This window comes from Amborella trichopoda, chromosome 13 (genome assembly GCF_054954075.1).
Source record: "Amborella trichopoda isolate Santa Cruz 75 chromosome 13, AtrichopodaSantaCruz75HAP2 v2.0, whole genome shotgun sequence".
Lineage (NCBI taxonomy): Eukaryota > Viridiplantae > Streptophyta > Magnoliopsida > Amborellales > Amborellaceae > Amborella > Amborella trichopoda.
Genome location: NC_142348.1, coordinates 28,676,141 through 28,748,229, shown reverse-complemented (window position 1 = coordinate 28,748,229; position 72,089 = coordinate 28,676,141). Strand labels below are relative to the sequence as shown.

The 72,089-nt window shown below is 35.5% G+C and overlaps 1 protein-coding gene and 2 long non-coding RNA genes across 4 annotated transcripts; 1 reads left to right on the top strand and 2 right to left on the bottom strand.

The window, feature by feature from the left end:
* Nucleotides 1-24,831: 24,831 nt before the first annotated feature.
* On the top strand, nt 24,832-38,866 carry LOC148779148 (uncharacterized). Its single transcript, XR_016047219.1, has 2 exons — nt 24,832-25,080; nt 25,289-38,866. It is a non-coding gene; the product is annotated as an uncharacterized LOC148779148 (long non-coding RNA).
* Nucleotides 38,867-48,645: 9,779 nt separating this feature from the next.
* LOC148779147 (uncharacterized) lies at nt 48,646-51,535 on the bottom strand. 2 transcript variants are annotated; one of them, XR_016047218.1, is made up of 3 exons: nt 51,177-51,532; nt 50,930-51,076; nt 48,646-49,150 (listed from the first exon to the last, which is right to left on the bottom strand). It is a non-coding gene; the product is annotated as an uncharacterized LOC148779147 (long non-coding RNA). The 2 variants fall into 2 exon arrangements; XR_016047217.1 differs by lacking the exon at nt 48,646-49,150 and having other exon boundaries at nt 50,989-51,076; nt 51,177-51,535.
* Nucleotides 51,536-54,322: 2,787 nt separating this feature from the next.
* On the bottom strand, nt 54,323-68,181 carry LOC18444965 (uncharacterized). Its single transcript, XM_006855118.4, has 2 exons — nt 67,877-68,181; nt 54,323-54,903 (listed from the first exon to the last, which is right to left on the bottom strand). Exons 1-2 carry the CDS (start codon nt 68,108-68,110, stop codon nt 54,715-54,717), a joined length of 423 nt encoding a protein of 140 aa, XP_006855180.1. The 5' UTR covers nt 68,111-68,181; the 3' UTR covers nt 54,323-54,714.
* Between the last annotated feature and the right edge of the window lie 3,908 nt (nt 68,182-72,089).

Sequence of the window (72,089 nt, the reverse complement as noted above, 5' to 3'; positions counted from 1 at the left end):
GGAGAGACCTTAATTTCACATTTTTGGATTTTGAATATCTAAAGTTCTAATAAATAACTTTTTTCTTAATTTCATATTTTTTTGATATCCAAAAATTAGGAAAAACCTTAATTTCGGATTTTTAGATATTCAATATCTAACCTTTAAAAAAAATAATTTGATTCTAAAAGTGCTTAATTTTTTATATTGAGGATCCAAAATTTAACTACTTATCATTTTAAAAAAAATGTGAAAAGGTGTAGGGACATAATAACAAATAAAAAATAGGTATATATATATATATATATATATATATATATATATATATATATATATATATATATATATATATATATATATATATATATATATATATATATATATATATATATATATATATTCAGATATACAGCACATTTCTCTCCCTCTCTTTCGAATGAAAAAAAGCCAAAAGATATATTACTCCCTAAGGAGCAAACTCTCTGTTTACTTCCTCAGGTAAAACCCCGCCTACGATTAGATTTAGGACCCAAATTTTGGAAATGTAGCATCTTTAACACATAGTTTAACCTCAATTAAAAATAAAATTCCTGATTGCAATCTCTAAGCAATTGAAAAAAAATAATGTCTCAAGATTGATAGAAATTGTCCAACTTTTCGAGGGTGACACCTATGTGTCAAAAAACTCAAATTTCAAATTTTCGTTTTTGAGAATAATCCTGTAATCATTATAAGGTAACTACAAATTGAGAGCGATTCTTCTTTACTTCTCCTGGTCATTCAGGGCACTTGTCCAGGTCATTCAGGGTAGTGTAAAGTTATTTGGGCTCTTCATACCATAGCTGCTAACTACAAGTTTAAACTTTTGAATCAATCATGGTCCATTTTCTATATTTATTGTGAGCCTAATATGGTGGCCGATGTTCTTGCTAAAAAGGCTGCAGTTTTAATGGAGGCCACCATTTGGCACTCCAGGCCCTCAGATTTTCTTAACATTTCTTTACTTCATAATGTGGTGGAATTACCGTATTGTATGGTTGTAAAATAGTATGATGTAATTTTCCCTATATTTTATTGATGAAACACGGGTAGAGAGCCTTCTCCCTCACTTATTTACCCAAAAAAAAAAGGTAATTAAAAAATTTCGGGTTGAAAAAATCCTCCCAATTAGGTCATCTAATCCAAGGAGTAGAAGTAAACTATGCTCCTGAGGGAGCATAACACAATATACTTGCTCAAGAAAAAAATATTTTATTTCCTGTTTCCGTATTTTATCAAGTGTATATGAGACTATTTACTTTTTATACAAGAAGATCACAATTACTTATAACCATTCGATATGAAATCTGATAGCTTGGATGTGTCACAAGTTCAAAAAAATTTCTTTTGAACTTTAAGCTTGGGCAATGCAATAACTGTAGCCATGCAATTTCACATTCAAGGGTCAAGATTAATTGAAGATAAATGGTCTCATTGTATACTTTTCCTTGCAGGGTTTGAATTTTCTCATGGACCCATGACTAACACGATGACAATGGACTGCACATTTCCTCACTCACTCCATGCACATTTCTTTATCTCTAAGCATATTTCCATGAAAAACCTATCTCATAGCCAAATTACATATTCTCTCTTTAGGCCTACTCATATTTCCCCATGCATAAATACGGCGAGAAAATTTAAGTGAGAATCTGAGGAAAAGATCTTGTGATACCTCATGGTCCATAGGATTGCATTTTCTTATGTATTTGTGCGATTCAAATGGCTAAATAAATAGATAAAAGTATACAATGAGACAATTTACTTTTAATACAAAGTGGTCACAATTAATTTTGACTGTTGGATGTGAAATTAGATGGCTGTATTTATTTCATTGACTAAGCTCTAGCTTCAAAATAAATTTTCTCAAACTTTGTAATACGCTTAAGCTATCAAATTTCGCATCAAATGCTTACAAATAATTATGACCTCCTTATATCAAAAGTAAATGGTTTTATTGTATACAATCCCAATAAGTATTTTGAAGGCAGTTCAGTGTCACCTTTCAAACTTCCCAAAATGCTCAAACGCATCGAAGTCTTTTTGTATATTTGGCATTTCGAAATTTGGACCTTCAAAACTACCTTAACATGTACATGGACCTGCATCTTTTAACTTTAAAATTTCTCAAATACATAAAAACACCAAATGAAAACCTACATTTTGTGAATCATCAAGCCATCAGTCTAGAGAATTTTTTTTATAGAGGTTTATGAAACTAAACCATGAAGAAGCGACTCTTACCCTATCAGTCCAAGCAAGAATGCATGAAAAGCTTGTCTCCAATCAAGAGGGGGCCTCTTGTTCCTAAAAAAAAATAGGAAATTCATATGATATGGGGAAAACCAAGTTAAGAGAGAGAATTCTACCTTTCAGGGCGTGTTTGATAACAGGAAGTGTCTTCCTGGAAGTTTAGAACTTCTTAATATTAAGTTTCGTGTTTGATAAAAAAATTGAATTTCAAACAAAACTTCAAGGAACTGTTCAAGTTCCAATCTTCCTTTAAAAAAAAAGTTCCAACCCAAAGGAAACTTGGAACTTTTTTTTTTTTAAGAAACCCCTTCCCCCATATATAACATGTATATATTTTACAGTATAATATACAATATAAATTATTGTATAATAAATAATATATTTATTATATATTTTATTTTACTTATATAATAGATATTATAATATTATCTAATAAAAATATATACAATGTATATATATATATATATATATATATAATATTATTTTATGTATATTATATAATAAAAATAAAGATTAATAAAATAATTCACTATATAATATATATTATATAATACAAATATATATCAATAAAATAAATATAAAATACACTATATTATATTTTACATTACATTATGTATGATATGTGTATATATTTTATTGTATAATATACAATATACGTTTTTGTATAATATATAATATATTTTATTATATATCATATTTTATTTATCTAATAGATATTTACAATATTATATAATAAAAATATATATTTAATAGAATAAATATAAAATATAATGTAATATATATATATATATATATATATATATATATAGATAATATGAGAAATGATCCTATAGAACCCTCTCCCACTCATGTGTGTAGGACCCCAAAGGATGACCATTAAACTTGGCTCGAATATTTAAAAAAGTCAAGTCTTACACCCATGTGATACCTTTTCTAGGGATCAATACCAAATTTAATGGTGATACTTTAGGGTCCTACACACATAGGTGGGGGAGGGTCCTATAGGATTATTACTCTAAAAATATATATATAATACAGTATATTATATATTATAGTATGTTATAAATATTATAAAATCTAATAGATATTTATAATATTATATAATAAAAATATGTATTAATAGAATAAATATAAAATACAATGTACAATATAATATATTATTTTATGTAAATATATAATAATAAAATAAATAAAAAGTACATTATGATGTTATATCTATTATATAAAATATATATAAATATCTTATATATTTATGCAACATAAAATATTTTCATATATATATATATATATATATATATATATTAAAAATAAATATAAAATACCGTATATCATATATTATAGTATGTTATAAATATTATATATTTACATTCAAATTATTATCAATGTAAATATAAATATAAGATATTTATCATATATCCAAGGAGTTATCAAACGCAGAAACTATGAACTTCTTAACTTCCCAAAAAGGTTATCAAACACAAAAACAATGAACGTCTTAAGTAACTTCTAATTTTTTTGGGGTATCCTTAGTTTCGTTGTCTTTTCATTAATGTTCACTTTAGTGGGGAAGGGACCTCTCTAACCAGTCCTTGCAGTTATTCGAAAATTGGGGCTGCATGATATCAATAATTTCTCTATATAGAGAGAGATGGAGGGAGGGATAGGTTTTACGGGCATATTGTCATCCAAAAAGTGCATGTACGCTCTTTTCATCCTAACAGTCAATTTCCAAAAAAAAGTCTAACGTTTGTAGCATTTGTATAACTCTAAAACTGCATATATCCTCTTTTCATCTCAATAGTCAAGTTTTAAGAAAGTAAAATTTAATTTGCATCCTAGGTGTGGTTAAAATAAGTCCCCTCCAATAATGAATCTAGACCTTTCATTTGGTAAATTTCACGATCTAGGCCTTTATGAACTAAAAAAAAAAAAAAATTAACATTGTTCATTTAATGATAACAAAGTTATTTAAAAATTCGAAACAGGAAAAAATCGTTCTAAGGCCTAGATCTAAACATTGTACCAAAATAAATGGTTTAGGTAGTAAGGGTTGTTTACCCTTTCTTTTATCTCCTATAGTTCCTTATTTAGGGACTTTCCTTGCTAAAAAAATCAGCAAATACATTGTTAATATCTTTAATATGTTCAATTTCAAAGGTATAAACATATAAAATTGTACCATCTGATTCTCTTGGAATTTTCTTCTCTTTTTTTATTTTTAAGAAAATCTTTTATTGAGTGATTATCGGTTCTAATAAGAAATTTTCAGGAGCAAAAAAAATGTGAAATCTTTTTAAGCCATTTTTTATGGCAAGAAGTTTTTTTTCATAGGTAATATAGTTAATCTCGCTTGGTTTAAATTTTCAAGAATTGTAACCACAGATTAATTCTTTATTATCTACACATACTTTTAAAACCGCTCCCCAATGTTCATCACTGGCATCAGTTTCAAGTATAAGTTTTTCTCCATCTTTTGGAAAATAAACTGTAGGAATGTTTAATAAATCAGCTTTTATTTGTTTAATAATTGATGAGTTTAATAAATCACTTGCAACATTGGTCTGTTATGTCCTAAGGGAAGAGAGAGAGAGAAAGAACTCAATCTTCTAAAATAGGAAAGAGTGAGATAGGGAAGAGAGAGAGTATGTATACTTTAGGGGAAGAATGGGGAGACAGAGAGTACACATAAATTTTGGAGGGAGGGAGGAGAGAGAGTAATCTATATTTCACTTATATCTTAAAATCTATACTTACTATTTCCTCACCTAAAACATCTCTCTCATGCTAAGAGATAGAAGGTGCCTGCATATTTTAGGGAGAGAGAAAGCATTTTATATCTCACCTATATCTTAAAGTCTATACTTATTATTTCCTCACTTAAAGTATCTATCTCATGCTAAAAGATAGATAGGTGTGTGCATATTTTAGGGAAAGAGAGCAATCTATATCTTAATTATATCTCTATCATGCTAAGAGATAGATAGATATGTGCATATTTTAGAGAGAGAGAGGGAAATCTATATCTCACTTATGTATCTTTTATGCTAAGAGATAGATAGGTGTGTGCATATTTTAGGGAAAGAGAGATCAATCTATATCTCACTTATATCTTAAAATCTATACTTACTATTTACCTAAAATATCTTTCTCATGCTAAGAGAGAAATTTTATATCCTAATTAAAGAGATAGATAGATAGAATAATAAGAATATAATAAATTACAAGAGATTTTATTTTATATTTTAGGAAAAGAGAGAGAGCAGTTTATATCTCACCTATATCTTAAAATCTATACTTACTATTTCATCACCTAAAATATATCTCTCATGCTAAGATAGTGATTCTATATCCTAATGAGAGAGAGAGAGAGAGATAGATAGAATAATTAAAATATAATAAATTACAATAGATTATGAAGATATTAAAATATATATGAGATTAATGCATATTTTAGGGGAAAAGAGGGAGCAATTTATATTTCACGTATATCTTAAAATCTATACTTACTATTTCTTCACCTAAAATATCTCCCTCATGCTAAGAGTAGGAGTGTGCATATTTTAGGATAAGAAATAGAGCAATATGTATTTCACTTATATCTTAAAGTCTATAATTACTATTTCCTCACCTAAAATATCTCTCTCATGCTAAGAGATAGATATGTGCGTGCATATTTTAGGAAAAGAGAGAGAGAGATCTATATCTCACCTATATATCTCTCATGCTAAGAGATAGATACTTGGTGCATATTTTAGAGAAAGAGAGAGAGAGCAATTTATATATCACATGTATCTTTCATGTTAAGAGATAGATATGTGCGTGCATATTTTAGGAAAAGCGAGAGAGCAATCTATATCTCACCTATATCTTCAAATCTATACTTACTATTTTCTCACCTAAAATATCTTTCATGCAAAGAGAGAGATCCTATATCCTAATTAGATAAACAGAAATAGAATAATAAGCATGTAATAAATTACAAGAGAATATGAAGAAATTAAAAGATATATAAGATTATTGCATATTTAAGGGAAAGAGATAGAGAAATCTATATCTCACCTATATTTTAAAATCTATACTTACTATTTCCTCACCTAAAATATCTCTCTCATACTAAGAGAGATTCTATATCCTAATTAGGTTTAAAAGTCTTATAAATATGTTAAAAAGCCTTCACGTTCCCCTCTCAACCTCTCATAATAGATTTGCTATTTTTTATTTTTCATGCAACAAGATGTGCTTCGTCTCTTTCTCCAGTTTATGCGTGAGTTTTATCAATTTATTGATTTGTGGGTTTTAGTTCTTTATTTGATTTAAAGAAGTTTGTTATTTGATTTAAGGAAGTAGTGACTTTTTAGTTTGTTGGGTAAATTTGTTTGGAGTTTTATCGATGTTTTGGCTCTTTGAAATAAGAAGTTGATTTAAGTAAATGAAATGAAATTTGATGGTTATTATCTATATCTATATTACATTATTAAACAAGAGTTAAGGGGTGGACACATATCGTAAGAATAGAAAGGTACCCTAATTCTCTAGAGATCATAGGGTAGATGGCACTCTATTATGTAAGTCACATTCCCCATCTTTAGGGGAGGAGAGAGAAAGAGAGAGATTTCGTACTCATCTTAGAGAGAGAGGTGAATTGGATTGTTTTAAAGCAAAGCAAATCACACAATGGATTATGGGATTTGAGATAATATAGAAATTTAGATATTTAGGAGAAAGATGAGAGGCACACTTATGTGTAGTATAGTACGAGAGACTCATAAAAGTATCTAACATTATTCCAGAGAAAATCAAGGGAAGCAAATCACCCAATAAATAGAGAAATCAAGGTGATTTGAGGGATTTGAGATGTTATGGAAATTCAGATATTTTAGAAGAAAGATGAAAGGGAGACCTACCTATGAAGTAGGGATTTAACAATTGATAGAGACTGAGAAATATTAAAAGTAATCTCTCCACAATTCCGCTCTCTCTAGCTCTCTCCATGACATCCTTTCTCTCTCTATTTCTTCTTTACTACCTATCTCTCTCCACGACACCCTCCCTCTCCCTCTCGCTCTCTCTCTCCCCCTATCTTTTTCTTCTTCCCTCTTATGATGTTTTTTCTCTATTTCTTCTCCATAACCCTGTTTCTCTATAGAACCTTTCTCTTTTACTTAATTCTTTGTTCAGAACTTATCTATTTGTTTATTGGTAATATGGTTGTTTAACTTCTCTATTTGTTTATTGGCAATAGGATTTTGTATTTTTGGTTTATGGTTTTTTGGTCAATGAGTAATGTTCAAATTTATTGTAGATATTTGAGCAAGTGGGAAATTGAGCAGGAATATAAAAATATGATTTATCTTTGTGTGTATGTTTTATGTTTTCGTTCGTCTATTTTCTTTTTTTCTTGTTATTTTTTGTGTTTGAGGATTTAATAAATAATTATAAGTATGATTGTAAGATTATTACCAATAATTTTTTTATTAATATCATAAATTATGATCTCATTATACCAATTTAAATATTTTTACTATCTATTAAAATTTTTAAATAATATTTTCTTTGATATATGACTCACCGCTAAAAAATCAAAATTCCGTGCTTATCAATTTCATGTATGGCTTATTTGTTAAATAATTTTAAAGTTATCAACAAAATACTTTCATTTTTTAGAATAAATTAGTTTTTCTGGTCACTTTTAAATAATATTTTTTGAAAAACGTTTTTTTACCATAGATTACGATTTTTAAATAAATAGTATTTTATTTGATACAAGATTCACCACTAAAAAGAAAATTCTTTAAAAAATAAATTATGAATTTCTATACTTAATAATTTTATGTATGGCCAATTTTTTAATCAATTCTAAAGTTATCAAAAATAATTTCTATTTTTGCAAGAAATTATTTTTTATGATCACTTTCATATAATAAATTTTTATTTTTCTAATTTAGTAATTTAGATTTTCTTATGTAGTAATTTTGTTTTTTGTAAATTTTCTTACATAGTAAATTGTGTTTCCATGCTTTCTAAAATTTAATGTACTTTTTTTTTTTTTTTTTACAATTTTTCAACTATTTGAAAGTAAGTACATTTTAGAAGAAAAAAAAGAGGAAAGCAACTCTATATTTTGTACTTTATGATTAATTTAAAAATGTTGTATTTTATGGATAATTTATAAATATTACGTACAATATTTTGCTTAATAAATGCTAAATTTTAAATTTTGAGTTTGGCTATGTTCTATCTATTACAAATGTAGAAACTAGCTTTAGTTCCTTTATATTCTTAAATCTTGAATTGTTAATGCTTAAACCTTCATATACACATTTTCCTTTTCTAAAAATTTTAAGTCCTAAAAATTGAGTCTATCTTTTAGCATAAATATAAAAAGTAATTAGTAAATATAGAGAAAAAATATAGTACAAATTTAAATTACATTGTTAACTCTAAGGTGCTAGATGGGTCTATTAATATTTCTGTGTGCCTAAAAATTAGGAAAATGTTTCACGGGTTTTTTTTGGGTAAGTCAGTGGGGAAGAAAGCCTCCTACCCGAATTTTTCATTAATAGGAAAAAGAAAAACACATTATTTTATAACCCTGTAATAGGGCAATTGCTTCAAATCATGTAATTATAGAAGAGAGAAAGTCTTGTGGATGACGGAGCCAAATTGTTGCACTTGCAGAAGCGGATGCTTTCTTAGCTAGAGCATCAACTAGCATATTCGCCTCGCAAAAAACCTGAGCAATAGTCCACGTATGTGCCAAAAGCTTTGAATGATAGTTGTCAACTATCATTCGTAATTTCCATGGGACACTGCAACAATCTTGAATAGCATATACTAGCAAAAGTGAATCACTTTCTATCTGTATCAGGATGCAACTCATCTGGATAACTAAGAGAGTACTTTCCTCAAGAGCCTGAAATTCTGCATAATTATTAGATGCAATTCCAAAGTGTTTAGCGAACGCTGCCACAAATCCACTATTGCTATCTCTTATGACCCCACCCTCTCCTGCGAAACCAGGATTGTGCAAGGACGCACCATCAATATTCAACCACATTATTGCTATCTCGAATGACCCCACCCCCTGCTATGAAACCAGGATTGTGCAATGACGCGCCATCAATATTCAACTCATACCACTCCCTCAGGAAATGACCATAAAACTGAGACTGAGGATTTTGACTTCTGTTGGCGCCAGTTGATCTGTAAGTTTTCACTAACCTCCTTTTTTGACAAATGGAAGACTCATTTTTTAACTTCTGTGAGAGCCTTGACATGTGTAGTAATACGTATTACAACCTGCTCCATCCTTAGAGCGTTGGATTTAAAGAGTTGTATGTTCTCCTCTTCCTATAGATACCAGATTGTTGTGAAACAAATAGTCGTTCAGATGTCAAGTAAACCTTGTGATTTGAATTTGAAGGCTAACCACCAACAAAGAATATCCAGGAGCGTAGTATCAAACACAAATCTCTTGCCATGTCTCCAAGCTAAAGATCGCCAAATAGCTAGTGAATAAGGATAATGAAACAAAAGGTGAAATAGATTGTCCTTTTTTGTTTCTACAAAAAAGGAAAATAGTAGCTATGTGTATACCTCGTTGCTGAAATATGGATGAATTCGGTAACTGATTATTCATAGCTAACCATGAAAACCACTTAGCTAGAGGGTGACATTTTGAAGACCAAAGAGCACGAAATAAGGGCTGAGATGACTTTGTATATCAAATGAAGTTCCATGCTATTTGATTGAGAAGGTTCCATTGACAGAATGAGTCCATACCAACATCCTTAGACAGTAAGGGAAGAGTACTTCGCTTCACATAACCCCATATATAGTATGCAGTAAAGTTGAAGGATGTGAATGCAATGTCCATGTTTGTGGGTTACCTTCAATAAACTCTGAAACCTTCCGCCCTTCAAGTTCCCTCAAATCCATTTGCCCATTTGCATCTAAAGAGACCCAGAGTGACTGCACTGATAGCCAAGTATCCCTCAAGAAATCTACCGTCAGCCCATTCCCAATATACCACTGGCTATTATTCTTCAACTGTGATAAACCGATATGAATACCCTTCCAAGCATGAGAACAATCCCTCTTAGCTACAGAATCCCAAATGGAATACAATATGAAATACCTGTGTTTGAAGAATCATGCAACTAAAGAAGATGAATTTGCTAAAATCCTCCATGTCAGCTTCATCATACCTGCAATATTGAAGTCTGTCATTTCCCTCACCTTCAAGCCTCCCTCCTTATGAGGGAGGCAGATTGTCCTCCATTTAACACGATGAACCCCTTATTTTCTGCAACTGCTGCCCATAGAAAGCTCCTTTGAAGCATCTCTATCATGTTAAATGTTTTCTTTGGCAGTATAAAACATAGTATCCAAAAAATAGCCGAAGTACTGAGGACTGACTTAATTAGCTTACGACATCCTGTAAAAGATAAACATAAGGCTTGCCATGTACCTATCCTACCTATCACCTTTCCAATCAGGCTTCGACAATAACTATGCTGGAGATGTCCCAATGACAACTCTAGGGTGCTTTTCCCACATCGATAAATATTTAAATATTTAAGGGCCTATGTAGATCATTTAGTTTCATTTCTCCTATATATTGTTCACTATTGTTTGAGTTTTAACACTAACACTTTGTAAGGTTTGTGCATTGATAATTAGATTTTATAATTTCTTTTAAATATTTATTATTGCTTTATGCATGACATATTGATAACACTAGCACTTTGTAAGGTTTGACGGTGCAACTTAGATGAAGTAATTGGTCATGGCCTGAGAAGATTATTTGGCGCGAGTTTGAGTAACTCGGCTTGATTAATGCCGACTACCGCAGCAGTAAAACAAAGGTTAAAAATTATAATAAATATAAAAAATCTAAAAAATAAATAAATGTATGTGTAAAGTAAGATTACGCAAAACACTTCAAAATAACATTAAAAAATAGTAAAAATATAGATTTTAAAAAATAAACTTTTGATTGGGGGTATTTTTTAAAACAATTTAAAAATATAGGAAAATATAACAACATGTATTTATGGCCAAATGATTTAACAATCTTTGCCAACGTCCAAGCCATTTGCTCTATATTAGCTTCTACCTATCTTTTGTTATCTCTATCTCTCTCTCTCTCTCTCTCTCTCTCTCTCTCTCTTTGCTGCATACATCTTCTTTACTCTCAATTAGGCACATGCCTTTTGCTATTTCCTTGGTATCGATATTTGTGATAATTTAGTTATTAGTGTCTTCTCCATGTCGAATGATTCATTAGTTTTAGTTTAATCCTCTACTATACTCATAAAAACATATCCCAAATTAGACACCCAACTTGAGACAACTAGGGCTCAACAAGTCGCCGAGCCCAGTCGAAACTGTTAGGTCGATTTTTCAATCATTGTTCTTTGACTATAAGCTATGAATCTCTCTCTCTCTCTCTCTCTCTCTCTCTCTCTCTCTCTCATTCATTTCTCTTAAATCCTTTTTTTGAATTTCTCTCAAATCCTGTATCTCTTGATCCCTAGAATTCTCTCAAATCCTTTCTCTTATGTTACCTTGGATGAAGAAAATGGAATGACAACGAAATCTTATTACTCTATCTTATCTTGACTTGGAAGAGCAAAAATTCCTACGGTAAACGAATCATTCATTGTGCTCCATTGTAATCCACATCCTGATTTGGTGCTAATCAAAATCACCCACATAAAGAAAACCCATATTTTGTGGGATTGAGATGTTTGTGAGATTGAGATATTCTCATATTTTGTGAGATTGATTAAGATTGATCCATATTATATGGGATTGAGATATTCTCATATTTTGTGGGATTGAGATATTCTCATATTTTGTGGGATTGAGATTTATATTGATAAGTTTCCTAAAAGAAATACTCCAAAAAATTGAAAGGTTTGTTTCTTGTAGAGAAGTAGTTTCTATGGAGATTTTAGGAGGTTTCCTTTCTAATAAGAGAAAAAGTCAGTTTCTCGTTGCTCTTGCGTCTCTTATCTAGTGTTGTCGATATTGCCAGAAGTAAAGAAAATGAGGGGATAGTAGTTAAAGGGTTTGCTCGACTTGGGTTTTTTGTCGAGGTTTGTTCCAAAATCTTTAATATAACTTTCATTTGTATAGTGGATTTTTGTTTGCCATGCCCGTGGATGTAGCCCCATTGGGTAAACCATGTAAATATTTGTGTTTTTGTTGTATGTATTGCATGTTTTATTTGTCCTACTTTATATATCAAAATATTAACCCATTGGATTTAGAGCTTCTGCACACAACAAGTGGTATCAGAGCCCTGGTTGGGGTTTTTGGTAAGGCAATTAAGGTTTCGAATGCAAAGTTCGAGGTGGAGAAATTTGATAGCAAACACTATTTTTCAGTAAGAATGATGGAGGAATTTATTTGGCAAGAGATAACAAATTTATAAAGCTATCCAATGGATGCTAGCATGGTGAGCAAGTGCTTTTGATATTAAGGTAGATATTGTTGGATTTGGTGCTATCCAAAATCACCCACATATGGAATCCCATATTTTGTGGGATTGATTGAGATTGATCCATCTTATGTGGGATCGAGATATTCTCATATTTTGTAGGATTGAGATTTATATCGATAAGTTTCCTAAAAGAAATAGAAATCCAAAAAGATTAGGACTCTTGGATCTATCTCGTGGTTTTGAGATATATGTAAGATATATAAGAAGTTTTCGATTTAGTATGGAATCCTAATATTATATATGGGATGAAAGTGCAAAGAATTTGTATGCCTAATTTGGGTCATCATATGAGAGTGGTGGTTCCTTTGCAGAGAGAGGGAGCTGGAGTATCATGTGCATAAGATGCAATTTCCTCTTAGAGAAGAAACTTCATTTGGACAAAAACATTGTGATGGTGCCTCTTTTAGACTCTTGAAAATTGATAGGCTTATTTTTTATAGATAAGTGGTTCCCATGGAGAATTGGGTGCTTTCCTTTTTAGTAAGAGAGAAAGTCAGTTTCTCGTTGCTCTCGCGTCTCTTATCTGGTGTTGTCGATGTTGCCAGAAGTAAAGAGAATGAGGGAAAGTGGTTGAAAATGATTTACTCGACTTGGGGTTTTTTGTCCAAGTTTGTTTCAAAATCTTTGATGTAACTTTCATTTGTATAGTGGATTTCTGTTTGCCATGCCCGTGGATGTAGCCCTCTTGGGTGAACCACATAAATCTTTGTGTTCTTGTTGTATGTATTACATGTTTTATTTCTCCTACTTTATTTGTCAAAATATTAATCCATCGGGTTTAGAGCTTCCACGCACAACAAGTGGTATCAGAGCACAACAAGCTTGTTGTGCGCGAAAGCTCTAAACCCGATGGGTTAATATTTTTACAAATAAAATAGGAGAAATAAAATATGTAATATATACAATAAGAACACAAAGATTTATATGATTCACCTAAGATGGCTATTTCCACATGAATGGCAAACAGAAATCCTAAGAGGGCTACATCTACGAGCATGGAAAATAGAAATCCATTATACTAATGAAAGTTACATCAAAGATTTTAGAACAAACTTCGATAAAAAAACCCCAAGTCAAGCAAACCCTTTTCAACCACTTTCCCTTCCTTCTTTTTACTTATGCCAATATTGACAACATTAGATAAGAGACGCGAGAGCAACGAGAAAATGAACTTTCTCTTATTAAAAGAGAAACTACCAAAAATCTTCATGGGAACCACTTATTTGCAAGAAACAAGTCTCTCAATTTTTGGGAGTCCAAAAGAGGCACCATTACAATGTTACTCTCGAAAAGAAGCACCCTCACAATGTTTCCTTTCAAATTAAGCTTTCTTCTCTAAGAGGAAATTGTATTTTATGCACAAGAAGCTCTAGCTCCCTCTCTCTCTAGTTGAAAGACCATTCACATATGGTGATATATATATATATATATATATATATATATATATATATATATATATATATAAGATTAGGAGTTCATATTAAATAGGAAACTTCCTATTGATTTTCATATATCTCAAAAGACCAAGAGATATATCCATCCAATAGTCCTAATAAATCTCAATCCCACAAAATATGAGAAAATCTCAATCCTTCAAAATATGAGAATATCTCAATCCCACGAAATATTGGAATATCTCAATCTCACAAAATATGAGATTTCTTTATGTGGGTGATTTTGGATAGCACTAAATCCAACAATCTCCACCTTGATATCAATATGAGATTTCTTTATGTGGGTACTTTTGGATAGCACTAAATCCAACAACCTTCACCTTGATATCAAAATCACCTGCTCATCCTGCCAACATCCATTGGATCGCTTCACAAATTATTTGACCTTTGTCAAATAATTTCTTCATCATTCTTGCTGAAAAATAGTGTTTGTCATCAAATTTCTCCGCCTTGAATTTTACATTTGAAATCTTTATTGCCTTACCGAAAACCCTAAACCAGGGCTCTGATACCACATAATATGGATCAATCTCAATCAATCCCGTAAAATATGGAATTTCCTACATTTTGTGCAATGTGTAGATTCACTTCCATTAGCGAGTATTGAATTGTGCTTCTTTACTGATTTTTTATATCGTGTATGTTGTTATATTGCATAGGTGGGTTTTTTTGGCATCCTTCACAAAACTAATCTTTTGAATGTCCTATTTTCATGAATTCGAAATTTACTTTCATATTTGTTGATGTTTAGTTCGATGAATGCTTTTATTGAGATTGACAAAGTTTGCATATTTGATGCTGTTGAAATATGTACATTATATTTTTTATATCTTATTCTTTTTTGTTTTGTTTTATTTAGCCTTATTTTTATTGCATCACCCCAATTATTATTATTATTATTATTATTATTATTATTATTGTTATTGTTGTTATTATTATTACTATTATTATTATTATTTAAATTTTACAACTTACTCTAGAACTTAAATAACTTGCACATTTATAGATGTATATTGATTCTCTCCAAGAGATGTACTTTACACTATTTACAAAATCGATTATTTTATTCTTATGTGCAATGCACGTAATCCAACTAGTTACATTATTAAGCAAGAGTTAAGCAAGAGTTAAGGGGCGGATAGATGCCGTAAAATAAGAAGGACTCCTAATTATATAGAGGTTGTAGGACACATTAAGGGAAGAGAGAAAAAAAGAGCTCAATCTTCTAAAATAAGAAAGAGTGAGAGAGGAAAAAGAGAGAGTACCTATACTTTAGGAGAAGAAAATGAAGAAAAAGAGAGAGTACATTCCTAACTCTAAGGGAAGAGAGAGAAAAAGAACTTAATCTTCTAAAATATGAAAGAATGAGAAAGAGAAGAGAGAGAGCGAGAGTACCTATACTTTAGGGGAAGAGGTCATGGTGGTAGCACCACTTGAGCCTCAACTACCGGTCTAGGTTTCTATTCCCACTGACGCATTCAAAAATTGCTAAATATTCTAAAAACGGGTAGGAGCTTGTATACATCACTGATTTACCCCAACAAAAAAAGGAAAGGGAAGAAAGATAGAGTACACATAAATTTTAAGGGGGAAAGAGAGATAGAGTAACCTATATCTCACCTAGATCTTAAAATCTATACTTACTATTTTTTCACCTGAAATATCTCTCTCATGCTAAGAGATAGATGCATGCATATTTTAGGGAAAAAGAGAGAGAGCAATCTATATCTCACCTATATGCTAAGAGATAGATAGATGCGTGCATATTTTAAGAAAAGAGAGAGAGAGAGAGAAAGCGCAATCTATATCTCACCTATCTCTCTCATGCTAAGAGATAGATTGGCACGTGCATAGTTTAATCAAAAAGAGAGAGAGCAATCTATATCTCACCTATATCTCTCTAATGCTAAGAGATAGATTGGTTCGTGCATATTTTAGGGAAACAGAGAGCAATCTATATCTCACCTATATCTTAAAGTCTATGCTTACTATTTCTCCACCTAAAATATCTCTTTTATGCTAAGAGAGATTCTATATCCTAATTAGAAAGAGATAAATTAAATAGTAAGAATATAATAAATTACAAGAGATTATGAAGAAATTAAAAGATGTGAGATTATTGTATATTTTAGGGAAAGAGAGAGATATCAATCTATATCTCACCTATATCTTAAAATCTATACTTACTATTTCATCACCTAAAATATCTCTCTCATGACAAGAGAGAGATAGATTATATATCCTAATTATGTTTAGAATTCTTATAAATAGGTTAAGAAGCCTTCATGTGCCCCTCTCAGCCTCTCAAAATAGGTTCGTGATTTTTTTTTTTTTCATACAATAAGGTATGCTTCGTTTCTCTCTCTTTCTTTCTCTCTGTTTATGCATGAGTTTCATCAATTTATTGATTTATAGGTTTTAGTCTGTTATTTGATTGAAAGATTTATGTTTTAGTTTGTTATTTAATTTAAAGACGTTATGCCTTTTTAGTTTATTGGGTGAATTTGTTTGGAGTTTTATCAATGTTTTGGCTCTTTGAAGTAAGAAGTTGGGTTAAGTAAAGATTAGTAATTTTGATGGTTATTGCATGCTCTTCATGTTATTTTTCTGCTTTTTGTAGTGAAATTTTGGATAAAAAAAGCTTAGGACTTTGTTCCCAGATGAATTGAAAAGGAAAATTATTTCATGCGTCCAAGCCCACATCTCTTACTCTACGGGCTTAAAGATCTACACCGTCCATATAATCGGACGGTGTATGTGGGGACCCTGTCATCGAGGCAGCAGAACATTCTCACCCAAATTTTTTGTTTTCCCTCTCTTTTTCTCCATGCTCGCCTTCCCTCCAAACTAGAAGCTGCTGGTCTCCCTCTCTTACCCAATTTTTTTTGGTAGGGAAGCTGCTGGTGTCCCCCTTTCACCCAAATTTTTTTTGGTTGTTCACACTTTTTTTGGTGGGTTAGCACTTAATGAATATACATGGCCTAATGCTAAGCACCATAGAGAAAGAGACCATCTTTGAAGCTTCCACAATTTCAAGTTATTATTATATTTCCCACCTTATTTCTTTTATTGGGAACTCTCTCTCTCTCTCCCTCTCTAGTATTGAGTTCATTTCTGATACCACCATATCCCTTAATCCTTTTGTTGCGAAAATTCCTTTATGTGATTATAGTTAACTTTCACTTGTTTATAATTGTGTTTTCCTTTCTTTCGTTTATTGATTCATGTATGATGGTTTATGCTGCTGGATTGATGTAGTTCAAAGATTTTTTGGGCAAATTCTTATATATTTTTGGAGGTTTCTTTTGCGATCTCAATTCTACTCTTTCATCAAATGGGTTATTTAGTTTCACATTTTCAAGATTTATGCAGTTTTGGGATTTTGGTATTTAAGTTCGTGAACTTTTTGTAGCTTTTCTTGTATCTTATGCCAGTGTGCTTAGTTATACTACTAAGAAAAAGAGAAAATTCCCTTCCATTTTTCAATGTGGCAAAAAACTGCAGAAGCATGTTAAACACAGGGATGGGGAGTTATATCCATAGTTTTTTTTTTTCATTATTTTGATCAAACTAAATTACTAAATAAACACTCAGAATACCTTTTCATTCTGTGCATAGTCGATAACGACATATGAAATGTAAAAATTATGTCTTACAAGAATTTTTAGGGTCACTTTGTTGCAATATATCAGCACTTGAAATTTGGGTGCTATTAAGAAACAGATGGTGTTCAAAATTCTGTGAGATGGCAAAAGACCATCATGCAAAGTGACTGCTTGAAAGACAATGGAATTGTGTACGCCATCCAAATGGTAGTACATGGACAATAAATTATTGTCTTTCTTGGGTTGTGTTAGGGGCTGGTTTGTATTGGCCTTGAATATATGGTGTATATACATTGTTTTTATGAAGAAGTGTATATAAACTAACATGTACAGTTATTAGTGGTATACAAACTAATATGTAGCCTTATTTTTGTACTTTTTTTTCCCTTTGTAGAATTAGCCTATGTAAAAATTCGAAGGATATTATATTATATCATTCTCTTAATAGATTTCAAATTCTTTTGTTGAGTCACTTATTCTTTTTCCTAATTGTATTTATTTAGTTCTTACATATGAAATTGCAACCTTACTTAGATATGATTGTGTTCTTTTTTTATATTAGTTATTGATAAAATTAAAATTTCTTCTTTAGGAAGCAGTAAATAGAATGGATGCGAAGTTGAACATGGACTTGAACTCGAGTTTGACAGCTCACATGGAGATGGCAAGCGATTAGTGGGATCGTGAGATGGAGACATCTAAGAAGATTGCAAGCCCTCTGAGGATTATGCGATGGATGGATTTGCAGTAATGGTGAATTTCTAAATGCTATTCTAGCTTGACATGGTTGAACCTAATGAGGCTATTTTGGTGGATCCCCTAAAATTTGAGCCTAGTGGAGAGGAGCCCCAAGAGGGTATAAAACGTTTTTTCGTTGTTTTTCAACCAAGAGATCAAAAGATGGTATAGTTACAACTCGTGAATATGTGTTCTAAAGTAGGTTATTGGGATAAGAAACATGAGGGTAATCGGTCTAGGCTGCAAAGCTATGCTTAGAATAAAAAAAGATGTTTTTGGACTATGGTTCATCTCAAAGCATCAGAAGGAGCATTGTCATGCATTTAATTCACCATCCAAAACCCATCTCCTTTGGTCACATAGCAAAATTCCAAAGCCCACAAGAGAGGTAATCCATATGTATGATTCTTGTGGTTTGGGAACTTCTAAGATTATGAATGTGATAAGCACACAGGCTGGAGGGAGAAGAAATCTCAATTTCATTGACTTGCAAGAATGGAATCTATAGAAATCGAAGAAAATCAAAGCCAAGTGGAGTGGATATGGAGGGCTTAATGGAGTTCTTTACCACTAAGTTTGCTGCAAACCCATCATTTGCATACAAGATGCAGGTTGATCAAGATGGGCACTTGACAATGTACCATCGGTCGATGCGAAATAAAGGAGCTCAAGTGAGTTTTTTGGGGATGTTATTATATTTGATAGTACACACAAGACCAATATTTCGTCAATGCCGTGTTGCCCAATTTTGGGAGTAAACCACCACATGAATACCATTTTCTTGGGATGTGCATCACTTCATAGAGAAAACGAGGAGTCCTTTAAATGAATGGCGTGAGATTATGCATGGATGTCAACCCAAGTTGATTGTTACAGACCAAGACAAGGCAATAAGGAAAGGCCAGACATCGTTTGTGTGTATTGGTTTTATTTTTATGGTTATATTATTACCTTCTTTTGCTCTCTCTCTTTGTTAACTGAACAAATTGAATTCGATTGTGTATTCAAACTCCAATGCTTGTACTCGTCGAGACGAATTGATAAGAGAGAGAGGGAAACAAATAGATGAGAGAGATGGGAAGGCCGAGAGCAGGTGAGTCCCTAGACGCACCTAAACCATACCCTGCAATCATATAGATACATAAAATCAAATGGTTTTCCTATCATTGTAATCAAGTACTAAGCTTTATCACATAAAATAAAATGGTTGCCAAATTACACAAAATAATGAAGCTGAAACCCGCATTTTAATCACCATGCTCCACCACTGATTCATCAGATGATGAGCCATGCGGCCCCTTCAGACCTCCAAATGCATGGGATAAAGAAGCTAAGCTACTCTACATTTTTTTTTGATGAGGCTCAAACCCCAAACACCTAAATGCATTACAATGAGATTAATTAATTAATTTATTTAGGTGACCACTAAGAAGGTAATCAATCGAAATTTTATGATATGATCATGCTAGATTGCTATTATGTTTTTTCTTGTAAGCCAGAGAAAGTGGCCACAACTTGGAACATCAACATGTATTCTTTCCATATGATTTAAGAGATAAATCATGCAGTTTTCCAACCATTTTTTTGGATATGGGAATTCAAAAACTCTCTCCCTCTCTCTTTGAGGAATCCCAAAGCTCATTGTCCAAAAGAATTTAAAAATGCTCTCTCTAATGCTTAGGCTTTGACAAGAATATCAACCCCAAAATCCTTTAATTTAGGCTAGAAATTTGAACATTGAATACCACAAATATCCGAAAAATGAGAATTAATGGTAGAGAATTTCAAAATAGAGAATGAATACATTAAGGACAAAGAATTACGTCTCAGTGAATCCAAATCATGGGTGAAAAGCTAACCTCTTCCCCCTCTTTACAATTAAAATTTCCTAAATAAACTAAATAGAACCAATAAAATCACTAAAACAATGTCATGGCTTGGATTGTTGAGAAAAATCTTCACCGACTTGACATTTTCTCTCATAATTCTTCAAATAATCTTCATGTTGATTCAAAACCTTGGTTATCCCGAACATCAATCATTAAAGTTTAAGAATCCTGGCTTGAAGGGATATCAATGAAGAACATCAATCTCAACCTAACTTTAGGTTCTTCTCTGAATACATAGGCCATCACAGGAGAGGGTTTTCATCATAATGGACTTAGTAAAAAATAAAAACAAGAGGGTTGCTGGGAAATAGATCCGTGTGTTTTGTCTACAGGAAAGGGTTTTCACTTTACAGGATTGCTCTTTGATTCCATCCCTCTTCTCCCCGTGGAGAACGATGTCAAAGCAAGGTCATGCCAATCTGCCTGCCTGCCCCGAAGAGAGAGAGAAATTAAGGTATCTTAAAATTTTAGAGAGAGAAATTATTTTTAAGGGAAGACGCTACAAAACACGTAATAGTTCATCTATACCTCGTCACCGTCTAAAGTTCATTATATGGTCATAATTATGGTAGTATTTAAATTTTTATAATTTTTATACTAATTAGATTTATCTAAAATTTGGTACGTATATACATATGACCAAGTTATATCAAAATAAAATATTAAAAAAATAATAATCATAAAATAAAATGATGAAATTACTCCTAATAAGGGTATTTTACATAATTTTTACTATTCAAATTATTTGTTTTATATTTTATTCACGTGCATGTCAATAAGGCGCACACACCTACAAAATTTTAAATAATTATGATTTGTAAAAACAATATTAAAATTCAAACACTATCAGACATATGTGACTATGTGATAAACTTTGGACAGTGATAAAACCGTAGATGAGGTACTGTAGAACTTTACCTATAGGCACTTTGTAGTGTTTTCCATTTCTAATTTTAGATTATCGGAAATTTTTAAAGAAAGAAATTAACTAGAAATTTTTTTTTAAAAAAACTATTTTAAAATTTAAGTTTTAGAGAGAGAAAATGTCTTATAATTTTAGAGAGAGAAATTATATAAATTTTTGAGATAGACATATCTAAAAAAGTCTTAGCCAGAGAAAATATCTCAAAAATTTTAGAAAGAGAAACTATCTCAAATTTTAAGTTTTAGAGAGAGAAAGTATTTGGAAATATTTAGAGAGATAAACTATCTCAAATTTTAGGTTATATAAGAGAAAATACTTGAAAATTCTTAGTGAGAGAAACTATCTTAAATTTTAAGTTTTATAGAGTGAAAATACTTAAAATTTTTATAGAGAAACTATCTCAAAATTTTTAAAGAGAGAAAATATTTCAAAATTTAAGGTTTAGAGAGAGAAAATTCTTAAAATTTTAGCGATTAGTACTTAAACAGTTTTAGAGAGAAAACCTATCTCATAATTTTTTAAAGAGAAACTATTTTAAGTTTTAAGTTTAAGAGAGAGAAAATACTTGAAAACTTTTCTAGAGAGAAACTCTCTCAAAATTTTTAGAGAGAGAAACTATCTCAAATTCAAAGTTTTAGTGAGATAAACTATTACAAAATGTTTAGAGAGATAAACTATCTCAAATTTTAAGTTTTATAAAGATAAAGTACCTAAAAATTATATAGAGAGAAACTACCTTAAATTTTAAGTTTTATAATGGGAAAGTACTTGAAAATTTTGAGAGATAGAAACTAACTTAAAATTTTAAGAGAGACAAGCTATCTCAAATTCTAAATCTTAGAGAGAGAAATTATCTCAAATTTTAAGTTTCAAAGAGTGAAAATACCTAAAAATAAATTTATGAGAGAAACTATCTCAAAATTTTTAAAAAGAGAAACTATTTCAATTTTTAAGTTTCAGAACGAGAAACAATCTCAAAATTTTGAAAGAGAGAAACTATTTATCTCAAAATTTTTAAAGAGATAAACTATCTCCAATTTTAAGTTTTAGTGAGAGAAAGGACCATAAAAGTTTTAGAGAGAAACTGTCTCTAATTTTTAGAGAGAAAAACTATATCAAAATTTAACTTTTGTAGAGAGAGAGTATCTTAAAATTTTAGAGGGAGGGAGAAACAATATCTAATTTTAGAGAGAGTAACTGCTTAAAATTTTTTAGAGAGAAACTCCTTCACAATTTTTAGAGAGAGATATTATCTCAAATTTTAAGCTTTAGGGAGATAAAATATCATAAAATTTTAGATAGAGAAACTATATCACATTATAGTGAGAGAAACTATTCAAAAAATTTTAGAGAGAAAATATCTCAAATATTTAGAGAGAGACTTATCTCAAATTTAATGAAAAAAATGACATTATAATGAATAATATAATAAAAAATATTAAACAAAAAAAGTTTAAAAAAAACCATTAAAAATGTTGTGTTCATGTACTATCCAAAGAACAAAAATCTATTTTATAGGAAATACTTTTCTTGAAATGTATTTCTAAGGAAATAGGTTTTTTCATGTAATTATTTTCCATGGATCCCAACGGCCCCTAATTATTCAAATAGGTTCTTGAATTTCAGAAACTAACCATACCAATTTTACCAATGTTTCCAAAATCTCAAGATGAGTGATTGCAAAAGTGTAAATGAGACCGACGCGACATTCTAGTTATTTCACCTGCATAATGTATGTTCCCTCAGAGCAAATGGCATATTCACTCCTTTGAGTGAAACCCCTTTAAAGAATATTTTTCAATGGAAAAATTCATTGAAAGGAACGTATACCCTTTTCAATAATGGTAATTTCAAATAAACCCTTTTAAATAATGATAATCTCTAATAAATCCTCGGGACTGTAGTAAGCTTATCAACCTTTTTAAATCAAAAGAAAATTTTATTTAAGGCATTGGCTAAATTTTAATATTTATCCTTTTTCTTTTTTCTAATTGCTTACTTCCTTATCCAAATAGAATTTGGGATGCCATGTTTAAACTATTTGTGAGGTAAGAGAGAGAGAGAGTTCCACAGGTTATGAATAGAGGTAGATTTTATAGGGTTTGGATGATTAAAAAAAAATAAAAAAATAAATATTATATTTGAACAATGAAGAAGGTAAGGTGATTAAATGTATTTTTCATTACTTTCAAGATACTAAATAGTTTCTGTTATTATTGGAATATCTTTTTTTCACTTCATAAATGGAAATTTTAAAAAAGGATTTTTTTAACCTTTTTTTTATTTTTGAACAACCAAAATGATTGGATTTCTGTTCTTGAACAACCGAAAGCTTTCGCAGATAGGACATTTTTGGTTGTTCAAAAATATAATATTTTCGGATGTTGAACAACCGAAAATAGGACTGCGTATTCTAGAAGCTTGTTGGAATATACAATCCTTTTTTTGGTCGTTGAACACTGGAAAATAGAACATATTCGGATGTTGAACAACTAAAAAGTTTCTATTTTGGTTGTTCAACAATTGAAAATAAAATTGCGTATTCCAGCAAGCTTCCATAATACACAGTCATATTTTCGGTTATTGAATAACAAAAAAAAGACATTTGTGGATGTTGAACAACCGAAAATATTACTGCATATTCCAACAAGCTTTTGGAATACGCAGTCCTATTTTTGGTTGTTCAACAACTGAAAACAAGACATATTTTGTTATTCAAAAACTGAAAATATAAATATAAATACATATTTTGTTGTTCAAAAACTGAAAAAGGGTAAAAAATCTTTTTTTTTTTTTTTAATTTTTAGTAATGAAGTGAAAAAACGGAAATTCCAGTAATAACGAAAACTATTTGATATTTTAGTAATAATGGAAACTATAACATCTATATACGTAATTTTCTTTTTTTTTTATCTAAATATTTACCAGAGGTAATAAATTTTTTAAAAAAGATATCCAGGTGAAATAGAAAGGAAAACGTATGACACCAAATATTAGTACAAATAATTTGCGAGGATGAACACTTTCACATCATGAAGAAATTCCCTCCGACCTCGGCCATTGTCCTTCAGTGTAAGTGTACAATCTAGTCCAGCGATAGTTCCCGTTAGACGCGCTCATAGTTTCCAGTTTCCAAGGAGTACCCCTCTCTTTGATTTTGTGGTCTCGGAGCTTCTCGTATTCTTTGCCTACCTATATATACCCCGTGCACCTTGTCCCGTCAAGGTCTTTGTAGAGAGCTGGGGCGACTTGGGATTTGAAGCTTCTCTTCATTGCCCGCCTCATCAACCCCGATATCTCTGCACATCATGTCTTCTAAGCAAGGTGAGTCCTTCTTGTCTTTAGCCTTCTCTGAATCTACTTCTATTTTCTATGAAATTTTCCTCATCTAGGGCTTTTGATTATGTTTGGGTTTTTGTGGATTTGCAGGTGGAAAGGCCAAGCCATTGAAGCAACCAAAGGCTGAAAAGAAAGACTATGATGAGGTGCTCTCTATCTCTCTCTAGTTTGATATTGTTTTCTTTACTCGTCTTGGGAAAGTTGCTGGATTGTGATTTAAAAGCATGGATCTATTAATTTTGTTTTCGTGATGGCCTGATCTCCTTATGCTTTGGAGTTGAGGAACTGAAAAAGCACAAAGGCAGTACGATGACGTGCTTGGAATGGGATCAGATGCTCTTTTGCTGCAGTTTGCTTCTCTTTTCAGTTTAACTTTCAATTGGTTGCATAGAGTTGTTCTTTCTAATAGAAACTATTTCTTGAATTTGATTTGCGAGTTTGTATGATGGTTTGGAAAATTTTATTTTCTATTGTTTGGTTTACAAAATTGGTTCTTGAAGTAGGGTTCTGTGTTTTGGATTATTTTCATAATTTTCTTTCTTTGTTTCCTTATGTAGGTGAGGTTGATTTCTTGTGTGGGGGAAAATTGTGGAGACATCTTTTAGCGTGTCTGTCTTGTTTTTGTGTTTGTATATCATTTCCTCAAATATGTCCTACATTGGGATCGGCTGTATGAATCTTGGTCCACCATTTTGCTCTATTAAAGACCCCTCTTAGTGAAGCCATAAGTCCCTATAATTTTTTTCACTATATCCAATCATGTTCTATTGGGCTTACCCTTTGTTTTTTTGAGTTTTCCACTTGAACTAACTCGTACGTGAGTTTTCCACTTGAACTAATATGTACGTCCTTGCGGGTGCTGTAATGGGTTTGTGCCATACATGGCCAGTCCACCTAAGTTTGCTTTCTCTCATTTTATCGCTTATTGGTGCTTTACCTAAATTCTCCTGAATGTATTCATTTCAAATTCTATCCCTTCTTGTCTTGTTTCTCATCGATTTCAACATCCTCATTTTAGCTACACTAATTCTATAACTATGTTGTTTTTTTGACCGTCTAACATTCCGCCCTATAAAATAAAGTTGGTATGATAGTTGTTGTATAGAACTTGCGCTTCAGCACGACGATCACATAAAAATCCGGTTGCACATCTCCACTTTGGCCACCTAGCTTTAATTCTATATGCAACATCTTCCTCAATCTCTCAATTTTCCTAGATTATCGACCCAAGATATCGTAAGTGCGCTCTTTGACAGTTTTACATGATGAATTTAAATATTAATTAAGAAAACAATGGAAAGGATAAAGTTGAAGAGACGATCTAGATTTGACCTTTCTAGGAACAAGGTGTTGTGGCGACTGTTCCCTTAGCCAGTGTTTGGTTACAAGTCTTTCAATCTAACTCATTAAATCTCTTTTTAGTTATTTGTCCTTTATAGGTATATTCAGCTCCTTTATAGGGCCATCGTCCTCTTCTTGGTCCATTAATTCCTTTTAAACCAGATCCCACTTCCATTCACTTGTTAGCTGTAGTTTACTTCATTGTTTCGTCCTCTTTCTAGGAGACATGCCCTAGATATGGTTAGATTTTAAATGCAAAAGGTACCCATTTCATGTATTTGTTGAAGTTGGTTATGGCCTTGTGATTTTTCTAAGGGTCCTTAAGCTGAAGTTCTAAATAATCTTATTTGAAATGAAGAGTTCTTTCCTAGAAGCCCAACATAGTGTAGGTTAACTTAAGTTGAAGTTCAACTCAACTAGCATGTTCTTGCGTATGAGGAGATTAATTGGAGAAGGCACTGAACACACTTAATTGAAGCATCTAGGATTTAGATGTTTAATTTAGATGGATATATAGATAGAAAGAGATTTCTATAGAAAATTGGCTGTATAAATTGTCATGAAATTTTTTAAAAGATGCTCTTTTCTAGTCTTGTTTTTAAGATTTGGAGTTAATGTAGTTAAGTGGACTGCCGGTGCGATACTGTGATGTCCAAACTTTAAATATGTGGACTTCCTATTTTATACCTCTTTCAAATAGGGTGATTTACCTCGGGCTAAGTCTGTAACTGATCAGGTGTTCACCATCTGGAATTTGGATGAAGGTGATTTGATTTATTTCTTATTATATGTGAAGACTCATGATGCGAGTCCTGATGCTTTGGAAACCAATCAAATAGACAACCAAAAAGTAGTTACAAATGTTCATTGGCAGATTGTCTTTTTAAAAATCTTGGGGAGGGAACATTTGTGCTATTTTGATTTGCTTCAATAACAAGAGTTGAGAAACAACACGTTCACATTTCACAAATCCTTGAGCTATGAAGGAAAAGGTTCGAGTGACATATTACTCACTGAGTGGGGAGGAGAGAGAGAGAGAGAGAGAGAGAGAGAGAGAGAGAGAGAGAGAGAAGAGACTTCAGAGGAAGTGGAAGAGAGGGCTTCACGTGGGGCTATGGCTGAGGCATGCCTTTCTTTGGTCTTGTAGGTGGAGTGTCTTGCTCTGTCCTAAGGGCCGTAACTTGGTGTTGGTCCCGCGTAAGTAGGGTCTTGGGAGGGGTGGGCTGGAAACGATCTTAACCTTTGGCTTGTTCACAATGTGGCCGCTCTCAAAACTCGAACCTGCGCTATTGCAGTGGCTACCTGAGCCTTTTACCGTCACACCAAGTGACGGCCCTTTGTCTTGCCGTCTAACCTCTTATTTATCAGTGGAATTATCGTATATCGTTCCCTCCCCTAAAAATCAGTATTTTACATAAAACGTCAATTTTTTTCTTTTCTCATTTCAGGCAGCATCAAATTTCCCTAAAAGCTTAATGTACTCCCTTCAAAACAATCCACCCCTTTCCCATCTTTTTCTCAAAACAATGCCGTTGTGGCAATGTTAAGTTAGCGGTCCTAAGGCCTAACCTTTTATTCCTCTTCTCCTATATTTTCTCTATGCTTTTTCTATCACTTTCCTTGCTCTAACACCCCCCCTCTCTCTCTCTCTCTCTCTCTCTCTCCCCCCCCCTTCTCTCCACGGTCCCTGGAATGTCTTACGATGGACTTTTCTCTTCTTGCTCTTTCATCCCATTGTAGCTAATCTTCCCCATCCTCTCTACCTTTAGAGAGATCCCAACATTTTTTTTTATTTTTTTTAAAAGGTCACAGAGAAATCACTCAATTTTGCGTCCACTAAATAATTTTCAGGCTGCCAAATAATGAATTTCAGGTCACTATAAGATGCCTTAGCTTTTCTAAACCCCAACTCGCTAACTTTTTCATTAATCAATCTTTGAAGTTCTCAAATTTCCCTGTGAATCAAGACCCACAATATGAAATGATTTTCTCGATAATTCTCGAGGATAAATGCGATGCAATTGAGTATTGATTGCCACTACTGCAAGCATTTGCGAATGCTGCAAAAATTATGGAATTTTTGCTATATGCTTCCACAAATTTGAGGTGAAGAAGGCAAGAGATCTGTGTTATAGCTATATAATAGCGTAAATTGAGAATATATGGAGGAGATTGAGATTTTTGCAGCTATGCTTTTGGGTTTCTTTTAGCTTCTGTATTTGTATTGAGAAGCACCACTTGGAAATGCAAAGCGAGTTTTCTCGCTGTTTTCTCTCTTTTCCTTGCCTCTGAATTCTTTTTTCAGATGCAGATTAGAACCATTTGAAACAAGAGGGGAAATGACTTTCTCTTTAAGCAAACCCTTTCTTATTGAGTTCCCATTGACCATAAGGGTAGAAAGATGAAAAACCTTGTTCAGTTATTTTCTGATCTAGATTTCATTGGAGATATCAGAATTAGAGCATTTTGACAGGTTTCTTGTTGAAAAATTTGGAGGTTTGAAGTTGGTGAAATGCTATTTACAGTTTTATTTATTTGAAATGTCAGAAATCTTGGTCATCAGACTGTTTTAATTTGGATTTTGTGGATGTTGGTAGGATAGTCCGTCCCATGTGGTTGGACCTCCCTGTCCTTTTGCCCATTGTTGAGGGAGTAATATTGGAAGTTAAATCGACAAGTCACTGAAGGTTTGTAAATAGGAAGCCTCATGTGAAGCTAAAAATTTGTTCAGATTCCTCTTCTCTTTTAGAGCGAGAGAGAGGAAGTGACTTTCTAGGAAAGTCATCCAAAACCTCATGTGAGAGGTTGCGTGGTTGTTAAAAAACAAAAATCCTCATTGAAGTCATATAAATGGGTCCACATATGGGCTAAGATTTTGATGAGAAGAAAAAAAGAAGAAGAAACGGAGTGGTGTGTTCTTCTTCTTTGGAGAAAAGGAAGAGAGACTGAGATTCCAAAGAGAAAAATCCTCAAGAAAGAAAATAAGCCTTTTAAAGAGAGAATAACCTAAGAGAGAAAGAAAGCCATTGAAAGAGATGAGAACTTCAATGAAAGAAAATCTAGAGAGAAAATCCTCTAGAAGAAGTTAGAGAGCCCAAGAGAGCTTGCCTCTTGGAAGATAATGCACACCATTATTTTAATAGTGGATTATTGATCTCTTTCTCCTGTAGATGTAGCTTGAAAAGGTAAACAACGTAAATCTTGGTCTCAATTGTTTTTCACTCATACACGCACAAATATGATGTATTTTGTCCCATAAATCTAGGCTCCACTGTGCACATTCACAATTTTGCAAGAGGGCTCGAATGGGTGGGCCTAATATTAAAGCAGATTAGTGCGTGTGTATGAGTGGGAAAAATAACATGTAACAAGAAAATAAACAATTGAGACCAAGATTTACGTGGTATACCTTTTCAGGCTACATCCATTAGAGAATGTTGGGTGGTCAAGAAATAATATACCCATAGGATGAGTGTAGCAGAGATGAGGATGTTGAGATGGATGAGTGCCAAGACAAGAAGGATAGAATTTGAAATGAACACATTCGTGAGAACTTTAGGTGTAGTTCCAATAGGAGATAAAATGAGAGAAAGTAGACAGAGCGCCATTTGCAGCTCAAACCCAGTACAACACTTGTTAGGTGTTGCGAGTTGGTTCAAGTGGAAGGCTAAAAGGGGGCAAAAGGTATGACCAATAGTACATGGTTGGAAGTAGTGAGAAAAGATATGGGGACTTATAGCCTCACTGAGGGTATGACCCTTGATATAGCAGAATGGCAGACCAAGACTCGTGTAGCCGATCTCAAATAGTTGGGAAATGACTTGCCTAGCTGGTCATTCTCTCTCTCTCTCTCTCTCTCTAAATATATTACCTATTTAAAAATAATATATTTATTGTATTGGTACATAAAAGTGTTGTTATGTGGTGTTTGTTTGGATACATTGTTTTATCTTTTCTCTCTTGTGAATATAGCAAACAATGGAAACAGCCTTTTTTCTGTGGCAAGAGCCATTTTTTCTCTCATTTTGCTCCAAAATTAGTCACAATTTAGGGGGTTGTATTTATGTCCAAAATGCCATAAAATTTGGGGCCTTGATTCTTTTAGAAAGAAATAGAGAGAAACAACTGAGGTATGGGCCAGAAGGTTGAATGTTATGGCGGTTGGTAGCAAAATCCTTGCCTAAATGCATTAAATTTGGCGATTTGATGTGTGTGCGCGCGCACGCGTGCGCGTGCGTACGTGGGTGTGATGGTGGTTGGTAGCAAAATTGTCTCTTTAATGCATTAAATTTGGGGATTTAAATACGTGTGTGTGTATGAGTGATGGTAGCAAAATCCTCTCCTAAATGCATTAAATTAGGGGATTTGATGTGTGTGTGTCTCTCGTAAATGCATTGAATTTGGGGATTTGATGTGTGTGTGTGTGTGTGGGTGGGCATGTGCGCAAGGGAGGGAGGAAGAATGAAACCAAAGCATTAATCAGATCTATGGATAGTAATATCTATATAGTGGCAATGGTGGTTGAAGTCTTACTGGAATTAATGAAGAGAGAAACTATGGAGTTGGTTGGCATTAATCAGATCTATGGATATTAATGCCTAGTTAGTGGCAAATAGTGGCTGGGGTCTTGCCGGAATTAATGAAGAGAGAAATTGTGGAGTTGGTTATGAGGGTGAAAGAGCAGGTAACTAGTAACTGGATAAGGGAACATAGGTCTAGGTTTTAATGGGGCCAGTATAGTTGCTGGTGATGTGATACTAGATACATTTACAGGTGGAAAGGAGCTGAGAGGATATGGCAAAAAATAGTTCACAGAAGGAAGAGTTATTGAACTATAAATTGGGATATTTAGAAGTGGAATACTTGTTCATCGGGGACATGGCCCAAGAGAGGGGAGTGGGGAGAGAGGAATGTTGAGAGAGTGGGGTGTTAGTGGTGATATGCAAGGCTGGAGTAGTGAAGAGATTGGAGTTGTAGAGAGGAAACTCAGACCTCAACAGCTCTCTCTCTCTCTCGCTCTCCCCCCCTCCCCCTAATTGTTGTCTCTCTGGTTGTGAGAGAATTAGGGGTAGCGAAGTTGCACAATATCCTCTGTAGATCCAAATAATTATCTCTGTGGTTGCGAGATAAATTACATCCATATAGTAACCATTTGAGGCAGAGTGCATATTTGGTTTAGAGATGGAGAGCGGCTCGAATCCTTTATAGAGAAAAGATCTATTTTTGAAACTTCTATTTAGAGAGAAATACATGGCTCTGGTATTCGGGAAGCACCATCCTAGGGTTTAGAGAGAGAAATGTGAGGTTTTGGTTTGCATTTGGAAAGCTCCTTGGTCACTGTCGAAACAAAAGGGCCAACAAAAATCGTAAAGATTACACATGATAATAAAGTAAAAGTAGGTTTTCTAGTGAGCTAGAAAACCAATGATAGGTTTGTCTCAACTAATTTTATAAGGGACATTACCAAACAACATATAATACATTATTAAGATTATTTTTATCAAAATAGTGAATTATCAGTGATAACAAGTATATCCAAATAGGCACTAAGATTTAAAACTTGTGTTTGGGGTGTTTTGATGCAAAATTAAATTGTTGTGGTTGTGGAGCACAATACTGGACTACGGTCCGGAGGAAGTGAAACCCCAAAGTTCCACCTTTTGAAGGGTCTTTTTTCGGCCTTCAATAAAAGAAATGAAGAAATAAGTCGAAACATTGGCCCATCAATTGCAATCCACTAGATTGTTTAGCCGACCTTCTTACCACCTGTTTTATATGATACCTGGGGATTGGCACCCACTTTGTATTGGTCGACTGGCAGATCCGATTGAAGGATTGAATATCGTTTCTCTCAGAGAATTTAGCCTCGCCTTGTTTGCTATAAGCTAGAAGGAACGGGTGTCATGATGTAGGACCGCAGATGATCCGAGTAGAATAGGGCGATCTAATCTGAGATGACTACTGAGGTTTCAATCCTTTTTACTGCTTTATTCTCCCTTCTTGGTGTTTGGGGTTTTCGGGGTTTCCTAGGGGTAGTCTAGTTAATTCTGGTGTCTCAGGGTTTTAGGGGTTTTTTAGATATTTTCTACTTCTTAGGGGTATTTTGGAAATTTTTTTTTTTTGGGGGGGGGGGGGGGGGGGGGTGTGATTAGTCATTTGGGTATCGGTGAAGTTCTCTTACTCTAGGCTAAAGTGTTCTAAGGAGGATAACTAATTCAATTTTCTAAACCTATGGGGGTTAGAGGGATTTTATAAAACTCAAGTAAAACAAGGGTGGAATTTTTTTTTTTTTTTTTTTTGGGGAAATACAATGGTGGAAAATTAAAGTTAGGCCCTGTAGGTGGGTGGAAAAAACGAAAGTGAACATGGTCAAATTTTGGTCAAACCTTCTCAAAATTGTAATCCAACCATCTGATCTTTAATCAATGTTACCTTGAGGCTACTCCCAAACAATTAGGCTGATCCGATGATGGATGGGCAAGATCCGGCTCAATGAAGTTCAAAGTACGGAGTTGGTGCCCAAATTGGCCTTCGATTTACAAAAAGAATCCTAAATGGTCTGAAGCCTCTTTGATGGAAAAGCACAGTAACAAAAGGCCTAAATCCCAAATTTCAGCTCTATCGAACATCGTATGACTCGAATATGGCATTTTGGACCTCTTACTCAGGGGTACGGAGTGGGTTTCACCTCCAAATGACCGCCAAAATTTACAAAGGAGCTCCATGAAATCCGTTGCCAAATGTGTCAGAACTCTCATAGAAGAAGGCACAATGCGCAGAGAGGCCTAGAGGGGTCGATCCGATGTCGGAAGTACCATTTCTGACGCAACAATCGATAAAGAACCAATCATCTGATTCCTACGAGTACACAGTGCGGGTGTGGTCTAGCAATGGAGGGCAAATTTCTTGCAACCACCAAGTGTTTTTCATCCCAAAGAAAAGGCCATAATTTATGATTCCAATGGCCAAATGACTTCAAATTGGACATGTTGCTTCCTTCTCTACTAGTTTTCCGTTCATATACTTATTGATGGGGTCCCCAGCATAGATCATGGTCGAATCAAAGGAAAAGGTAGATGATCAAGACTGTAACTAGGTGTAGCAGTACCCATCACCTCGATCCACTTTTCGAATCTACATAATCTGTAGGGAGTTTCGAGCTCAAAATTTGTAGGGACATTTCATTCGATCCCCTCTGCATCAATATAAAATGGCAGAGGTTTTCAAGCCAATTCGAGGGTCTGATCATGCTTGAAAACCAATGGCAGATGAAAATTGAAAAAGGGTCCAATGAATTGATCATAACTTCATCAATTTTGTTAGCTTTTGATTCAAATCACTCCACAAATGTGCCAAAGATGATTCTGTACAAAATTTTGGCGGTTGATCATTGAACAACAGTCAATAACGGACAAATTTACGAGAATTCAAGATAAGAATGAGTGCTCTTTGAAAACTTGTTGCCAAATCCATAAAATGATTATTGCTCCAATTCTTGGAGTTTTTGATCTAAATTTGTTACAAAATGATCATGGCAACATTCTCCACAAAATTCAAGAGAAAATTCTAGCGGGAATGGTCCCAAAATGCACCAAATTGGTATAGAATGGATGGTGGCATGGGAGTGGCTCCTTTCAACAGTAGATTGGTGAAAATTTTCAAGTTTTGACCCTCCAAATGGTTGATTTCCCCTCTAGCCTGAGTCAACTTTCATTTTTTCACCGACCTGCAAGACCCAACTTTAATTTTCCACCCTTGTTTCATGGAAGTTCTGTAAAAGCCCTCTAACCCCATTTGTTAAGGGTTAGGAAATTGAATTAAATCAACTATTCCACTTTAGAAAGAGAAACACCCTACCCTCAAGCCTAGAGTGAGAGAACTCCACCAATACCCAAATTTCCCCTCCCAAAAATTCAAAATCCCCAAAATACCCCTAGGAAGTAGAAAATGCAAAAATTCAAAAAAAAAACCTCTAAAAATCTAGTACAATAGAATTACCTAAACATCCATAGGAAACCCCCAACTCCAAGAAGGGAGGATTGAAGAAGTTAAAAGCGTTGAATCCTTAAAAGTCAACTCAGATTGGATTGCCTTGGTCTACTCGGATCATCTAAGGTCTTGTGCACGCTTTCCTTCTTGCTTAATGCGAGCAAGGCGGGGCTAAATTCCCTGCGACAAATCATGTTGAATCCTCTAATTGGATCTACCCAGCCAATCGATCTAGTGGGTGCGCATCCCCCATATTCATATAGAATGGGCGATCTAAGAGGATCGTTTAAATCGTTTGAAGGAATTCATGAACCCTTATTGTAAGTGCGCATTGCACATTTCATTATCGAAAAAGTTGGTCCCTTACTTTTGCTTCCCTGTGGTTCTTCGCCTTTTTATGTGGTTTGCAGTTGATATGCACAAAGAACACAATAACGCACGAGAGCCGAGTGAACAATATGATGTACATATGCTTGTATGCTCAATGTGCCTGTGTTGTAGTTTATCGACTCTGATACTGATATTGGACACTGTTACAAAAATATAATTTGCATAAATTATAATGTTATGCACTATGATATATACATATGTAGCATTGTATCTCTATGTTATACAATATGTAATCTATACCTATATATGTGTCATGTGGGATACTTGTATCAGTATCCATATCCTGTGTTTTGAGAAATACCAAGTCGTGTCCTCATTTGTCTTATTCTTGTTTGTATCTTGACCTGTATCTGGAAGTCGTAGATTTTAAATTAAAATTCATCATGATGGGTGGGAAAGAATCCAGTCAATACATGATATTACTGGACTTATGGAATTATAGGATATGACTGAAAGATCGGGCGGATTTCATTGAAACATTCTTTGAATAGGTTCATCTTCCTTATTCTACTAGACATGCCAATAGTGCATCGGGATTTTTTCCCTCTTTTATGATGTATTCTGCCAGTGGCATTCTAACTGTTATCCATCTAATGCGACTTCAACACAATGTTTTATTTCGTTTTATATTTATTTATTTATATTTGTTTTCCCAACATTCATATCGACAAGGGCGTATTCAACCAATATAATTTGTTCTAGATAAATAGATCTATTTCCTCCAGTCCGTATGTATGCTGATTGAAGTAAGTTACCACGTTCCAGTTCTTTACTTGTTCACTTCTGTTACATCAAGACATGCCTTGTGTATAAGAGAAAATTTTGGGTCTGCCTTATGTCTAAAGAATAGGTCGAAACAGTTATAAAAGATGGAAACCATGCTTTCTGTTGGCTCTTATATTAGTGAAGATTTATAACATTTTAACAGTTGTGACCTAGCAGGGAAAGTGCACCTTTGAATTTTCAGGCTGATTGATCCCCACTAGACATGTTAGGAGACGCTAAATGATCAGCGGTTTCTGGCAGCTATTCAGTAGGTCTTCAATACACTGTGCCTCAAAATCCAGCAAATTGGAGGAGATACTTTAGAGATAGGCACATCTTTTATCATTCTTTGTTCTCCAATTGATTAATCTATAGGCTCAGGCTTATTTGTGAATTTTCAGATGTGCAGAAACAGTCATGTGACCTGCATGTTTCATTTTTTTTTTTGTGTTTTTTCAGTAGTTAATAAAATCCTGGACACCTTAGGCGACTAGCCTATTCCAAAAGCCCATATGAGCCAAGTCCTTGTAGCTACCTCATCAATTGTAGTTTTCTTAGCCAACAAATATTGAAATCCCAGTTTGCAGGAATCTCCTAGTGGGTTGGGTAGTATTCCCTCCCCCAAAGCAATACTTTGCTGAAGATTGGTGGGAAAACCTGAGATGTTCATCTCTCTCCCAGTCCTGTTTGCACATATGATGAGTGATGCACATTCCAATAAGGATTCATATCCATAACAGGATCCATGGGCTCACTGAGAGTCACCCTTTGAGCACCTCCAGTTGTTTGATTTCTTTTGCTTTACGAAATTGAAAGGTAAATTGCGGCACATTGGAGTTGGCCATCATATTTTGGTATAAAGTTTGTATTATAAAGCGTGCCTAATTTCCTACACCCACCTCTTGATCGTGTCTCCTCCAATATTACCATAATTCAGTATATCCAATAATAGTACAAAAACTGGTCCTTCTGTTCCACAATGGTTTCGACTTGCTTTGCATATTGGAAAGAAAACTTTCTCTACCTTTTGCAAGATTAGGACAATGCTTATTGATGTCTATGCTTGATAATATGATACGTCTGCCCTGTTTTATTGGGTCAAAAGGAAGAAGTTTACCTCTCGATGAATCTATTTACTTCGTTGTGTTCCACTTGCACACTTGCATTTATTTAGATTCCATACTTGAGCATTTCTTTTGATGCTTCCATGGTGATTTGGTATGGATATGTTTAGGTCTTCAAATTTGTGCTCTAATGGAGTGCTCATTGGCTTCTCTGCTTGTGCTGTTTTTTGCTGTCACTCGGCTATTGTGCCTATATATTGATTCATTGACTGAAAGAGTGTTTCTTTTTAGCTAGTGTTTCAACCTTCGATGCCAAAAATAGTGATCCCTAAATGAACACATATGGGATAATCCTGATCATCATCATCATCCAAGCCTTACCCCAATGATTTGGGGTCTTCAGGATAATCCTGATCAATGGAGTGTGAATCCAAAATAATTAGACTTGGGATTACAAGTATGAAAATTGATCTAGATGTAATGTGCTAAATATTGGTTCTTGTTTGTTACAACTATCCGGCAGTTGGTAAGCAGGAGTGGGAATTGATGACTAGATAGTGAGAAGTATTTAAGGAGAAAGGGAGGTTGACAATGCCATCTGAAGTGTTGAGCACTACATATGTTAGAATTGTCTTGTTTTGATGACAATAAGTCACGGAGTAATCATAGATTCTGAATGGGTGCTAATTTGTGACTCTTTTAAAATCTCTAGCATCTTCCGTCTCCTAAATATGTTCTTATTCATTTCTAGAGTGCGAAGGGTTCAATAAAAGCTGGTCAATTGTATCAACGAGATCACACGAGAAAAACATGGACATAAAGCAATTTTATTTTTCATATATGATTTCTTTGGAATTGACGCCTCATTTTCATATTGTAATATCCTGTGCATGCTAGAAGTCTTTCCTGCTTTCATGGAAATGGAAATGGAAATGCCTTCCTGTTTATGAGTCCAGTTCTGTTCCCTTTTCATCCAAGAAATTACATGGTTCTTTGTCCATTCGTAGTCGGCATGTTTGCTGGCATGTTTGCTGAATGTTAATAGGGAAAATTGAAAAACTGTGACAAGTTTGCCCTGGGCTAAACACATTTTAGAAACTCGTGCATCCTGCTTCAACTTTTAAGGGAAGGGATTCAAACTAGGGTGTGGTTTGTATGGGGTTGAGGCCCTAAACAATCAAAAGTAAGGCGTTCCTTTAGATGGTGTCGAAAGATGATTTTTCAGTAGCAAAACTCTTTGTTATAGCCTGAAAATTTATTTATAAAATTTAGAGGTTAAAAAATAGTATAAATTGAGCAAATCTATAAACACTTGAAAATATTGAAAATTGATGACGCAGATAATGCATTACAATATGCGCTATTTCCTAGACTTGAAATCGCACGACTATACATCTCGAGGTCGAGATGATTGATTTGAGAGTTTTTTGACATCGAAACAACCTCTTCTAGTGAATTTTTGAGGTGCACCTTAATTTCAGTGTTTAGGGCCTCAACCTTATATGAACTTTTTCCGTCAAACTATTGCACATTTTTTATGTTTATTTTCGCTTTGTTTCCTCTAGTTTTCATGCATTTTTTTGCCTAGTTTTCATGCATTTTTTTCCTCAAGTTTTCATGCATTTTTTTCTGCCTCCTTTGATTTTATCAGCATTTTAAGGTCTATATATTAAGCAAATCAATAAGGAAAAAAAAGAAGAAAGCATTGTAAGCCTAGCCGGGATGGGACGGAAAGGCTTTTTGACCTGCCATGTCGAAAGTGCATATTGGCTCGGACGGTTGTTTTTGTTGCCTAGCTTGGAGAGGGAATCAGATCTCGCATCTAAAGCAGCACACGGCGCGTTTCTTAGCCCCTTGCCCTGCCCTGACCATACCTTTCCTAACCTTTCATTAAATATTGTGTTTCCTTTGTTTTTTACAGTATGCATCGCAAATTTCCATTGGCTTTCTATATGTTTCCAGCTTACCAAATCATGCTCTATTACTATAACTCCATTCTCACCTTATTTGGATGCATGCTCCTCCTTATTATCATTCTCACATTACTCTATGTGTAACCTGAGAGGCATCCAAAAAATAAAAAATAGAAGAAAAGAAAAGAAGGAAAAAAAAAGAAAAGAAAAGAGACTGATGTAAATCCTGTCATTGAACTGAAATGTAATTAAATTGTTTTGCGTATTCTTTTTTTTTGGATAAATGTTGACTTTTTGTTTTGCATATTCCTTACTGAACTCCAAGGGGTGAGGCTAAGATTTGGCACTGGAAAGATGATGTTAATATTTAATAGAGCAACAAAAATGATTATTGAATGCACTTCTTTCATCGCACCTTTATTTTCTTCAACTTCTTTTTTTGGCATTTATCAACATTGTGGTTTTGCCTAAACATTTTTGGTGTTGAGTTGTTAACTGGATGTAGTAGCAATATAGAGGACACTAAGTTGTGGTCTTTATCTTGATGACAATGTATTGTAACTGTTTATGATTGAGATTGATTTTTGCTAACAAAACCTCTATTTTGGGATGTCTACTGGACCGTATACTTATCTCTTTTATTTTTTTCGTTATTGCAGGATGATCTAGCAAATATTCAGAAGAAAAAAGAGGAGGAAAAGGTAATTGTCCATGGACTTGCAGATTCATTTTGTTGGAATTTTGGGAGAGAGAGTGATTTTACTTTTGTGTGGCAGGCACTCAAAGAGTTGAGGGCCAAGGCATCGCAGAAGGGAGCCTTTGGAGGTGCGGGGCTCAAGAAAAGCGGGAAGAAATGAGTATGGAGCGCGCTTGTGCCCAGCCGAAGCAATGAGTATCTTGTAATTCTGTCATGGAAGTGCTTTCCTTCCATGTTCAGAGTAAATTCAATGCTAAACACTACCACATTTGCATATATAGCTTTGGTTTGGTCGGGATGGTTAGGCCTGCTTTTAAAGACATGGTCTGATGTGTGATAGGGATGGTTAGGCCCGCTTTTAAAGACATGGTCTGATTTGTGATAGGTATCTATCTACACATTTGGATGATAATTTTATTGTGGTTGCTAAGGTTCGCCCTTTTTCGTTTTTCTTTTTATGGTTTAAACGCTGGAAGTGTATCTCAGTGCTTGTTCGTCTTCTATTGATTTTGAGTTTCATAATAAATCGGATGGGACTATTTTAGCCCTTTAAGTCTCCAAATGGGTGACAGTTATGTAAATTAAAAAAAAGAAAGATGACCAAATAGCCTTTCAAAGACGTGAGATGGGATCCACTAGCTTAAAAAGAGGTGGTAGAAGTGCTGATCAAGGCGATAAAGACATTCAAATGACAATTAAAGGGGATATTTGGAAAATAAATTCTACCTTTAAGGATGGTGCAGAGATCACCTTTGGGGACATAGTTGTCCCTATTAATTAAGTATCATGTGGGGTTAACATTTATCAATTGCTTGAGTTGGGGGTTTGGTTAGCATTGGTGGTTTAATTTTTAATATAAGGGAGGTCTTTCGGTGTATTAAAGGACATGAACGTGCTGTTGGAAAATATGCTTTGGGAGGTAGGAAGAGAGATATGACCTTCTCTCTAGAAGAAATAGTGGTTGTTTTGTTCTTTCTACTCAAACTTTATAAGATTATTGTTACAGTGCTTGCGGCTACTTGGTGGAAGAGCATGGAAATGTTTTTGCCTTTTAGAAGGGCTGCTCGAAGGAGGCTGATACGGGGTCCTTGGGTCATCGAAGAAGGGGTGGGGGATGACATTGTACCAATCCAAATGCTTTCGGCGGCTGATCTTTTGCTTTCTCTTCAAGGGTCGAGGATAGTAACTCAGAAGATGAAGTTAAGCTTCTGTCGCCTGCAATGCCTTTGGGGTTGGGCAATTGTAAGCTTTTGCTTCCATTGCTTGGGGGTTTCGGGGGGGGGGGGGGGGGGGGGGAGATCAAGAAGATAAAGGTATGCTTTATATTGTGGATGGCGATGGGGCAGGTGGTGAAGCTGTTGATGAGGGAGCTGTTGGTGATGGTTTGGCAGAGGTGCAACCACGGTTAATTGACGGGGTAGATGAAGATAGGGAAGAGGGGGAGATCGTAGCGGGTGGAAACTTAGAGGGTGTTATTGATGTTGAAGTAGATGTTAATTGAAAGGGTGTTCCAATTGGGGTACTTGATGATAATTTGGAAGAAATCTTTGTAATGTGGGATGATATTGGATTGGGGTCCAATGTTCCCATTGCTCAGGTTTTAGAAGTGATTAAAGAGAGGATTAAGAAGGCTAAAGAGAGTTGTAAACAGAAAGCTGAGATGGGTGTGGGCAAGGAAGTTAATGATGTGGGGGAAGTCTCATCTGGTGGTGGACGGATTGTTACAACTTTGATTAGATTCTTGCTTCGGTTGGTGGCCAGGTATGAGCCTCAACCAAAGAAGCTTGTTATTGCTAATAATGAGAGGCAAAGATGCAATCGAGGTGACTGAGTCCAGCTCTTCCTCCGCTAGCTTTGATGGTGGTTTTGGTCCCGTCAGGATATGTTCCTCATCACATTTTAATGAAGATATGTAGTTCGAATGTTAGAGGTCTTGGTAGTGGATGGGTTTGTCTGGATGTGCTGCAATGTCTATGGACCAAATGCGAATGAATTAAAAGAAGATTTTTTATATATTTTATCCAATTTGATTGCTGATGTGGATATGCTGTTTTGTATTGGTGGTGATTTTAGCATGATTAGATGGCTAGCTGAAATTTCATCTTCTACTTCTCTTAATTTATCTATGAGGTTATTTAATCAATTCATTTTTCAGCATCAGTTTATTGACTTACCTGTTAGTGGGGCATATTATACTTGGTTGAATAATAGCATCGACAATCTGATTCAAAGTAAGATTGATCGCTTTCTGATCTCTAATGAATGAGGAGCAACATTTTATGTTGGCTCATGTTGTGGCTTTTACTAAGCTCTCTTCAGATCAAATCCCATTATGTTGACATACTGAGAACTGTCATTTTGGTCCTAAACCATTTCAGTTAGACTTGGTTTGGTTAGATGCAAAGGAGGTTGTTGAAATTATTAAGCACACATGGTAAAATTCTATTATTTTGGAGTGCTATGGCTTTCACGTGCATAAAAATTTGATTAGTATCAAGCATAAGTTCCTTCAATGAAAAGAAGAGACGAAGTTCCAAATTTAAAAAGGATTCAGAAGATCATGTTAGATTTGGAGTAGAAGTTCAGATTCAAAATGAGTGTAATTTTACAACTGGTCTTAGAGAGGAGGTGGGCTTGCTAAGTTCTCTTCATGAGACGCTGAGATCAAAAGGAATATATTGGCGGAAAAGATCTACAGTGAAATATTTAAGACAAAGTGATTTGAACACAAAATATTTTCATGCAAATGTCAATTCTAGGAGAGGACAAAATGATATTTCAGGAGTTCGATTTGAATGGGTGGTTGATGGTGATAAAGACACATGAGAGATGAAATTTGTCAGCCATTTTCAGAATTTATTTACCAAGGATATGGCTTTGCTCCTACATTGCATGGGTTGAATTTTCAAAGGTTGTCGTTGGAGGAGGCTAGATTGTTGGAAGGATGGGTATCTGAGGAGGAGGTGAAGCGAGTTGTTTTGCTTTGCCGGGATATAAGGCTCCAGGACCTGATGGATTTCCTCTTAGGTTTTTTTCAAATATTCTGGGATGTTATGAAAATGGACTTGATGATGATGGTAAATGAGGTTTTAGAAATGAGTGTTGTCAATAAAGCAATAAATTCAACATATATAGCGTTCATTCCGAAAAGTGGCTCTATCTCAAGGATATCGGATATTCGCCCTATTAGCTTGTTAACAAGCATGTATAAAATTTTTGCTAAGACACTGGCTGAAAGATTGAAGAATGTGTTGAATAGAGTTGTGGTGCGTCCACAATCATCGTTTATTCAAGGGAGAGATATTATTGATGGGGTTCTCATTGCTCATGAATGTATTTATTCAATCAATTTATTGGGGGAACCTGGTGTTTTGTTAAAGTTGGATTTGGAGAAGGCATATGATGGGGTGAACTGGGATGTGCTTTTAGAAGTAATGAGATGCATAGGTTTTGGGGAAAAGTGGTGCGGATGGATAACGTGTTGTTTAGTGAGTACCTATTTTTTTATTCTGGTGGAAAGAAGCCCAAAAGGCTTTTTTAAAGCCTTGAGGGGGTTGAGACAAGGTGATCCCTTGTCCCATTTTCTTTTTACTATAATGGGAGAGGCTTTTAGCCGTAGCATTGGAAATGTGGTAAACAAGGGCCGGTTTAAGGGGTTTAAGGTCTCAGCTAAATAATCAACAGATTCTTACCTTCAGTATGCTGATGATTTGCTTCTCTTTTATTATGTATCTGTAGAACAGATTATGAATATTGGAAGAATGCTTTTGTGCTGTGAAGTGGGATTAGGTCTCAAGGTGAATTTTGAGAAGACTTCTATTATTGGTGTGACATGTGAGAATGAGATCGTGAACCAATTATTTAATGTTTTGGGGTGTAAAGTGGAAGCATTTCCCATTAGGTAATGGCTTGCCAATCTCAGACTGTCGGTTTGGGATCCTGTGATTGAAAGCATGCATGCCAAATTAGATTTTTGGAAGTAAAAAATCTATCTCTTGGTAGCAAGACGGTCCTTATTAAGGCTCCACTCTCTAATTTACCTGTGTTTCAAATGTCTCTGCGGTCTCAAAGGTTATTGAAAGACTGATGAGAAACTTCCTTTGGGGATCAGATGAGGGAAGAAGTACCACTTGGTGAGTTGGGACAGAGTGTGTACACCGGTCCCTGAAGGAGGCCTTGGAGTTAGGAGAGTAAAATATGCTAATTATGCTTGGAGATCTATGGATGGTGAGGAGGCTCTATGGAAAGTGGTTATTAAGGATAAATATGGAAAGAATAGAGATAGCTTGTGGTTGGAGAATAATAAGAGTTCGATGTTGCAGTCAAGGGTTTGGAAAGATGTTATGTAGAATAGAGTTCATGTTGAGTTGTTCAAGATGGGCAGTGGGGGATGGTCTTAGGACTCCATTCTGGCACGGGAAATGGATTGGGGAGACTCCGTTAAGGTATTCTTTTCCTTTGATCTACAATGCATCATCTAACCCTAGGGCTAAAGTAGGTGAGGTATAGTGCAGAAAGAGGGGAATTTGGGATATAAAGTGTGCGTATAATAGGGTTAATGATGAATTTATCTTGCAGATGGAAGAGTTACTTAGACTGCTGAAAAATGTGAAGTTACATCAAGACTTTTTTGATGACTTGGTGTGGGAGGTTGAAAGTGATGGGGTCTTTTATGTGAAATCAGCATATAATCTTCCATTCTATGATAGGATAAGGTGGAATAAGGACTCGTTGCGCAAAATATGGTATTGGAGGATTCTACAAAAAGTGAACGTGTTTCTTTGGGTGTTATTTCAAAGGAAGTACCTGACAGTTGATAAGCTTATGAAGTGAGGGAGTATAATGACAAATATTTGTATGTTATGCAAGGAGTGTGATGAAAGTGGTGACAACTTATTCTTATAGTGCCCGTTTACTTATGATATATGGAGCTAATTTCTTCAAATTATTGGAATTGAAGAACCATTGCCCCAAAGCTGCATCAATATTATTGAATATATGTTTTTTGATGGACTGCCAAAGGTTGGAAAATTGATCTTCATGATTGGAAGGGCAACAGTCCTTTGGGAGATCTGGTTGAAAGGAATAGAGGGGTGTTTGCGAGGTTGGTAATGGAAAGGGATTTGTTGAAGAAGAGAATTCAGCATACAATTTGGAGTTAGTTCTTTATTAAGAAGGAACGTTTTGGGGTTTCGAAGGTTGACATGGAAGTGAACGTGAGGAATTTAATGATGCAAAACGTGATGAAGGTGAGACACATGGGAAGATAGATTGCTCCTGGATTAGGAAGTATAAAACTAAATTGTGATGGGAGCTCCTTAGGGAATCCGGGGATAACAGGCTTTGGAGGTGTGGTAAGGAATCACCTTGGACAATGTATTTTCTACATTGCAGATCCGTGTGGTATAAAAACAACCAATGAAGCGGAACTGATTGCGCTGCTAACGAGGCTCAAAACTTTAAATGATAGAGGCTTCCACGAAGGACGTGTGATAGAATGTGATTTCCTAAATGTTGTTAATTGGTGTAATTGTGTCTTTAGACCTCATTGGAAGTAGGTAGGAATGGATGGAAGTAATGGAGTTGAACCGGGATATGACTGTGACCTTTCACCATATTTATAAAGATGGAAATGAAATCGCGGTTGCTTTAGCCAAGAGAGGAGGTGTGATGCAAGATTTGGTTGTTTTGGATGTTTAGATTACTTGATTGTATCTTTTGATTAATAAGATGATGGAATATTGTCAAAAAAACAAAAAATCGTCTTTTACTCCTCTAAAACCTTTTGCCACCAATCTTGCCCTATATATTTCAAGGTTGTCATCAAGCCCCTTCTTTATCTTGAACACCCATTTAAAACCAATGGTCCTTCTACCTTTTAGTAGTTCTACCAAACCTAAGTTTTGTTTATTTGAAGGGCTAATATCTCATCTTCCATAGCTCTTTTCCAATGCTTTGTACCATTGCTATCAATGGCTTCACAAAATGATGTCGGCTCTTCATTTTCAGCTATCAAAGCATGCAAAGTATTTGGATCTACATAATCTTTGTGCCACTCGGGTGCATGAGTTTCTCTAGTAGAACGCCAATGTGCCAAATGCACAACCTCATCATAATGGCCATGTGGTTCTTTATCTTGACTTCCTAATTCTTCATGCTCTTCACTATGATCAATGGGTATGTTCTCATAAGGCATAGTTGTACTTGGTGGAAGTGTTTCCGGGTTGCCTTGAAATTCTTGGCTCTCTTGTTGCACTTCTTGACCATTGTCATTTATCATCATCCCCTTTGTCAAACCTTGGATTCATCAAAATACACATCACGGCTAGTAATTATTTTTTGGATACTTGGATCCCATAACCAGTACCCCTTCACACCCTTGCTATAACCCACAAAGATGCACTTCTTTGACCTTGGATCAAATTTTTTCCTTTGATAACTTGAAATAAGTGCATATGTACCACAACCAAAAAAATTTAAATCGGAATAGTCACTTGGAGTTCCATATCATACCTCATTAGGAGTTTTGCTTCCTAATGCTACCGAAGGTGATTGGTTGATAGGATAACAAGTCATTGATACGGCTTCTGCTCATCGTTCTTGTTCTAGGCTGGCATTGCTTAACATGCACCTCACACGCTCCATCAAAGTGTGATTCAAGCTCCCATCGATACCATTTTGTTGAGGATTGTAGGCATTTGTGTAATGCCCTATTAATTCCCTCGGCCTTGCAAAATTTTCGAACTCCTTTGATACAAACTCTCCACCATTATCGGTCAGAAGAAATGTGATGTAATGCCCCATAAATTTTTCAACTTTAGTTTTAAAATTCTTGAATGCACAAAACACATCACTTTTAGACTTGAGCGTTTTGATCCATACCTTTCTTGAGAAGTCATCAACAAATGAAACAAAATCTAATGCACCGCCATAAGATGTAGTTGGTGAAAGCCCCTATACATCCGAGTGAATATAATCAAGTTTGTACTTGCTTGTATGATTCCCAGCCTTGAAAGGTTATCCATGTTGTTTCCCATATACACAATGCTTACAAAATTCAAATCTATCAATTTTAAGTGTAGTAATAAAATTCATCTTGATTAAAACCTCCATACCCTTATCACTCTTATGCCCCAATCTTCTATGTCATAGGCAAAATGGAACTTCCTCAACTTCGACCACAGAATTCACTTCATCATTTATTATCATGCTTCTCAATAACTTGTATAAGCTCCCAACCAGGCTTTCTTTCATCACAATTAGAGCCCCTTTTGATACTTTGATTACTCCACCTTGACCGATGAACTTATAACCTTTCGAATCTAGAGAAGAGAGGAAAATCAAGCTCTTTTGTAGTTCCAACACATGCCCAATATCTTTAATTGCTCGAATAGTCCTATCAAACATCCCTAAGCGAACTGAACCCATTCCAACCACCTTGCTAGTGGAATTATTTTACATGGATACCGATCCTCCTTCACATGACTCATATGTGTCAAACCATGATCGATGTGGGCACATGTGATGGGTGACTCCACTATCAAGTATCTAATTTTGATAGAATATTGAAATATATGTCACCATCAATACTTCATCTTCATTGAACCCGGATGTAGCCTCTTCGACTTGATTTGCTTAATTTTTTTATCCACTTGGCTTTTCACCTCTCGCATTAGGAGCTTTGAAAGAATTCACTCCATTTCTTTTGAAACAATTTTTCCTTATATGACCGGGCTTCCCACAATACCAACACACATACTTGTTATTAGGCCCTCTAGATTTTGATCTAAATATTGAATGACTTCTTGAATGATTCATCGATGAATCACCTCGTTCATTTGATCGACCTCTTACCACAAGAGCTTCCGTCTTCGATTCTACCAAACTTCCCAAATATGCTTTCTTTTGAAGTTCATCGACAAGTAAGGCACTACACGCCGAGCCCAAATCAAGAGAATCATCTTTACTGCAACTCAATGTAGGAACAAAGTTATCATAGGATTTTGGCAATGAACAAAGCAAGGTGACCACTTTATCTTCATCATCCATTCTCACACCAATACTCTCAAGTTGACAAATGAGGTTATTAAACTTATTCAAGTGTTGCGACACATTTACACCTTCTTTCATTCTCAAGGAATACAATTTTCATTTTAAAAAAGTTCAGTTTGTGAGAGATTTTGTTTGATAAAAATTTTTCAATTTTTCTTACAAATCTTTTGTCGTATTTTCGCCAACAATATTAAACAAAACTTCATTCGCTAAACACAAGCGAATAGTAGCATGTGCCTTCAAATAGAGTTCGTCCCAATCATCATCGGGCATATTGATCGATTTTTTATATTTTCCAAGTAATGCCTAGTGTTGCCTTTGATGTACCAATATATCTTGCATTTTTAATTTTCAAAATTCAAAATTATCTTTCCCATCACTTCTCTACCTCAAACTTGTGAGATGCTATTTTTCCAAAAATTACTACACTAATTCCTTGAGTTCTGATACCACTTGTTGTGAAATCGGGATAACCCAATCACCCCTTTTGAGCAAATCGGGATATCTCAAATCCCATTAGAAGTGGTGAGCACTCCACCACAATGATTTCAACACTCAAATAACATGCGCAATATGCAATAACAAGTGCAATATAATTGGAAAAAAATATAAAAACAATAAAACAAACAATATGGAAAATATTCAAAAAACAACACAAATGAAAGTAGAGAATGACATGCACATATACGTGGTTCGCTCAAGATGGGCTACGTCCACGGGCAAGACGACAAAGATGTATTCGTTATCAAGAGGAAAACTTACAAGATTGGGGTTATGTAGAGTTACAAGAAAAAGTTCAAACAAAAGAACTTCCTACCACAAAACCACCTACAAACAACTTATTTCTTTGATCCACCGATGCCACGAAGAAATGCCGATAAAATGACCCAAAATGAGCCCCAAATGGTAGTGTTAGGGTTTTGTTGCAAAAACCCCCATTTTCCAGCCCCAAACTTCTCTCTCTACAAGTTCCCTTTCTACCTCACTCACCCACACGTTTCTCTCTCTATCAAAACCCTTTTAAGAGCCTCCACTAAAAAAGGTATATTTTTAGTGACAAAAATGCCCTTTAATGAAAGGGAGAATACCATAGGGAATAATATGTGATCTTTGCATCACATCCCAACAGGAGAGAACCCAATAGAGAGAGAGAGAGAGAGAGGTTGGGGCACGCCCCAGCCCCAACAGTTAGAGAAACAGTGAGAATGATAGGTTGGGTTAGGCCCCTACCCCATTAGTTATAGAGAGAGAGTGAGATAAAGAGAGAGCGAAAGAGCGAGAGAATCTTACCAGAGGTTGGGGTAGTCCCCCACCCCAACAATTTGAGAGAGAAAGACTCTCACTAGACGGTAGGGCAATCCCCTACCCCAACAGTTTGAGAGAGAGAGAGAGAAACGTTGGGGTAGGCCTGCCTAGGCTTGCCCCAACAGATAAAGAGAGAGAGAGAGAGGTTGGGCCAAGTCCCTGCCCCAACAGTTAGAGAGAGAGGTGAGAGAGCGATTGGGGCAGTCCCCTACCTCAACAGTTAGAGAGAGAGTGGTGAGAGAGAGGGAGAAAGAGAGAGGGAGAGAGAGAGAGAGAGGTGAGAGATATGTTAGGGCAGTCTCGTGCCCCACTAGTTCGAGTGAGAGAGTGAGAGGCGTTGGGGCAGGCTTGCCTCAACTGCTAGAGAGAGAATGAGAGAGAGAGAGAGAGACAGACAGTGCACAAATCAAGCCACTTTTACAATAAATCATGGATTAATACACCAATCAGCCAATTTGTGTCGATTAGTCCACTGCAAAAAAGAATCAGAATACATGACCTTTAGAATCGAGATAGCTTGGGATCGGCCAACGATCGATCCCGATTGAATCGATCTTTTGAACAATGCTTATAGTGCATTGATTTATGGGCTTTTGCAAAGAAGGCAAAATTAAGGAAGCTCTACGCACTCTCGTCTCCCCAACAAAAGAAGTCTTGTTATTTATGAAAAGGCCACAACTGAACACTGAACCTGCTATGATTGACACCAAATCACATTGAACGTCGTGAGTTGCAGTCATGTTATCACCTCAACACTGCACAATAAAACACCTTTACAACGTATGACTGAAGCCAAATTCAACTATTCGAAGCTTAAATCCACCGATCATTCTCCACCGAGATCCCCACGGTGCACATGACAACTAGCAATCTCTCACTTTCTCAATCAGCTCTTCGAATCCCCTGTTGTGTTTTTTTTGTGGCCATCAAAGGCCTTATGAGATGATGTAATCAATACTTGATATAGTGGAACAATAAAACTCCTATGAGATTGTGGTCCAGAGGGACCAAGAAATAATAGTCCTTTGTGGACCAAGATTAGGCAAATTTTATTTGCCAATACTCGGACTTTGCTTGACGTGCTAGACCAATTGAATTGGAAAAACCCCTGTTACTTAGGCATGGAATAAAATCGAGCAGAGTTTTATGGGTTATCCCTTGATGAAGTCAGAGTTGCCCAGGTATGTGAGTTAAGGAGCCATATTGGGAAAGCTAGTCACCATTGAGGATAAAGCATGTACAAGTGCGAGACTTGGATTCTAGGTCTGTGGGTCATGGGAACTGCTAAGTCAGTTTGCGAACGCTAGTGTGGATTATAGTTCACAATAGAAGCAAGTGTGGAGTACTACGGCAATATTATAGTTCCTAAACCTCGACGAATTTGATTCCCATCAAAATTATTTGGTTTTAATTATTTTGATATTAAATGATTTCTAGATTGATTATATAAACTTTTATGAGCATCTAGATATTTTATTTTTACAAAACAAATTTATAAATTAGGTGATTCAATTTTCAGTATTTAAATATTCAAAGGAAAATAAAGTTTATTTCCTATTTTCTAAAAATCAATTTTATAATTTTAAAAATCATATTTAATTAGGGAGCCCACCATAATCTTTATGTGGATGTGCTGGGGGACCACCCATGGTCTACAAGGGTGGCAAGCCCCACTTAAAGTGCGTAGTCCTTTGTTTTGATATGCTTTGATGAGCAAGGAATCGAAACAATTAGCATAATATGTTTTATGAAATCTTATGGATATTGAACTTCTAAAAGGAACATGTATAAAAAAGAGATTTATACAAAGATAGAAATTATCGAATATTTTCAATTTTTATATTTGATAGGAAAAAGATTTAGAAAGCAGAAAGATAAAGTTATGCATTATCTTTTGAATCACGATGGCTAATCTAATGATTAAATTGCTCAGATCTCTCACCCCACAGGTCTCCTATGATCAATGGTATGGATCTAATTTCCATAAAGATGGCTAACTCTGAAGAAACCTTAACCCCTGGAAACTCTATAAATAGAGCCCTTTCTCCCATAAATCTCTATACCTCTCGTCTCTCTCTCTCTCTTTCTTCTCTCTATGATCTCTCTCTACCTTGGAATAATATTTGTTACAAATAGGGGCACACCGCATGCTAGGAGTAAAGAGGGGGCATGCCCCACACGTTCAAGGTATTGAGGCCTTGTGGTTGCTAAGAGTTAAGAGGGGCGCACCCCACACATACAAGGTATTGAGGCCTTGTGGTTTATATGATGTTCCATATTGTTCTCATATTGATTAAGAGTTATAGTCAAGACTCTCTCATATTTTGTAGATCTAAGATAAACCATTGATCACGTACGTCATTAGAAGAGGAGACCCGGTATAGGATATACTAAATCCAGTTGAGGAAATCTTTTGGCTTTTTGTTTTGTGGTTTGCAGTATTTTATTTCTTATGCCTTCTTATTATCATAAACATTGTGTTATTTTTATTCATTAAATAAAAGAAGTTGCAATTGGTTGCAGCAAGTGAGAACCACTTTTGGTTATCTATTTATTTATTTCAAGTGGGTTTTATTTGACTTGGACCTTTATAATTGTTCTAGTTAGTGAGAAAAAAAAATATGAAAAACTATATACACCGTGCTAGATCACCTTGTTCTAGCTGATGAGCTTGTAGCTTACATTCATTGATGGGCTTTTGCAAAGAAGGAGAAATTGGAGAAGCCCTACGCACTCACGTCTCCCCAACAAAAGCAGTCTTGTTAGATTGAATCAGCTGTGATTGTCACATTGAATGTGATGAGTTGAAATCATGTTACAGCCCTAACACTGCACAATAAAGCTTCTTTTCAACCAGTTACTAAAGCCAAATTCAACGATTAGAATTTTATTTTATTTTATACAAAAAAAAGCAGACTTTATTTCTTACCCTTTGCGGTGTCATCTCGCAGGTGATTTCTGAATAGCCCGCTTGATTGATTGCACTGATTAACATGTAATTTTAGTTTACAACATTCTCTGCTGGTCAAGGGTCATGGGCACCGAAAACCTGGGCAGCTCAGTTGAATCCAAATAAGGATTCTGACATTCCGCAGTTATGTCAATATCAGTTATATGCAATGATTTAAAAAGCGGATCGATGACTCGGATCGGGCACCTCAAAAACCGATTCGGATCGGCGAATCGACAATCCGGATCCGTTGAATCGGTCTGATTAAAGCATCAAAAAAATCCGAAAAAATTATTAAAATTCATTATAAATGTTGTTTTTTAGGAATTCAATTAGAAATGAGGGTACTACATTATTAACTTTTAGTTTTTTCATCAATTTGTGAATATTGATATGCTCTTTCCCTGTATAAACTTAAGTATTAAATTTGCATCACATAAAAAAAAATCATAGCATTAGCATGGATAAAATATATAATTATACATGAACTATGATAAAGAACAGACTAAATCAATGAAAGAATGGCCATTAAAATCTCGTTTTGGTGAAAAACCCTAACCCGCTAAAAAAACCCAAATTATTACAACCTAACTAACTATAATCCAAAATTATTACAACCTAACTAATTATAATATTATATACTGAAATTATAATTATTAGTTTACATTTTATAGTTATTTTATTAAATAAATAATAACAAATTAAAAATATTTTATAATATTATCTAATTTAAAATGTATTATTAACAACTGTAAGACAAATAGTACATTACATGATTTATAATGTAAAAATTAATAAATAAAATAAAAGATTCGGTTATCAATGTAAAAATTAATAAAATGCGTACAAATTTTGAAAAAAACACTTTAATTTATTATATACCCAAAGGGGAACAAAAAAAACACTTTAATTTATTATATGCCCAAGGGGGAACAAAAATTCAAGAAACGATAACTATTATATGGCCCAAGAGGGGATTCAAACTTGAGATGTCAAAACAAATGACATTAGTGATAACCATCATTCTTCCTTAACATATGTGTTTAAAATTGCCTATTAATAGCATATATTTATATTATGTTTTCATTTAATGATGTTGGGGAATTATCCCACATCGAAGGATGAGTATTCAAATATGCTATATAAATAACTATATAATTGGAAGATTAATGCAAATGTGAAAACACTAGGGCATCAGTGCACATGCACATGTGCATGTGCGTGTCGCACGCGTGGCACATGTGAGAGTGGTGTGCATCACATGTGTGACGTGTACGTGTATGTGTGTGTCGCACGTGTGTCACAGTGGGAGTGGTGTGTGTCGCACGTGTGACGCGTATGCGTGTCACACGCGTGGCACATGTGAGAGTAGTGTGCATCGCATGTGTGACACGTACGTGTATGTGTGTGTCGCACGTGTGTCACAGTGGGAGTGGTGTGTGTCGCACGTGTGACGCGTATGTGTGTGTATGTGTGTGGCACATGTGGGACTGGTGTGTGTCGTACGTGTGACACGTACACATGTGTGGGAGTGGTGCGTGTGGCATGTGTGATGCACACACGTGCGTGCATGTGCGTGTGGCACGTGTGGGAGTGTGTATGGCTCGTGTCACACGTACACACGTGTGAGTGGTGTGTGGCACGCATGACGTGTACACACATGTGAAGGCTAGAACCGGGATGGAACCGGCTTTAACCGGGAAGGAGCCGGCGGTTCTGCTCTAGAACTGGGCGGTTCCCGGTTTTCTACTGGAACGGACATGGCCAATGCCGATTCCCGAGTCGAACCGGGCGAGTCCGGTTCGACTCGGCGATTTTTAAATGATTGGTTATATGTTTTGCAGTACATAATTCAAATTATACTACATATTAAACATAACCATAATCCATATGTCGGTTCATACTCCATATCAAATTACTAAAGCAATAAAAAAAAATCACTTACTTCGAGTTTGATCGCTCAATCTTCGAGTGTGATCGCTCAATTTTCAAACTTCAACGTAAAAAATGCTTCTAAATACTCAAAATCTTCTAAAAACCCCTTAATAACTTTGAAGAACATCAAAAAGTAAATATAATACCAATGGATGATGTTTTGATCAATTTTTGTTAACTTTGAGTAACCCTTTGATCCTAAAAAATTCACCACAATCTAATTTTTTTTAGGGTAAATTTGACTCCAACATGTTTTAGGTTGCAAATGAACCTAAAACCTTAATTTTTAACCCTTAAAAAAACAAACCAAAAAAACAAAAACCAAAAAAAAAAACAAAAAAAAAACAAAAAAACAAAAACAAAAACAAAAAATACCGTCACTGAATGGTTTTTCCGCCCTTGGGGAGCCGCCCAGGGATTGACTGCCCAAATTGGGTGCCTAGGCCTAAGCGATGTGTCCAGGCCTTCTGGACCGCCTAGACACTGGGTAGTCCGCTTTTTGAATCACTGTCATAACCACAAGACCAAATATTTCTTAAGAGCTTAAAAAGCAAGGACTCGGAGCTTTAGAGCATCGAGTTCAAATTTTGCGGAATACACCTAAAGCACAAGTAGGAGGCAACTTGCCACAAACAAGAAAATAAATAAAAGGAAATATAAAGAGTAAAACATTGATATCAACTAGCATCTCTCTAATCACCGCACACTCTAGTCAGCACATTGCGGTTTCCATTCCACGGACACTAATCCCCCTCACACCTTTGAAAAATCAACTCCTAATCACCACACACTCTCTAGTCACCATATTGTGGTTTTCATTCCCACTTACACTAGCCCCCTAACACCTTCGAAAAATCAACTCTTAAACTATTCGGAAAAAAATACAAGTCAACACATTGTGGTTTCCATTCCACAAACACTAGCCCCCCTCACACCTTCGAAAAATCAACTCCTAATCACCACACACACTCTCTAGCCTACATATTGTGGTTTTCATTCCCACTGACACTAGCTCCCTCCTCTTAAACTATTTGGAAAAAAATACCTAGGGCCATGTCTTCCCCATTGAATTACCCGAAAAAAAATAATCAAAAGTTAGCATCTCTCTAATCATCATCACAATCATATCATCACCATCAAGTGACAAGCAATTTAGAAGCTACAAGTCACAACTTGCTGTAGATGGTATAGAAGAGAAGAAATAAACAACCACATTTCATTTCCAATAAATCAATGAAGCAAACCAGTGCTTACGTGAAGGATCAAATGGTATCACGACACCAATACATCACTACATCCGCAATTGAAACCCTAAACTCAGATATTTATACAAAGGACCCTCCAAAATTAAAACTACAAAGCCCAGCTAAAGGCCCTTTAGCTTGCGCAACTTTCAGGCCAAACATTCCTCCTATCCTACCATTTGTTCACATCCCCATTGAGTTGCCGAACCCCATACCCCGGGTAATATACATGCATCAACCTACTCACACTTACTCTCTGCCAAAAAGGGCGTAAAGGCTGTAAGCAATGGGAAGGACAAAAGCTTTAGCCACTAAGTCCTACAGACAAGAGACCCAGCTTACTGGCCCTCTGGATTCTCAGTTTCTTCCTTCTCAGGATCCTCCTCATCTTCCCCCTCTTTCTTTTCCTCCTCTTCCTCATCTTCCTCTGGTGGATCATAAGGCATGGGAGGTGGCAAAGGCGTTTTCATTGGGCTAAACTGGGGGAATATATCAGGCCTCCGCCCTGGTTTTGGTCTTTCCCATTCCTGCCATAAGAATGAAATAGATGGGATGCGAAGAACATATCACAAGAACTGACCATCAAACAATTAAATACCTATATAAATTACAGAGCCCAGTTCATATTCATGCTCATGGAAACAAAATTTATTTTCCGCAGCCTTGAAGAACCGATGCTTTTTAAGATGAATCGCTTTGATATACTTTTGTATAATCGGATTTTCAACATTTGTTTTTACTTCCTGGTCAATGCTCATGTATCTCTTCATATATCCATGGTAACAATTACTGGAAGATTTCAACCCATTGTTTGTAACATCAATAATAACTATACCAAGTACATTGCCTTCCAAATAATGGCAAGGACTCAAAATAGAATAAGGAGTTCAATTTGGTAAATGAACTTCATTCAGCTTGTAAATATTAATGAGTCCCATGTACAAAAACTGCACATGATTCACAACTAGGGGTGTCACTTACCCGAGCCAGGCCGAGCTTGGGCATTAGCATGGCATGAATTGGATGGGGATTTTCGGGGTGGGGCAGTTGAGAGGGAGGACAAGTTCGAGTTCCACTTGAGCGTGACTCAAGCTTGAACCACCCAGCTTGAGCCATGACTTCATTAAGGGTGTGTTTGTTTTGTGGAAGCTGCAGCATCCAAGGACTGTAGCACTCCTGCGTTTCTTACACGAGAATGGAATAGCTAGACGCTGTTGCTTCCAGCAGCCTTAAAAAACAACCTCAATTGACATTGTTGTTTGGAGGCCACCAATTCCATGATAACCCCTACAAGGGGCGGCTTCCAAACTTTGTGGAAGAGGGGCCTTGAGCATGGCCTGACTTCCAACCTTGGCTTGGCTTCACTTGTTTACTTAAACAGGCCCATAAACGATCCAAGCCAATCCATAAACAAGATGAACATAAACCCATAAATAAGGAAGCATACAATGTAATATCTGTATTATATAATTAATATCTTGAGGTGATTTCCTCATTGAGGGGCTGCTATAGTATCGCATACATTGTTGGGAGCCAAAGTAGGAGCAAGAACCGAAGTGGGAGCAGGAACCTAGGACCAACCCATGGCAGAAGCTCCCTACCTTAGGAATGGCTACGAGCATTGCTCAGGGAACAACCTGATATATGTACTATATGAATATGAGAAGACTTGGGAAGAACCATATACATATATATATATATACACATATATAATACGAAAAACATACAATCCACTTTTTAGAATTAACAACACACATGCACAATGAGAACTCTACGACCTGATAGTTCTAAGACAATTTGAGAAAAGAGAGATTCCAGGGCCATGAGAGAACCAAAATTAGGAATTGCCAAAATCCCAGCTGTAAACTGAGCTACATAGGGGATTTAGTCAGTGCGAACTGCCCAGTTTTGGACAACTTCGACAATTTCCCAATTCCGGACAATCCTGGAGAGGAGACCCCTAGCATCCAAGCCGATTTCGAGTCAGCACACCACTTTACAACCACCGATGCAAAAACTCAACATGCAGTTGTTAGCTAGAATATTTTCAGAAAGCAAAAATTCAGCACAAAATCAAAAACCCCTAGGGTCGATAACTCTTTAAAACAAGATCGTATCCCCGTTTTCTATAGGGTCACAATGTCCCTTTCATAAGGAGCAAGGTCCCTTTCACAAGATAGGGATTGAGAACCCTTTATGAAGGCCGTGGAGCGAGCTCCGCTCGTGCTCTACTTCTAGGATTGTTGAAGCAAGATTCCCCCACCGGGAGGGCGGGCGGTGAGTCGCCACCACCAAACCAAGCTCCCCACATCCATGGATATTATGAAGATTATATAGTTTTCAAGAAGGTTTCCCGGCTCTGCACCTTGAGGCATGCGAAGGAATAGGCGCCCAGTGCCTTGGCCCAAAGCACAGAGCTTGACACCTGCCCTCAAGTGTTGGGTTTTTGTGGCTATTTAAAGGCTTTATGAGAGCACGCGACCAATTTTATTATAGTGGAATAATGAACTCTAGTGGGAGTGTAGTCCAGAGGGACCAAAGTTGACAATATTGATGCCGAGACTCAAACTAGGCTTGACGAGCTAGGCCAGTTGAATTCTAAAACCCTAAGATACTTGGGCATAAGGCACAACCGCGAAGGGTTAGTAGGGTTGCCCCTTGATAAGGTCGGAGATGTCCAAGGTAGTTTGTCAAGGGACTGTGTGACCCTTCTGTGTGATTAGTAGGCTTGAAGCGACAAGGGCCAAATCCTCATCTTAGACCATCACACGACAATATACATATGATAGCCGTATCGAGAAGCAAAGCACCATTGAGGGTGTTGCGTGTACATGCGAGAAAGAGCCCCTATGCACCAAATTGTGATGTGTGTGCACAAGTTTGTGTGACCTAGGCTTATCCCTTGGGGGAACCTGTAGTCCATAAACTAAGATTGTGCTCCTTTCACCTATTGGCTGACTTTGGTGGCCCAATTATGAACCCTTGTAATGTACTACCGGTCATGGAAACTACTGGTTCAGTTTGAGAAAGTGAATGTGGTTCATAGTCTCTAATAGAAATGGAGTGCTTTAGTATTTTTGCATTTTCCTTAACTAAGTAGGATCAGAATCCCATCAAATTAGTTTAGAAATAATTACCTTGATTATAAATGATTTTCAGATTTTATTTTACCAAAACAGGTTTATAAATATGCCTAAACTAAATTTTCAGATATTTAATTATTCAAAGAGAAATAAAATAGTAAATATTTTCTAAAATCATTAGTTAATTTTTTAATTACTAATACACATGGGGGCCCATTATACTCCATGGGCCCCACCAAATTAAAACATGCGGGGAAGTGCGTGGACTAGAGCCCCATGAGTGACACACCCCACATAGTGCAACCTTCTTTCTTATTTTGTGGCATGTAAGTTGGCCACTCAATCAATTGAAATGAAAAAGGAAGGTTTTGAAATGAAAGATATTTTGACTTTTCAAAGAGGCATGTGTAGAGAATGAATGGAAATAAGAGGAAACAGAAATATATTTCCTCGTATTAAATATTTGATGGGATTTAGGTTAAGGAAGCTGAAGAATAATGTTCTAGCACCTTCCATTAGATCATGATAGCTAATTTATGGATTGTAAGGCTAAGATCTCTCACCCCACTGGTCTCTTATGATCAATGGTCTAGATCAAATCTTCAAGGATGGGTAACCCTAGAAACCCTAACCCTAACCAAAAGTCTATATATTGTCTCATTGTGGGGGCCCAAATCTCTACAACACAAGTCACATCTCTCTCTCTCTCTCTCTCTCTCTCTCTCTCTCCAAAAGTAGCACACCACTCTCTCTCATCTCTCTAGCCTCATCTCAGCAGCCTCTCTCACACTTAGAATATTTTTGGAAATGAAAAGCTGAGCACGTCCCACACACAAAGATCGCATATTGTTCAAGGGTTTCTAGTCAAGGCTTCCTATAGTTGTGAGATTTAAGAAAAACCTTGATCACGTGCGCCTAAAAAGGAGTTTTGTGATACTTTTCAATATTGGGTTTTAGATTTATTTTTTTTTTATTGAAAGTTGATTTTTTTTTTTTTTGAACATTGATATACTTTCTTCTCTCTCTTATTTCTTTTCTTTTTTTTTTAAAGTTGGGGTTTGGTGTTGCCCCATTTCAAGATTAGAATTGCGTTTGACATTTTTCCTAATATGGGTTTCGATTCTTGATAGTGTTTGCTAAGATTCGCTGTGAATTTAGGTTTGGATTTTTTTTTGTTTTTCAAGGATTTTTTTCTTAGTTCTAATAAGGGTGAGGACCTTAACATTCCCTAAACCCATCCCAAGCCCAAGTAAAGGAGGTGGGTTTCGTTAGGTAGCAACTAGCGTAAAACTTTGCCACGTCGTATCATGAATCCTGAACCTATTTTATATTAGAGAAAAACGAAGGAACATGATTCATGTAGCCGACCCGAAATAATTGAGATAAGGCTACGATGATAATGATGATGACGATGATGATGATAATGGATATTAATATTTTAACTTTATTCAAGATTGGAGCTTGAATTATGCTTTCAAGATAAGGTTTTGGTTTTATCGATATTTTGGGTTTAGTTCCTTTTGTTAGGTAGGAGAAAGAATCATCTTCTGGTTCCGTTCAAAAAACAAGGTGATCTAGATGGGGAATATGCCCAACACATCAAACATTTTACCCCGATGCATCAAATATTTTACGATATGTGTGTGTGACCTATATCAATAAGAAGAAAACATAGACTAACTTTCCAAATGAAAATGGAGGAGAGGTGATGAACAATAAATAAAAATTCAAATTCAAAAGCAACATGCTAAGAAAATTTGGCAACAAGATAAGAGATTCTTTTGACCCTAGATATAATTGTGTTCCTCTATCAACTCATCTACACTAATAACCGATCTAACACCATGCCACCTGATCCTAGCAAGGTGGAACGAACTCCACTCCTAGAGCATATCTGAAAATATTCACTAAATAACATAGAACAATTGGATACGAGGAAAAGTTTTTTCTTTTAAATACATGAACAACAAATTCAATTACTTCGAAAGTTATACAACCACATCACACACCAAATCATAGTTGCGGGAAATGCTTGGGAACCCGAATCACTTTAGGAATCAGAATTGCGGAATCGCGGCCGGCTAGAACATTCTTGTTTTCAGAATCAACATCCGTCCAATGAGGAATCGCAGGGACCGAGATTCCTATTTTTTGGGAATAAAAAATTGACCAAAATGGAATCGAGATTCCACCACATATGGAATATGGAATCAAGATTCTAACCTCCCTGGAATTGAGATTCCTACCTCCTTGGAATCGACCCCTAAGGAAATTGAGATTCTGAAATCTTAGGAATCGAGTTTCCAACATATGTGGAACCGATTTTTGCACCAGTTGGAATCGGAATTATGAAAAATTTGAAATCCAGTTTTTGACGTATGTAGAACCAAGATTCATGCCAATTTGGAATTGGGAATCATATTAGTTTAGAATCGAGTTTGATCCCAATCGGTAATCGAGATTATTAAATTTATGGAGTCAAGTTCGAAGCCCCATAGAACAAGTTTCGTATATCAACGACATCGCGCGCTTTATAGGCTTAGAAGCTATTTAAGCAAGCTATATCAAATGTCTCTTATTAGACTTGTAGAAGGGTTCCTCAAATTTGAAGTCAATGCATTGATTATTGAACTTAGGGCCAAGTCGTATTCTAGGGAAATGATCTACAAAAGATACAAATGTTATCCCATGTATTTCTAAATTGCGATCTTGACTTCATAATTATACAGACAAAATAGGATTTTCTTTGTGCCATGACATTTATTGTATGTGTTGTAGTTACCAATTATACCTTAAAGAAAAGGCAGTCCATCCTAGCACTGTTAGAAATGTGACTCCAGCCAGTCTTTAGCACTATTAGATGCAATTGCACTCTTAGAAGCAGTGTTCGCAAAACCGGGCAATCTAACCGCTAACCAACAGGTTGAATGTTTTTGTTTTAATCATTCTTTATATGCTTTTCATATTTTAGTAGATTTTTTTTTGTATCTATTTTATTTTTTTCAACACTTTTTTTACCGCCCAGGACTCACCCGGTTAGAGCGGTTGAATCGGCCGGTCTACCAGTTAGGCTACTTAAATCGCTTCTAGGCCCATGTCCGATTAACCGCTCCGGTTCAATTTTACAAACACTGCTTAGAAGCATTTGAATCGAATGAAGATTTCTACTCCAAATATCTTTAAAAAGTGGTAACAATTTAGGAAATTGGATGTTTATGTACTTCGAATTGTTCTTTTTATTATTTTATTTATATTTTATTTATTTTATTTTATTTTTATTTTGTTGCTTGCGTTCACATTATGCTGGTAGGGGAGAAATTCAATCTAAACATCAAGCACACACATGGATACATTACTGCATGAATTAAAAAACAACACGTGGGTAGAGACAGACTTTGATATCAAACCAGTATCTTATGGAAGTCGAAGCAAACCTCCATATTGATTGAATCGCAGTACCCAGCTCCTATGAACAGAGGTATTTTATGTTGTAGATTCTAGATTCAAAACCTATAACGAATCAAAATTCATCACATGTGGGATCAAGAATAAACAGGTATAGAATCAAGTTTTAATAAATGTTGGGATCAAGATTCGAAAATTTTTGGGACCGAGATTCCACAAATAATGGGATTGAGATTCCTAAATGGGTATGAAATGAGATTCCTAACTTGCGGAATCGAGATTCCTAAGTTCCAAGAAATGGTTTCTATGAAGATTCCTTGTCGAAAATGCCAAATCAGGATTCCGTACCGAAATTGTGACCTCGGCAGAGAGATTTGGGTAACCATGCACCAAATCAGAACATCAGTTTATTTCAGACTAAGTAAAAAGAGCTTATTCTTGGTGTAAAGGTGATGACATCAGTGCCTTGAATGAAGATGTTAGAGGGCAATAATAGGCATTTTTGTAAGGTGGACATGGCAAAAGATTACCACAAAGCACATGAACTACTTCATTGGCAAAACGTATTTTGGTAGTCAACTGCATATATGAATCCAGATAGTTCATCTCTCTAGCTCGGTTTAGATCTTGATGAATGGCTCTGTAGAAGATGTCTTTAATGATTTTTAACAGCACTCAGAAGGGGGACCCCTTGTCCCCTTTTACATTAACTACAGAATCATAAACCTTCAGCTAAATGATTGTCAAAGTTACTAGATTGGAGGCCTAAGATAGGGTTTATGATAGGATCAGGACAAGAGATGGTGACCCCTCTTCAATGTGCAACAACTAAATGATTTTCTGTAGTCCAGAGTTGAAAGTTTAAGATTGATAAGAAGATGCGATGAGGAATTTCTAGTTTTCAAGCTTCACAATAAATCATTTTGAATGACTAACACCCAACGAGTCTATTTTTTCCTTTTTTGATAAAATACATTCTCTTTTTTCAATGTATTCACAACCAAAAGAAGAGTTTGTAAGAAATCCACAAATGCAAAGCATGGCTGACATCTTAGAAGAGCCAGTACTATTTTTAGAAGTAGGCCTACCCTCACCAAATCCACTATACAATATCCTGATTTATTTTATGCCCCTATTCTAGATCCAGATCAGTACCAAAGAAGCTCAAGAGAATCCAAAAAGAATTCCAACAGAGAGGAGGCAATGAGGGACCCAAGTATTAGTTAATTGCAAAGAAATCTGTAAAGAACTAAAACTATAGATCAGTAAGGGTTTAAAAACTTGGCAAGTCAGCTTAGGACTTGCCCAAGTCGACTGGCTTCAGGACCCTGGCAAGTCCAGTAGAAATACTAGGAGATTAGCCCATATCTACCACTTCTATAAAGATCTTTACCATATACTCGAATGAGACTTAGTGACTCGTGGCCAAGTCGTAACTGGTGCTACTTGGCCTAGGAACCCTGGGAGTCTTGAGCTGAATCTAAGTTTCAAAATATTGAACTGAAAGTGGAGCAGCAGTAGGTTTAAAAATACAATTTTCTGAAGGATTCGCATAGGAAGAAGCTGGGGAACGATGACCAAGGGCATGAAAGCATAAAAATTAGAGAACGAGACCATAATTCTAGACACAAGGTCCCCGGAACTAAGACTCAATATATATTGATTTGAGGTAGCGGAGGCTAATGAAAGGCCCAGTAAAACCTTTGACAAGAAGGTCAAAAGGCTCTTAATCTAGAGCAATGGAGTGCAACTAGAAATGAGATAGAGATAGGTGGGCTATTAGCTTGTTGGTCAACTTTACCAAAGTCAAAGGAACCTGGAAGGAATAGCATTTAGAAATGGTGCCAGGTTTCAAGTGGGGCATGGGAGAACTTAGATTCTAGATGCTACTTAGGATATGGCTCAGAAATCCTGTGTTCAGAATCCAAATTCTCTCACTAACTAGTAGCAGGCATCATCTTATCATCAGAAGTCCAAGTCCTGGATTACCTATAATGAAGAGATAGGGCATCTGGGGATCTGATGCCTGTAATAAAAAATGAAGCTTGTGGATGTCGAAATGGTGATAAACAGATATGCCCAGACAAGGACTTCATCGTGCACAGAGGTCTCCATACGAGATTTTGAAAGTAAGGGTTCTCAAATCCCCTAGGTTGTAATATTTAAGAATCCCATTAGCATTCCTTTCCCACCTTTGGCTAGTTCACCATCCATGACAAGAACATTATGATGGAACAGCATGGGGTTCAAACCCCAAACCCCAATTATATGTTCCATAACTTTCTTTTACAGTGAGTCTGAAGAGACTGATGACCACCCTATCTCATATTCCTATGGGAATTATTTCCTGAACATGTTAGACCTGATGAGAAAATGCCAGGTCAGTGAAAGCCCTAACGGGCAATTGATCAACAGGACAAATTTTCAGAGACATTACTTCAGAACATTTAAAAAAGACAATTCGGTGAATTTTGGTAGTAGATGCATTAAGTGACAAAATCATGAGATCTGTAACTTCACGGCTCTAGAGCTACTAAAATCTCCATCCTTGTAGTGAAATTTGCATGATCCAAGAGTGGATGACAATATGAACTTAATCCCAGCGCCCACTGGGAAACGCTGCTCGATATTTGTTAATGCATGATTCCAATGGCACCTCCATAGGGAGCTCAAGCCTCAGAGAGTGACAAGGTCAGGAAGCTTTGTGAAAATTTCATACTAGATATCCTAGACTTTTGCATGACCCATGAGCATCTATGATTTCTTTGAAGCAGATGTACATAGAACTCTCTTAACTTGACAATTGACATATGGTCTTTTAATGTTCTTCTTAACTACCCCTATTTTTCAGGTCTTATCTTGATGTTATAATGTGGTTGCAGTAAGTGACAGCTTACATGTGGAGATTCACTGACATTATGGGAGAAGGACAAATTCTTCTTATGTTTTTTTCTCTCTCTCCCATGTGCACAGAACACTATCAAAAAGGGATAATTTGAGCAGGAGTTATGAGAGTTTCCCTCTTTATTAAAACAAATTCATCTCTAAACCCATATTTCTTCAATTGAAGAAACTTGATGCATACCAATTCATAACCTCTTACGATGGAGAAAACTTTATATCTAGACCCCAAAAGTCTGTAAGAGTAGTACTATGTAGGAACATAGTCCTTTCCAAAGAAATTGACATGAAAGGAATACACTCGGGTGGGACAATGCAGAAAAAAATAATCCAAGAGAGAAAATACTGCATTAAAGAGAGATCCACCATGAAAAAGGCCAGAAGTTACAAATTGTGAAAAAGAACTTACTTGATGCTAGAAGAGTTTTCATCTATAAAGGAGTTTCAAGTTTGTCAAGTTTAAAGCGACTTTCTAAGAATTTCATGTCAAACGCAAATGCATTACTGTAAATGTTTAGTTGGATTCAATGTTTCAAAAAGCGCTTGGCGGCACCTAGACGGCTGTGGGGTCCAGACCGCCCAGCGCCTAGGCGGGCGTCCAGAACCTAAGCGGCCCAGTAGAAAGAAAAATGTTAGAATTTTGATATTCTAACCATAAATGAGGAGAATTTTGATATTCTAACCCCAAATATTATAACTTTGATATTCTATCCATAATTCATATTTGATATTTCCATGAATTAGGAGAACTTTGACAGTCCATAATCCATATTTTCATACAATGCTAAAACAATACAAGCATACACTGATAGTCCGATGCATACAAAAGTTAGTAGAAACTAAAAATAAGAAAAAGAAAATAAACAAAAATTCAAAAAATATACAGTCTAGGACACAATAGTCAACACTCAACAGTCAACACCAAGAGTCAAGTGTCTTCAACTCTTCATTCTTCAATCATCATCATCATCATCAGAAGGAGTAGGGTAAGCCTCGTCATATGCATCATATTTGAGGCCATCATCATCAAAGTCATCTCCCACTTCAACATAACGCTCGTCCTCCTCTATTTCTCCTGAATCTACCTCTACCTCCTCTTCTTCTACCTCCCTCTTACTCTGTGCAGACGAGGCCCTAAGAGTCTTAGCTACTCTACCCTTTTCTATCTTTTTGTGCTTCCCTGAACTCAAATATTATATAATCTCCTCCCTGGTAGCCTCAAGAACATTTTTACATGGGGCAACATCCCCCTTAATACCGGCGACATGTTTTTTGAACCGGTAAATACCCCCATTAGTATCATTTCCACAATAATTACATTAAATACAATTTTTTTCATTTGGATTCAGGTTATGACCATACTGGATCACCATTTCTAGAAGAACCTAGAAAAGATATTTTCATAGAACAAGGCTAATTTTCATCCTTTTCTGGTTCTACTAAATTCAAAAATTGTTTAATCTCATCCCGAATAGGTTCAAGAACCTTTTTACAAGAAGCAAACATTCCCTTTAATACCGGCAAGGTGTTTCTTGAATCGGTTAATACAGCCATTGGTATCTTTTTCACAAAAATTGCACCTTATACAATTTTTATCATTTGGTTTCAAGTTATGACCATACTTCCAACCGGATCACTTCTTCTAGCAGAACCAAAAAAAGGCCTATTCAAATGACAAGGATTTTGTTCTTGTTTGTGTTTTACATAACTCATATATGGGTGTAGTTTCTATAAGGTTGCAACCTTAAACAATTCAATTAAGGCACACCTCTTAATTTTATCACAATATGTAATTTTGGTGTAAAACATTCTTAGGATTATCTTAAAATCTATTTTCATATCTACTTATAAAATTTTAAACTTCAAAAATAGTTAAAATCAAGTAGATCTATAAATTCATAAAAAGCTAGAATATGGACGGTCTAGATAATGTCTTGAAAGGTACACTATTTCTGGGACTCAAAATCTTTCTATTTTTTCATATTCATAGATCATGATGTCCAGATCATCAATTAGAGCTAAAACAATCTTTTCCGATAGATTTTTAAGATGCATCTTTAATTCTACATTTTAAGGTTGCAACCTTATATAAAATTTTCCCCTCATATATTGCTTAATCTCCTCTCTGATAGTTTCACGAACATTTTTACAAGGGGCAACATCCCCCTTAATACCGGCAAAATATTTCTTAAACCAGTTTATGCCCCCTTTTGTATCTTTTTCACAATAATTGCATCTTATGTAATTTTTGTCATTTGGATTCAGGTTATATCCATATTTCCAACCCGGATCTCTACTTCGACTACATCTTGAAGAAGACATCTCAAAATAAAACAAGCAATCTAAAACAACAAAATTTTGAACTTACTTTGATGGCTTGAACTCCAAACTTACACCTCTAAGATGTTTTCTGGTGCTAAAATATTCAAAAACACACTCTAATAGGATTAAAAAAACTCCAAAACTAAATCTAATATTGATGGACAATGTTTGGACCCATTTTCCATAATTTTGAGAAACACTTCGATCCAATGAAAATCACAAAATCTAGTTTTTTTTTTACGTTTCTATCTCTCTAAAATGGGTTCTTGTGGGTTTAAGCTTCAAATGAACTTAAAACCCACCCTTAAAAGCTTTTTTTTCAAAAAAAAAAAACCCAAAAGAACCTAAAAAAATGTCATTTCCGCCCCTAGGCGGGGCACAGGCCCTGAGCGACCGCCCAGGGCTCAACGTTGAGCACCTGCCTAGGCGGGTGCCGTAATGCCTAGGCGGCTGCCCAGGGACCACCTGCCTAGTTTGGTTGCCTACACCTGCTGGACTGCCTAGGCGCTGGGCGGTCCGCATTTTGAAACAGTGGTTGGATTGTGATGTAATAACAATAAGCACTACCTAAAAGAAACAATCAGGAATTTCAGAGAGATTTCCATTGAGGTAACATTGTTAGGAGGATAAAAGCTAAAAATGTTTCATGATCAAAGCAATAGATGCCATTATCCTCGATGCACCAAGAACGGAAATGTCCCAATCCATGCAATTACAGCTGAAAGGACACCGTCCTCTTGATTTGTTTCAGTAAATCCTGCTTTTTAGGTTCTATTATGATGAAACTGATCAATTATTTCAAAGCTAAAACAACCTAGGCTATGATAACTTTCAGTTAGACTTCTTGAGATACACATCTGGTTTTAAGCTATGCAATTGAGTTTAGAGAATCAAAGTTTGTGTTACTGCATGGCCTTTGCATAAATTGCAAAATACTTGGCCTATTGAGATTATGTGTAATACAGTAATACTTGAGTCGAATAACTTGTGGGGTATGATCAAACTTATTTATTGGGCTAGGACGACTGAGATTCACTGTGATGTGTCGCTTCAGTACTTCAGGATATTAGGGAATTTTTCATCTCTAACGAGATTGGTAAAATTAGAATCAGCAGAAGAGAGCATGATGATTTAGGACCACATATTTTGGAAATTCAGGAGTATGTTATCTGCATGTCCATCAATATTTTGTAAGTGAAAAAAAGCTGTCCAAGCTACACTCAATGCATTCACAATACCAACAAAGAAGAATAATTTGGAGATGTCCTAAGCTGTTCTCTCTACTAAACATTGAACAAGTGATAGATTCTAAATATTCATGAGTTCCATGTACATTCTGGGGGTAAAAACTACTTCCTGAAAATAAAAGAAATTTCCCACACTGCAGCTGATTTATTAGAATCAAGGATTTGCAGACATATCTTCACTCTCAATCATGGAGGACAAAAGGAACACCATTGGAAACAAAGTACCGGTCCAGAAAACCTAATCCAAAATAGCAAAACTTCGAACTGAAATAACAGCACAACAAAAAGCATAAACCAATGCACAAGTTACAACCTAATTTCTATATTTACCACTAGAAAGGTAAAAATCCAATAATCAAGTACAATAAACCATTCACATAAGAAGAATCTGAACTACTCAGTATCGCAACAAATTCTCAAAGCCAGAGAAATACCCATCATAGAAAAATTGCTTTTCCAAGAAACCAAACCCCTATTTCGCGAAAAAGAAAAACCAAAGCTCAATGCAAAGATTTCCAGTTTAACGAGAGAGAGAGACTCACAATTGGGAAATCGAGAGGAGAGCGGCGGGTGATCCTTTCTTCTTCGGGTGCCATGCACACCACCGAGGCAGCTATCCTGCGACGAGCTTTGGTGAGAGAAAATGAGGGAGAAGATGATGGGATTAGGGTTATAGAGAGAAAGGGAGAAGCAGGTTGATTTCGATGAGGTGATGGAGGAGATGGAGGAGGCAACGGCTTCCAAATATGGATGGGGGAGAGGCAAAAAGATGCCATGTACCCTTCCTCTTTCTTCTTCCCTTTCTTCAAGATTCACACCCTCTCTGTGAGGGAGCAAATAAAACCACTCCTCCTTATCGCCATCTTTGAGGGCTTATTATTGATACAAATAGAGAGCCACTGGCCCTCGCTGCCGTTCTAGACTCATCTTAAGCATTAAAATTTCATGAACACACCTCTTTTCTGCAAATTATTTAAATTGTTTCATGCGGCAGGGACTGTATTTTTACATTTGCGGTCCTCGAGGTATAAAAGCATCCATCTTAATGATGCAAATAGGTAGTCCATCTAAAAACAATTGAAACTAATAAAATTATTATTTTTAATTTTAAAATTTATTAATTTTTCATATTTGTGATCTCTAATAATCCTTAAAAATTAAGTCCAAAACTCCAATTTATTTTTGAGAGGTGACTCATTTCTACATGGACTCATAAAAACTGCGACCATTTTCAAATAAGATCCTTGTCCAAGCAACTGTTTGCAAAAAAATTCCCTTGTAGTTTCTTAGAGAAATCAATAGAAATATTTCTTAAAATTTTGGAATTCAAAATGCACCTGTATTTGTTCGATTCTACACAATATCCATTTTTTTTTTTATCAAAAATGTCCTTTGCAATGCTATTAGGCCATAAATAGTGTACCATACCAATAGCTTCGTGGAGGAAACCAAGCCCGTATGGGTGCAGCAGGGCTTTATGGCTGTACACTCACTTGGGTTCTTCTTGGACTTTAATGGTGCACGAAGTGGGTGCTTGTTAATATGAGCATAGAGGGCCTTAATTTCAAGACCTCACTTGGGTGCTCCTTGGAAATCCAGAGAATACCTAGCGGGTGCTTCTTATGGGCACTTATATGGGTATAGAGAGCTTTAGGGCCATGAAACCCTCACGCACCTGCACCCATGTGGGTACTGATACGGCCCTTCACTACACTATTAGGACCACAAAACCTTTATAACTTTAGTACTTCTTTGAGGAGTAATATGTGCAAAAATATAATGTCAAACAAATGGGTGGTACACTTGTAAAATTGAAAATTTCAGGTAAATTTTCAATTTATGAAAATTAAAAGGAATAGTACTACTCAACTTAAATGAATATGCTTAATTTCCACATGAGTGACCTTTATCCCATGTGCCTAGGGTTCAGGGGAGGTCTTGATAATTTGGCTTGAGCCCTAAGTTTTTAATGGTAACCTTGATTATCCAATCTTTTTAAGTGCATCATATATTTGGTTGAATCCATGTGATTCTTTACAAAATGGCACAATTTGATTGGATGAGCAATGCGGTTTTTTTGTTTTTTTTTTAAGTATTAAACAAAATGAGTTTCAAAATACCATGAGGGGCATGCCCCTCTCACTAGATTCTTTTTTACTTTCAAAGTGTAAGATGGACAATTTTAGTTTGTTAAAATGGTTCATGAGAGATTTATCTTAGACTTAAGGATAATGAAGTAAATTCGCAAAATCTAGGGTTTAATGGGTGATGATAATGTGAAAATCACATCGTTACAGTTTGATGGCTAGATGGAGATGTGTGATTAGGATCATGGCTCTCTTATGTGCCATGGATAATGAGCACCAAGAGCTAAGATCAAACCACTTATGAAGTGGTATAACCACTTAACCATAAATAACATCACTTACCTTCACTTCTTTACACAACCAATTTCATTTTATGGAGAGAGAAAGGAGACCTACACCCCACTCTTCTTAGTCTCCTTCCTTCTTCACTTTGAAGCAAGTTAGCTTCCATGGCCATATGAAGTTCAATCCTCCATTAATCTATGGTGTCTAGTTTATTTCATTTTCTACATATGAGGTACGCTTCATAGTTTTATCTCCTTTGTTGAAGCTTCCATTCCTTTTGTTTGCTGTAAATTAGTGATTGCAGTAGCTTCTCCATTAATCTATGTTTGATCCTTCATGAGTATTGAATGCGGGAATTCATATGTATAGTCTAGACTACCAGAGAAACTATGCATCAACACTGGGTCATATGCATAGTCTAGACTAGATACATACATTTAGACACCATTTTCCCAAAGTTTTTACCACCTGATTTCTCTGAGATTTATGGAGTGTTTTTTGTGCATATCAGCTTTGAGTACCACAATGTGGGATCATCATCCTAGCATTTCCTTTGAAAAAATACACTTAATTTGACTACACCATGGCCATATACTTCCATCTTTTATGAGTTGTCTAATCCTTGCGTTTTTTTTTCGTTTACAAATTGTTTTTGTCACAAATATGTGTCTCTCACTTTCTTTTACACTTTGAAGCCAATTACGTGGTAAGAAAGTATGCATAAGTTTTTGATAATTTAGTTGGATCAGCTCTTGTGTTTACAAGCCATCTTTGATGTCATCCATTGAACAAAATTAAGTCCCTCAAAGCTTTGATGAATGATTTGGGGACAAAGGGCTCGGCCCATTAGCATCTTCTTAATGTATTGCACTTATTTTGCTATAATTTTAAGTTTGATATATGTCTTATGCAACGGAGAATTGAGTATGTAATATTGAGTATATAAATTTGGTCTTTTATCTTAATGCCATCATAGAAGTCATCCCATGGTATATAACTAAGACTTATATGGCTTCCCATAATCAAATCAATTATGCATATGTAAGTATTTGGTTTGGTAGAGGAAGAGATTGATTTTGATGTGTTTCATGAAATTTTAAAGTAATGTATAATTTGGCAATGTAATTTATATATTGTTGTAATTTTGAATACATGTATATAGTCTGGTATTGATTGAATACCCTTGTTGTATATTGTGTTTGGACTTTGTGAAGGGACTAATTACAATTGTAATTTTCATTTTAAGTATAAGAGAAACCAAGTTTAATGGCTGAAAATTGTATATATTGATGTACGGTTCATGTAATTAAAATATTATTGCTTTGTATTGAGAAAACGTTTTAAGTTATACCACTTGAACTTGGCTTAATACACCATCAAAAACCACGAGGAGTAGAGAGAAGAAATTGATGAGCGTATAGAGAACTAGAAGTTTGTGTCATATGTAGATGTGAGTTTTGTACTCTATTTCCCTTTCTTTAATGTATCAAGTGATTTGTTTTTCTCTTTAAAAACATTGGTGTTTTCTTTTCTCTGTTCTATGTGTTTTTATTGTGTTTCTCATTTGTAAGAATATTTCTTGTGCAAGTGAATATTTAACTAGGTGGCTCTATAAGGGGTATCAGGGCAAGTTATTAAATCAAGCTTCATTATTTAAGGCTCTCAACTTGAGGAATAGAGTAATGGAACCAAAGGAGACACATTCAACATGATGGATAGCAAGAGAAGCTCAACAACCACATCTACATCCATTAGTAATTATGCATTGTCATATCTGAAAGCCAAGAACTGTAGGAGATGGTAAATTGTAGTGATATTATTTCACTAGCAGTAGAAGTTGGGAATGGAGAGAGCCTACGGAAGTAGAAGATACAAGTGGTAAAGCATTGTACGTGCTAAAAACTTTGATCCAAATGGAATTGATAGACCACATCAAAGATGTAAGACATGAAAGAAGGCAAGAGATGCGCTCTCATCCTTATTTTCATGAGCAAACAATGCCCTCTGTAATTATTAGAGAATGAGCCTAGCTCATTGACTTACAATTTGCTCACAATCTCTTAGTATTATGAAAGTGAGGAACCTATTAAACGAGATATCACAACTTGATTAAGAGTCATAGGTTAAAGACAAATGTATGTTGAAGTTGATCATCCATGGGATTAAATTAGTGTTCCATAGATTCTTGATCCCAGTCCAAGTATAGCTCCTACAACTCTTACCAATTAGGAGTCTCTCGCTAGACAAATAGCGAGGCTCTCAATGAAAGAGAGTGAGGAGGTGTTCACAACAACACAAGGACGACAAAGGAAAAAAAGAAAAAATCAATCATCAAGGCAAGACCCTCAAAGATTGAAAAGACGAAAATAGCAGTTTGCAGGAT

What these genes read in the sequence shown, in the direction of transcription:
- LOC18444965 (XM_006855118.4), bottom strand. Translation starts at nt 68,110, where the DNA reads ATGGCATCTTTTTGCCTCTCCCCCATCCATATTTGGAAGCCGTTGCCT. An exon ending in CTCCTCTCGATTTCCCAATT is followed by an intron (nt 54,904 to 67,876) that starts GTGAGTCTCTCT and finishes TTCTTATGGCAG; the next exon opens with GAATGGGAAAGACCAAAACC.